The sequence below is a fragment of the Mixophyes fleayi genome, chromosome 4 (genome assembly GCF_038048845.1).
Source record: "Mixophyes fleayi isolate aMixFle1 chromosome 4, aMixFle1.hap1, whole genome shotgun sequence".
NCBI classification, from domain to species: Eukaryota; Metazoa; Chordata; class Amphibia; order Anura; family Limnodynastidae; genus Mixophyes; species Mixophyes fleayi.
The window spans coordinates 136208870-136280958 of NC_134405.1; the positions used below are offsets into that span (position 1 = coordinate 136208870).

The 72089-nt window shown below is 38.5% G+C and overlaps 2 protein-coding genes and 1 long non-coding RNA gene across 3 annotated transcripts; 2 read left to right on the plus strand and 1 right to left on the minus strand.

Moving 5' to 3' along the window:
• Nucleotides 1-1219: 1219 nt before the first annotated feature.
• On the plus strand, nt 1220-20044 carry ZNF592 (zinc finger protein 592). The gene is made up of 11 exons (XM_075208411.1): nt 1220-1403; nt 4328-4382; nt 4792-4842; nt 6853-9164; nt 9923-10101; nt 11585-11761; nt 12640-12799; nt 16854-17120; nt 17706-17815; nt 18834-18984; nt 19437-20044. The coding sequence occupies exons 4-11, from the start codon at nt 6873-6875 to the stop codon at nt 19896-19898; spliced, it is 3798 nt and encodes a 1265-aa protein (XP_075064512.1). The 5' UTR covers nt 1220-1403; nt 4328-4382; nt 4792-4842; nt 6853-6872; the 3' UTR covers nt 19899-20044.
• A 1453-nt stretch (nt 20045-21497) lies between these two features.
• On the minus strand, nt 21498-33982 carry LOC142152115 (uncharacterized). The gene is made up of 4 exons (XR_012691296.1): nt 33238-33982; nt 32570-32605; nt 25638-25732; nt 21498-23041 (listed from the first exon to the last, which is right to left on the minus strand). It is a non-coding gene; the product is annotated as an uncharacterized LOC142152115 (long non-coding RNA).
• A 2547-nt stretch (nt 33983-36529) lies between these two features.
• On the plus strand, nt 36530-62768 carry SEC11A (SEC11 homolog A, signal peptidase complex subunit). The gene is made up of 6 exons (XM_075208412.1): nt 36530-36685; nt 38510-38619; nt 45058-45207; nt 47864-47983; nt 51394-51451; nt 61832-62768. The coding sequence occupies exons 1-6, from the start codon at nt 36563-36565 to the stop codon at nt 61880-61882; spliced, it is 612 nt and encodes a 203-aa protein (XP_075064513.1). The 5' UTR covers nt 36530-36562; the 3' UTR covers nt 61883-62768.
• Nucleotides 62769-72089: the final 9321 nt, after the last annotated feature.

Consider the following 72089-nt stretch of genomic DNA (forward strand, 5'->3'; position numbering starts at 1 on the left):
AAAAATGCATTTAATTATGTCTATTTGTCCCACAGGCATTTGCATAGGTAGATGCTCATTTTCCACTTTACTTACTGCATTTTTTTTCCTTTAAAGTATTTCTAATAGCGTTCTCTGCCAAGTCTCACCCCCTGGGCTAAAATTTGCCAGCCAGCCCCTGGGAACTGTCCTGGTAAAATATGGCCAAGAACTATTCAAATCCACATGGAAATGCAGATGGCAAGGGTGAATAAATGGAACCACACTGGGTTATTAGGCCAATTGTTTGGATTTATCATGTAGAGCCCTATAAATATTTTCAATTGGTTCACACTGGTGAGTGAGGTGCCAAAGCCTATAGGGCACAGTCAGTGCCGTCGGATGATGACCACAAACATTGTAAGATAGTGGTCACTGCGCCCAGAGCCGTAACTTAGAATTCTAGCGCCTGGGGCGAGAAAGACAAATGCCGCCCCCCTAGCCCTCAATTTTAACCAAATGAACCTAAAATAATCCTAAATTGCGCCCCCCTTCAGTGTTGCGCCCTGGGCAGTCGCTCCCTGTCGCACAGCCCTAGTTACGGCCCTGATTTAGCCAGTTTGGGAATATGAATGAGGCAATTTTCACCCAATGTGATTCAACTCAACAGAATACAATGTACAACCCAATGTGATTCAACTCAACAGAATACAATGTACAAAATAATGTATATAGGGGCAGTTTTAACCTTCCGTTTCCAAAGCAGTCTATTTCCCTTCTTCTCTCAGGACTATTCTATTAAATATAAACATAGAATTTGATGTCATAAAATATTATACAGGTCCTTCCAGTCTATCCTTATATGTGCGTTGGTGTATCTAAGTCTCAGTAGTGACATTATGTTTATCCTATACATTCTTCAATTATTTTACTTTATATTTTAGTGTACCTCTAATTATATCTCCCTCTTTCCCCAAGACTCTCTATATCTCCCGTCAAGTTTGTTCTATGTCCCTGCCAGTGTGTTATATATATTATCTGGCCTAAGCTCAGCACTCTTGTATGTGTCTGGCTCCCATTCTTCCCCCCCATCTTCAGTGTGTGCCCCTTCCGATCCCCTGTGAGCGGAGCATGCGCAGTAGCTCCGGCTCTATCGTCTTGTCTGTGCCCCAGACCCCTCCTCTCTCAGGTCTCCCCTCTGTGGGTTAGACGCCTCCTCTACCAGGCCCCCCCCTCTGTGGGTTAGACCCATCCTCTACCAGGCCCCCCCCTCTGTGGGTTAGACGCCTCCTCCTCTTCCCCAGGCCCAGTCTCCCTCCGCCATGTTAGTTTCTCCCGGCCCCGGCCTACATATCAGGCCGATTCCTTTGGTTGTCGTTTGGTTTCCAGCTCAGTTACCTCCTCGGTGCCCGTACGTGTGACCGGCCGGCACGGTCCGGTGCGGGGTAAGTCTATAGAATCTGAGCACAGCACAATTAGTCAGGAACATGGTGATCTGCATAGGGGGGAGGTATGTAGTCACTTGTGTACAAATACACACACACGTATTGGTAGTTATTGTATATCATCTCAGGGAACTCTTGTCTGTAAGCATACCCGATACACAGGCAGCGAGCACTATGAGGCATATGGAGTTTGCTGCAGAATAGATTTGTGTTTATATTTCTTGTTTCTTTGCAAATCCAATGGCATTTTTTTTTGTTTAGACGCACTAGTATGTTAGTTGTATGTGGACAGAGCAATGAATGGTGTGCATGTAAATTTTGCTTTATCTGCATCTATGTTGCCATATGCATATTGCAATGTTTGTCTCTCAGTATAGCTGGTTAGGACACTGCCATTTCCAAGCACAGTCTGCATGTAAGTTACACACTGGTTGTGTTTATCAACATGATTGTGCTTGCAAAAGTTTTGAAACTGCTGCTGTCACTGAATGCTGTGGTGGTACACACTTTCACTTGTCATGCCATATACTCCTTTTTATTCTGACTGACCACCTGTCATACAATGACACACAAAGCTTTTTCTCTTGGATACTCCCTTTATTACTGTGGTACTCTATCCTCTTCTTGTGACCATCATGTCATAGTGGTATATGCACATCTGTTTCTTATGACACACATCTTTCAACAATACATGCACTGCTTTGTACACCCCCTATGCTAAACTGGTACATGGAACTCTGCTTTCTCATTCCACAAATGATACATACATTGCCTACTTTTGTGGAGATACAGTCCCATTGGTAGATGCATCTTTCTAGTATGAGCACATACACCTCTTTATTTTGTGGATCTTTTGTCACACCTAGGAACACACACCTCTTTACCCATTGGACATCTTGTCCTACATTGATATATGCATCTCATTCTCCTGTGCAACTGCATTATTCTCTGTGGCAAATCTGGTGTTACAATCTTCACGATGTGTAATGTTGTCACAGAACCACATTTCCATGTGGCCATTACTCCTGTAATATAGTGTTAAACACTTCACCGAGATCTATCGTGACACTGTAAAAATCTTGTTCTATGGTGCACTAGTCACTGTGGCATCCCTCCTGCTATACAGTGTTCAGCTTCTCTCTATGACTGACCGGTTACAATTTTAACATCTTGCTGTCATGCTGAATCTCTCTCATGACCATGGCAGGGCTATCGCACAGCATCCATATCTTCACTGTGGTAGGCCACCTGTCACACCTCTTTCTCTTCACACACTGGGGCACATTTATCAATGTTCAGCAAAAATGAAAAATAGCTATCAATCCTTATTGCATGGATAAGGATTGAACTAATTCTCAAATTTATGAAAAATGGATCACAGAAACAGCAGTTCCGATAAACTGCTGTTTCTGTGATAAAAATAATCACACTTACCCCCCTCTTCGGAATGCACTGTCTCCGGATCTCCTCCAGGTGTTTTTCGCTCCTTTTCATAGATCCGAACTGCACATGCGTGCAAACATCTTGCGCTCTCTCTGCAACTATAGTAGTAGAGACAGAGCGGTGAGTGAAAGGGAGGGATCATGTGATCCCTCCACACATGCGCTGTCCAGCGCTGCTCTTCGGAGCAGAGCTGACAGCACTGACATTTTTCATTTATGATAATACTGCCGTACATTATCATAACAAGTTCCGAAAAAAACTTTTTTTTAGAACTTGTTAGATTGCGGAAGGGAGCAGTCACCATACTGTAGAATGGTGTCTGCTCCCAAAAACGAAAAGATATCTGCTGCGATGCACCCTTCTTAAATATGCGGGGGACACAGAGGGACGTTTTTTTAATGATAAGTGCACGATAGTACACTATCATTATTTGTTAAATATGCCCCTAAAGAACTCCTGCCGTGCACTCTTCACTGTGATAGGTCTAATATGATAAAGAAGTAAACTCTTCAATGGCTCGCCTCTTGCTTCACAGCATTACACTCTTTACTGTTGCCTATCTCCAGTTATTCTTTACCATTACACACACCTGTTTCCTTTTCACTGTGGATGAAAAGATAACCAGTTGCATTTATTAGTGTAAAATACTGTAGTTAAAGCATGATTATTTTTTTATACCATTTTGTAATGGGCCTTGCACTCTTCACTGTGTCAGACGTCTTCTCAATTACTATTAAATTCCTTATTGTGTGTTACTTGTAGTTACACTATTTGATATAGCCTACCTTTAGCTGACATTCTGTGTTGTGGTGGTCCTCCTGTTAGTGTGTTACACTTTTCACAGTGCCTGGAATTCTTCTCACACACACTTGCCACCCGTATTAAAGACTCTGTCCATGTCCCCACACTCATAATTAGTCTACCTAATAGAATAGGCTATGTAAAGGGGTAGAAGGCTGAACTGTCATGTGAAGGCAACATTTTTTCCAGTGTGTCTCTAAAGATTTTGTGCCACTCCACACATTAAGGTACACTCTTTTTGGAGACATATTCGGGAATTGAGGCGTATGATGTACATGGACTATCAAGTGCAATGATAAAAATTGCAGATCCAGTGTTACTCTTTCCAATGAATCTCTTCCTGTTACTCTTTTTTTTTTTTTCTCTTTTTTTTTTTTCTAGCTCATGGTCAACTCTTTACTATGGTAGTCCTCTTATCATACAGTGTCACTGTTTCCAGTAATCCTCTTCCTGTCACACATGGTTACTCTGTTGTCTCTAGAGGACCTCTTGTCAGACAGCGTTACTCTGTTTTACTTTCTTTATTATGGTCTTCTTCTTTTTCACAATGTGATGCACTTCTCCCTCTGTCCCTCTCATCACACCATGAAAACTAAATGAACTAACATTTTATTTTTATGGAAATTATACTGTAAACTGTTTCAGTGCAACAAATTTAAACACATGCATCCTATATTTAGGACTCAAGGCTCCCAAGGTCTCTTCACTGTTCAACGGTTACTAGATTCTAGAAAGGTGGGTTAAAGTGTGTTTTTCTTTACTACAGTGCAATACACCTTGAACAATAATGATTTATAGATCTTTATTAAAAGATGAATGAACATCTCCTTGTTTGTGGTGGGAGGCGAGGAATAAGTCATAGATTGGTTGGAAGAGGGGATAAAATGATACTAGGATTTTCTTAGCGTCCTCCCATTATTTAGGCTGTGATGATAGATTTATCTAAGGTTCAGCTACATCTCTAGTGTATACTATTTTGTAGTCTATAACCTGTAACATACTTTATGTGAAAGTATTTTCTGTAGTCATTTTACTGAAGCCATCTGTCATTCTGTACTTTTTGCATTCTCACCTACCATGCAGTGCAAGATGGATTTCCCTTGTATGACTTCCACTGTTTATCATTTCCATATATCTTTTCCAGACTGTGTGTGCGGTATCTACTCTAATTGGAGCCATGCATTAGATCTAACAGGTTAGTTCCTTCTTTATTTATTTACTCTTATTTTTCTCACCTCCTTTCATCTAATCTACTGTGGAGATGCACATTTTCAGTCCTTAAGTTACTCAAGTATTTTATGCCCAATTAAATATGTGTTAGTCTCAGTGTTCTCCCCAGAAAATTTTGCCAGCCAGGTGGGGGCAGTTGTAATTCTTTGCAATAATATTGAAAAATGTTGGCGCTTATTGCCCACACCTGCCAGGTCTGGTCAGACTGGTGGTCAGTGGTTTATAACACACACTGCTGGCTGTAGTGCTCACATAGTGCCTGTTCTAATAGGAGAAACAATGGTTTATTCCATTATATTAGGACTCTGTTGGTCTCCAAGTGCCGGGTGGAGCACCTGGAAATAAATGCTGGGGAGAACACTGCAGTCGGATGCAGTAACTTAAATGGACACTAATATCCAATATCTTGTGTTACAGAAGTGTCAAGTTAATGCTTTCTTTTGTTGATTTGGAATTGAGGTCTGCAGGTTCTTTATGTTTCTGCAGCAAGTATGCCTAGTGCAATGTCTGATTTTATGCAAGTCACAAATGAGCATGAGGGCTCGTAATAATCACAACTAAATCACTCAAGTCATTATCTGACATAGAAGATATCAGCTCTGGTGACACCAGAAATGATCAAGTCACTCAAGGTGAACGGTTGGATCTCTGGCTGAGTTGAAATAACCTTCCCTCCTTTGGCTGCCTGTATGTTATCAGACTATATTTAAAAAAAAAAAATGTATTACATAAAGTTAGTGAACTCAAGTTTTATTCATTATACCATGTAAGCAGCAGTTACTGCAAGCACTTTCATTGTGCTAGAAAGATCAGTAAGACAGCTTATTTTATATCGTCCCATACAATATTTTATATTGTTAACAGCCCATCGGCATTTCTAGTGCACAAAGAGGGTTCCAGACAGCTGTACTTTCCTCAACCCCTGCCTATAGATTTAGCGTCTGGACAATGGAATCTAAATGATAGGAAGGCAGCGCTACTGCACAGCGTTGTTGACAAGAGGGACTTCAGCCTACAAAGCTCCCAGTCCTACACAGCTTGGGGCATGTCTACATGACGTCAGTGAAATGCTAAATGCGCTCAGCGGAATTCGAGGTTTGAAGAGTACTCCGGGTCGCAAATCCGAACCGGCCCGTCCAGTTAACGATTCGGATTTGCAGTACCACTGTATAAGAAGCATCCAGTTTTTAGACCCCAAATTTTTTTTAAAAATGTGCGTCTTATACATGGAGAAATATGGTAACTTCTAGTTCTCTAACTCTGTGTTGGTATACACAAAACTATAATGTACAAAATAAATAAAATCCCTACTTCATTGATGTTTTCTTGATACTAAATTGCCTTTACTACATAAAAAAAACAACCAAATCTAGTCTCCTAAAACATTAAGTATTATTTAGTTGGCTCAGTGTAGAGATGCATGTCAAATACATTTTTGCTAACAAGTTCAGATAAGTAGGGCTGCTCTAATCCCATGTATGTATGGCAACTAAAAAGTTTTTATAGTGCATAAAAGTTTGGATTGTTTTCTATAGCTCCTAATGGGTTCACCTTATCATAGCTCCTTAAAATATTAAACTGGTCATATGATTTATTAATATTAGCTTTTAAAACCTATATATTTTTATTTTTTTATATCATGAATATCTTGTTAACTGTCATGCTTTACAATGTCTGCAACAATCTGGTTATCTTTGTAATATTTTTTTGCTTACTGTATATTTAGTAAACTCTGGGTTTGATAAAGACGAGATGTTGCCTCGAACAACCAATCAGATTCTAGTTATTACATTTTGCAAAGCTAGAATCTGGTTGCTCTAGGCAACATCTCCACTTTTTTAAACTCGCAGTTTAGTAAATATGCCCCTTAGACTTCAAAGGAGCTTTATAGAGCCCTCCATATCTTGGAGCAAACTGTGCATATTGTCCTAATTTGAGAGATCTGTCATACAGACTTTCTTCTTTCCCATTTCAGATATTGTTACATTTATAGTCATGGGGGACATGAAGACTCCAGACTTTGACGATCTCCTTGCTGCTTTTGATATCCCTGATGCCACAAGCTTGGATCCCAAAGAAGCTATTCAGTCTACAAGTGATGAGCAAGAGAACCATCTAAAACCGTCAGGAATGTGTTTGGATGAGAATCTGTCCTTGGCTCAGTCGGTGCCTGCCTCTGATGTTCCAGCAGTTAGTGTGATTGTGAAAAACACTAGTCGACAGGAGTCCTTTGAGGCAGCTGAGAAAGAAGGAAATCACATGGGTCCAGCTCTTCTCCAGAATGGGTTTTGTGGCCCAGAAGTGGGTTCCGAACCCCATGCTGCGGGTCCAGCCTATGGAAAATTTGAGCCTGGTTTTATCAATGGGGACAGCTCAAGAAGTTACACAGACAAACTAGAGTCAATCAAGTCAGAACCATTGCCCACTTTTAGCCAGTTTAGCCCTATTTCTAGCCCTGAGCCAGAAGACTCATCAAAGGATAATGGAGTATTGAACAAACAGAAGGCAGCAGAGTCACCTTATTTTCCACAGCCTTCCATGTATATACCAGAAGAAGGCTGCATGGTGGATTCTCTGAGGAAGTCCACAGAGCCTGAGCTGAGTATGTTTGATGAATACTGCAAAAAGGAGCAGAAATCAGAATGCTTGGAAGCAGAGAAGGATAGGGCTTCTGAGCAAAGCAGAGATATTGATAAAGCCAGCTGTTTCCTTGGCTCATCATTGGCATTCAGAGAAGTTCAGGACAACAGCAGTCCTGAGGAGAAAGGGTTTTCAGGTGTAGGGGATGCGTATGGTAATGCGACTGGTTCCTCAGCTGTGCCACCCCGCCAGCGTATTAAACCAGCTCATTCTAAATTGTCTTCTTGTGTAGCTGCTTTGGTTGCACTTCAAGCCAAAAAAGTTGCAGTAGTCCCTAAGGAAGAATCTTTAAATCTCTCTAAAGAAGTAAATATACCATTGAAAGAAAGTATCAAAGGGAGTCCGAAGATGCCAAAGTCCCCTAAAAGCCCAAGAAGTCCACTGGAGGTGGTTAAGAAGATTATTAAAAACCCAGACAGCCCCATGAGTGTCTGCAGTGACACCAGTAGTAAAGACTCCCCATCTGTCTGTGCTGGTTCTCCTCCTGCAATTCCCAAAGTAAGGATAAAAACTATAAAAATGTCATCTGGTGAGATCAAAAGAACTGTAACTAGGATATTGCCAGTAGTTGAACCAGATGATCTGGTAAAATCTCCAGAGGACATACAAGGTGAAAACTCATCTGGGGAGGATATCAAATCGCTTGTACACCTGGAAGATGTGGCAGATTCAGAAAGGGAAAAAACGAGGAGTTCTGGAAGGGGTACAGCCACAACTAGCAGCCAAGGACAGAATGTTGCTGGTACTCAAGTAACAAACTCTAAAGGGGATAAAAAGAAAGGCGTGCAAGCTTCAAAACTTCAGAACCCTGGCAGTGGTTCAGCAAAGACCTCCAATCCATCGCAGAACAAGAAGCAGCCAGTGGCTCCCACAAAGGTCGCTTCTAATGCAACGACCCTACTTCCCAAGGCTGTTCACCTTGCCAACCTTAACTTGGTTCCAAATAGTGTCACTACCACCGTGGGCACAAAGGTTGCACCATTGAGGCAGGCACAGGGACAGGTTGCGCCTATGGCAGTACCACTGGTACACCAAGTTAAAATAGCCGCTCCTGTCATTGTGGATGCCTTTAATAAACTTCTGCACAGCGCCAATCCTGTCCCAACATATACCCCAAATTTGAACCCTCCTCCTGACTGCAATATTACACTGCCAGCCTCTGGTTATACTTGCCTGGAGTGTGGAGACTCCTTTGCCCTGGAAAAGAGCCTTGCACAGCACCACAGCAGGCGGAGTATCCATATTGAGGTGATGTGTACCCAGTGCTCTAAAACGGTCCAGTTCTACAACAAATGCAGTTTGCTAGGTCATGCCAGGGAACATAAGAGTAAAGGATTGATCATGCAGTGCTCCCAGCTCATGATGAAGCCCATATCAGCAGAACAGATGCTGGCCCCCCCACCTTTAATTGCCCCAGTGCTAACAACTCCACCTTCATCCACTACTCAACGAACAATAGCTCCAGCAACATCACTTGGAGTGTGGTCTGGGACTTCCTCCTATGCTCCACCAGCTATGCCACTATATGCTGACCCATATGGACTTATACGCCATGGGTTTAAGTGTTTGGAATGTGGCAAGCAGGTTGAGGACTACACCTGTCTGGCGGGACATTATCAGAGAGTGGCTGAGGAAAAAGATGGACTGGTGAGTGAGACCTTCACTCAGATTTATGAGCAGCTCTCCACTTATGGTTTCTCTTGTGTGTGGGTATATGTTTCTGTTAATCTTTTTATATTACATTTCTGAATGCGATGTTATGATTGTTGAAGAGCCTTTAATTGGTAACCACTTGGATAGTAACAATATTGTCAGTGTGATGTTTAGTCAAGAAAATCATTATTTATGATCTCTTCTTTGATAAATTCCCTTGTCCAGAGTGCTTACTTTAACTGAGAGAATTTTTTTTCTCTGTTATTATAATGATCACTTAAAAAGGAACATAACCCCCTCCAATAATCATTCTAGTAGGGAGTTTATATGGTTATGTTATTGTTCTAGCAGAACAGTGGAAGTCACAACCCTAGGATCCTTACCACTTCCAAAATTTTAATTATTCAACATTACAGGTTGAATCATTTGTTATTGGGCATTAGCTATTTAATTAGGTGTTTTGACTTGATATGGGTGCTGTAAGTGAAGGGTGACATCTTCAAATTGTTATAAAAATTTGTGGCTCTGCATTTAGGTGTTTCATGAGGGTTGTGGCTCCATTGTACTAAATCGAAAATAAAAATGGATGACGCTTCCTGTTTTGTCTATTGTTCCTTGTCTGAACCTATCCATCTACTCTGTAACGCTATTTGCTGCTCACTGATTTTATTATTATCTTTGTGATTCCCTATTCAGTTAGTCTACTGTCCTTTTATTATTTAAAAAAAACCTCTTTTTGTTTTCCTCTGTAGACATGCCAGGTGTGCCAGATGATGCTTCCTAATAAATGCAGTTACGGGGCTCATCAGCGCATTCACACACACAAGTCTCCTTACTGCTGCCCAGAATGTGGGGTCCTGTGTAGATCTGCTTATTTCCAGACACACGTTAAGGAGAACTGCCTGCACTATACTCGCAAAGTGGCATTCCGGTGAGTGTAATACTCCTGACCCTGGAGAAAGCAGTATGCACTGTGTATAGATACGTGCATATACATTGGATAAATTTGGCAATCACATACCAGTAATTGAAAAAATGTGTATTAACTTTTAGATTCATACAGGAACATTTCAGTTTAGCTTGTACTGTCTTCTGTTGAAGAGTAAGTTACTTACTCCTCCACCATTACCCCTAATTGTAAACAGCCATAGCAACCCTCAAGCTTTAACAATGTACACAGGGACGTGTACAAGGGCAGCGATGGGGGAAATTGCCAGTGGGGCTGTGCAATTTCTGCGCGAGAGAGTCCAGGGCCATGTGCAATCTGTGGGTCATACACTACTTGTCCTGCCGGGAGGTGGGTGGCATGGGAAATCTGCCTTGGCCATTTTGAGTTAGGCTGCGGGCTTGTAGGCTGCTCTGTCCGCAAAGCATACTTGTCCTCCTTCCCTGGTGATTTGGCTAAGCTCAGAGATGTGTATCCCTTGTATATGGACCCCAAGTGGTGTCCTAAAATCTGTTTTTTTGGTCCACCGATTATCAGATGTGCAATATATTGTGTTGGTAACCAACATCTTTTGGAGATTCAGAATAATGGCACACTGGCTCTTGGGGTTCCAGCTTAAAAAAAACAAAGAACAGGTGAACTCCACTTATATAAGGCAAAATGCTTGCAATGTATTCTTACTGTGACATCACTGGCCGTGCACCTCTGTGAACATGCAACAATCTACAGAGCATTTCCATACAGACTACAAACCTGCCTCACTTATTCAGGCTTATCTGCAGTTCCTAGGGTGATGCGGGATAGACGTTCCACCCTGCTAATAGATGTTTGTAAATATCTGTTTACAGCATGCTGGACATTTAACTAAGTGTAACCACACTTTGCAAACTGTATTAGAGTTTTACATAGATCATTCATTATAGTATGATTTAATTAAAAAATGCTACGTAATTTGAGTTTTTGATGTTAAAGCAGACAACCATTTTCTAACTTGCATTCTTTTATGCTACAATAATCATGTTGTTGCTTCCTGCTACAGTCTGTGCGTAACTGCAACAGCTGCCTGGCCCAGTCTATCTTCCTGGAGCACCAGTGTCCTACAACTGACTGTCCAAGCACCAGTGCTTGGATAGTCCGGTGTATGACACTGCTGTCGACTCATTGTTTCTTCTCAATTTAGAGTGTTTCCACTTTCTGTTAGGAGAAACAAATTAAATAAATTGGATTAAACAGCGCTGGTAGATAGGTATGTAGTAAACATACACTAGGCATCTGCTGTAGCATCCCATTTACACAAATATTAAACCACATTAGACTGTAATACTTTTATAAATAGAGGACACCGCCTCTAAGGATTTCTTTTGTTTGTCTTTTAAAGTATGCACCTCATAGTTTTATTGCAGCAGTTTATTGACATTACATCCCAGCTGAATTCTAACTTTCTGATCTTAACTTGGGTGTCCACCAGATGCATACACTGTGGGGTGGTGTTCATGTCTCTGGGGATGCTGAAGGTCCACATCCAGGACAAGCACTGCGAGGTTTTCCACAAGTGCTCCTTCTGCCCCATGGCCTTCAAGAGCACAGAAAGTACGGCTGCTCACATCACTGCTCAGCATCCCACCGCAGGGCACAAGAATGCACAGTAAGTGGCTCTCTTAGTCATTGTTATTCTATGAATAGGTTTTTAATGTAGGCAGTGTATTGTTACTTTTGTCTGTAGAAAATGCTGTGTATGCATATGTTCTCTAGTTCACTACGTGTGAATGTTGCAGTCTGGTTTTGAGGGGAAAATCTTGTAGTAGTGTGACCATTATAATTATGGTAACTAAGCAGTTACAGGAATGTATGATAGACCAGGACATTTTTTCTTAGGGAAAAATCAATTGGCCGCCAGGTAGCGTGATGCGTCTTCGGAACAGTCCACGGAGACACATTGCGTCAGATTTTGTTAAAAATTCTGCCCCGTTTCCCTTGCGTCGTAATAAGATGCAAGGGAAAATGAGGGGAGGTTCTGTACCACAGTGGCATAGTGGTTAGCACTTCTGCCTAACAGCACTGGGGTCATGAGTTCAATTCCCGACCATGGCCTTATCTGTGAAGAGTTTGTATGTTCTCCCCGTGTGTGCATGGGTTTCCTCCGGGTTTTCCGTTTTCCTCCCATACTCCAAAACATACGTGTGTGTGTGTGTGTGTGTGTGTGTGTGTGTGTGTGTGTGTGTGTGTGTATGTTACTGTAAGCTCCAATGTGGCAGGGACTGATGTGAGTGAGTTCTCTGTACAGCGCTGCTGAATTAGTGGCACTATAAAAATAAATGATGATGATGATATTAGCTGACAATGTACGCAGCCAAACATTGAGATGATATGTGGCGGTTAATTTAGTTTCCCCACTAGAAGCTTATGGGAGCATCAGTAAGTGAGTAATAAAAAATATCTATAATGTTGTTTGAATTCAGAACAGTAATTGTCTTTTCATTTTTATTTTTCATTCACTTTATTCCTGTAATTTATGTATTGCAGGATAATCTATAAGTGCTCGTGTGAGACTGTTTTCAATAAAAAGAGACTTTTGCACCAGCATTTCTACCAGAATACAAACACTCTACTAGTGAGCGTCTTCAAGTGTCCAGAATGTCAGCTGGCATACATGCAGAAACAGCTACTAGTGCAGCATCTTAAGGTGAGACATGGGAATTGGCACTTTATACTAATTGGCACATTAAAGGCCATAGTGTAAGAAAATGTATTTACTAAAGTGTGGCGTCCTATGTTGGTAAAACTCTCAGCTGGAAATAGACATCTTTTAAATATTAATGAATTATGTCACCAGTAACTTTCCTGTACCAATCCGTTGGCTGTTCCTGCTAACAATGATTTAGACCATTGGGTAACACTACTGGAAAATGCAGCTCTATGCAAGAAGTTGTTTTGACAATTACCCAGCACACATAATGCATTCACTGCTGTTAAGTAGCAATTCGCAGCTTTTTTTTTCTTTTGTGCATGTTTAAATATCAAAAACACCATAAAATGCTCAATATTTAGATATTAAAAAGAAAAAAAATGCTCATGAAATTAAAAAAACACATCTCAACAATTGTGTGTGACACTGCATTATACTGGACAATACACTTTTATTTTATTTAATGTTTTTGTTTCAAATGAACAAAACATAGCTTGCATGCTATAAACTTCCTCTCAAACCTAGACATTTTTATGGCATGGGGCAGGAGAAAATATAACCAAAAAAAGCTATTGGCCTCTTCGGGGTAATGTTAAATACTGAAAGGGTCAGCAGAAGTGCCTTGTGAATTTAGCTGTGGACTCCATACCTTATCGAATTTATCAGATCCACCCCTACTGTAGTATAATTACGTTTAGTGTGCAAACAGTGTTTAAATGTCTTCCGTTGAGCAGCTGTAGCTTGATCGGCATGATTTACACTTTAGAGTTTTAGCTCAAATGATATTGATGCCTAAGGAGCTATATATATTGCATAATTCTCATCTGACTTATAGTAGAAATTGAAACATTATTTTCAGTGGGGATAGGTGGAACTTCAAAAATGTGATATCGGGCAGGACTTTGATGATAGCTCCACTGTATATCTTTAGGCAGGTTATATTGACAAACCAGTTAGTGGCATATGCAGATGTGGGGGTGCTAGATCTTTCATTAGAGAAACTCCAACACTAAAGTTGATTTGCAAAATCTAGAAACTTGCTAGAGAGGTACAAACCATAACAAGTTTTAACTAGTTCACTCCTATATGATGTAACTGGAATGTTTAATTTACAAGTTTAAGATTGGAAAACTGTATCATTAAGGCTACAAAAGTACTGACATGGAGTATTAGATTTATATCAATCAGTATATCTGGTTGAGACCTTTAAATGGTTCTTGAAGCTGCTAGAAAAAGTTCATTTTACAAAAAAATGTATAATTCTTTCAGAAGACAAGACTGTTGACACTGGCCAGACATAAATTATTGGTGTGCTCCTCAAGAATGCACAGGATAGAAAGGGCCTCATGTCTAACAGTACACCTCACTACTAATGGATCAGATCCAGAAATGTGACTTGCCAGCTAGGACTAGTTTGGTGTTTTTCAGTACTGTAACGCCCCATTGCAGTCCTAAAAAGTGAAACCGAAAAGCCTTATTCGTCAAGATCTTAATCCTGATCTGGGGATCTTTCTAGGAGACTCCTGCTTGAAGGGTGCAGGACCATTTGGGACTTTTACATATGATGTAGAGTGGCCAATAGCAAGAACACTAGGGTAACATAGGTTATTGAGCAGACATTGTATCTCCAGTACTCAAGCATCTTGAAATTGTATATTCATTTTACCAGTGTGCTAAATTTTAAATGTTTTTATAGTAATTGCACTGCTACAAAAGTTTCTCCACCAATGGAATAGTTGAGAAATGCTAATCGCTTTTGATCTTGGAGATGTAATCCTAGATGGTGATTCTCTTTAGTGTTGTCTGGCGAGTGTTCTCGAAGAAGAGAGTTCCATGAAGACAACCACATATGTAAAAATAAAAAAAATGTGCTTGAGACTGAATTAGAACAGAAGTGATAACCTATCTGTTATTTTAGTTGCTAGTCTTTTTTCCCTTTTTTTTTTTTTCTTAAATATATCATCCTTCATCCCTTCCAAGGCTTGTGCCTGTGCTACTACCAGCCACCAGAGTCGCTCCAGTTTTTCCACAACCTCCAGACTGACTTCAGCATGTACAGTTACCTGTTTACAGCCTTCTCAGGGGACACTGTTATGCAGCTCATTAGGACTGCCTCTCACAGGATCTCCCTTATTTCGGGAAGAGGTTTTTGTTTTTGATTTGTTTTTTTTGTTTTCATTTCCTACTATTGCTCTTTGTAGCTATTTAGTGGGTGGCAAGTGGGGCTTCTCCAATTTTTGTAGCTTATACCCATTTAATTGTTGGTAAGGTGGTACAGATTCATCATTCGATGTGTGCAGGTATGTCCAATATGAGCTTTTTGGTCCAAAGTTATGGCTTCACCAAATGCCAGACTAAATTGCCTGTAGGACAATCAGGCCCCCTCTGGAATTACTGGCCCACAGACTCACACTTAACCCAGCAGCAGCTTGGGTGGCACAGGAGACCTTCACTTTGGCAGAACAAGTCTTGGGTTTAAATGTTGCTTGAGCTCGCCCTGGGTGGAGATGTTGCCTATAACAGCCATTCGGATTCTAGCTATCATTTTGTAGAATGTGCTAAATAAATAACTATAATTTGATTGGTTGCTATAGGCAACATCTCCACTTTTCACACCTGTTGGAAACTCACAGCTTGATACATATAGCCCCCTGGAAAGGTTGCAAAATGACAACCAGTGTGAGCTGAAGCAGGACAAATCCTGGTTGGTGGTCTCTGTTTACACTGCCTTCTGTAAAGATGATGGCAAAATTTCCTTCAGAATAAACCTCCAAGGGCTCCTCTAACTGGCATTAAACAATCATTGGATCATTCAAAGATGCCCTGATTACCTCCTTGAGGACACTGCAACCCAAAAAGTCCTTCTGGATTTCAAAAAAGGGCAGACACAGACCTTTCTTTCTATCAGCTCTTTTCTGGGGGTGTGGAGATAGTAGGAGCTCATCACTTCCTCTTCAGTGACTCCTGGTAACGCATCGTGTCCAACCCTATGGGTACTCATGTATAGCGGATTACTATATATACTTTTATGAGTTTCACTCAAACCATTTTTTCTTCACATGGGGTCCTAAAGACTCGGAGCACAGGAATACATTCTATTTGACCATTCTAAGGGGTTGCTTCCTTTGGGTACTCGGCCATCAATTGGGCCACTGGACACTACATTCCTATGCCCTTTCCTGAATCGCCAAAAAAGCCAGGTTTTTTTAGTTAAACTTTTTTCGATAGTGTTTCAAATATTTCTCCTTCCCCATAACAAAGTTCTCACTTCCCAACAGGTAATAGGTTTCTACTTCTGCCCAACCTATGCATTGTAATCTGTTACTGCAGGAGAGTGATGTGGACCATACGTGTAAATACACATGCCCTAATTCAAAATGCACTTCTGCATTTGTGGATCTTGGGAACCTTAATAGTTCCTTTAAAATATTTTGATTAAACCCATTATGTATATGGCATATCCATGATGATGGTCAGTGTAGCAGTTCTATAGGAATAAAACCTGCCTCAAAATAACTTTTTATGACCTCCAATTAATACAACAATAGACATTGCGCATTGTGTTTGTTTCTTTGACACTCTTATTTTAATGTAAAACACTACTACTTTACTAGTTCCACTGACCCGTAAACCAACATTGCTGTGTGACTGTAACGCAGAGCCCCACTAAACAGCTTTTCCTGTAGTGCTCACATAGTGCCTGTTCTAATAGGAGAAACAGCTGTTTATTCTATTTTAATAAGACTCTGTTGGGCTCCAAGAGCCAGGTGGCAAGTAAAAACAGCCGGGTGGAGCACCCAGGAGATAGGTGCTCGGGAGAACACTGTGAATTTAATTTGACTTACTTTGATTTTTATTTCAACTCTAACTTTAGCTTGTTTTAAATATGACACAAATGAGATGAAATACAAAGTACATTGGTAAAGATAACTGCTTATAATTTCCTAAAGTGTATGTATTAAAATGCTTGAGCAAGTTTACACTTGTTGACAGTGGACATGATTTTCAGTTCAGTATCAATTCCCTGTCATAGGACTTGTTTCTGTTGTAGAGTGTCCATGGCCTTCCTAAAGCCGCTGAAGATTCCTCAGGCTCTCAGAAAAAGCCAGAGACTGTTCTGGAGAAAAATGAAGACTCCCCTTCAGTGTCAAAACCCTCAGGTAGAACTGAGGGAACTTCCTCCTCCAGCAAGAAAGACAGCGAGTCTTCAGAGTCTCGGAATAAACAGAAGCTGGCTGGCTGGACTTGTGGAGAGTGCTCTGAATGGATTCTAGACAGAGAGACCTATGTCTTCCACATGAAGAAAAGTCATGGGAGGGTGAGTTTGATAGTCAATGTCCATCCATTAGGTGCCCACTTCTTCCGTTGCACATATGAATGATCATAATGCAGGTAAATATCTTAGTCTGTGCCTAAATCAAAGAACTTAGTTACCATAGTAAAGCATACACGATGGTGTCTAAAATGATACTCTAATTGTATTGACATTTGCTGAATTATTTTTGCTGGAGCATGCATGGCAGACTAGGAAACACGCGCACCCTACTGTAAACATATCTCCATTTAAGAATGCCTCTTAGTGTGATTTCTGCATTTTTGGTTATTCATGTTTTAAATATCACTCAGTGTTGTCAACACCCCTTTCTATAAAAGCTGTTTGATTTTACAAGTTGCTGACCCTGCCCTTGTTGTTTAGCCACACTGAATCTTATGGAAATGTTTATATGAAATGGTGGAAAAGTTTTGGGTAAATCGCTTGTGACACAGATGCATAGGTATTAAATATGCACTTCTATGTAAATGTCTCTTAAACATGTAATTGTCCAGTGCATGCCAATAAACACCTTTCTTCTTTGTTAACCTCAAGGAAGTTGGATTTCACAGAGTATTCTCTTTTCTGCAGAGTATGAAGAGGTATCCCTGCCGGCAATGTGAGCGCTCCTTCAACTGCACAGCCAGCTTACGACGACATGTTAGAAACAACCATGATACAAAAAAGGATTACACTTGCTGGTAAGAGTCCAGTAACAACTACTACAATGATTGCGGAGTGTCTTTTAAACACAGAGGTTTTTATTACATTACAATGACTTCACACCCTATCAGTTACTCCAAAGTGGCGTTGTCCTTAAAAGTAAGCAGAGCAATGAATAATGAACGTCCTAAAAGAAAACACCCCACTGTATTAATCTAAAAACAAATAAATAAACAGCACAATATTATGAGATTAAAACTTAATTTCCAGCTGAAATGTAAATCAACTCAGGTGTAGGATGTTTATCACTGGCAAAGGTAACGAAGCATTTTAGTCCTTACCTTTGTTGCTTCAAATTTTCTTACCATTTTAAGCACGTTCAAGTTCAGCCCTGAGCAACAGATTTTATTTTTCCAACATTTTATTGAAAGCAGATTTTATTTTTCCAACATTTTATTGAAAGCATCTGAAATACTAAGATTATCAAGTGAAATACGACGGATAACATGTTTTAAAATATAATGGCATGTTTTAAATATATATATATATATATATATATATATATATATATATATATATATATATATATATATATATATATATATATATATATATGGGTTAAAGAAAGGTGTAACCTGAACTATAAAGTTTATTTGTTTTACATTTTACTTTATAAACTGGTGACAAGCAAAAATCAATATACCATCAAATACACTTCTTTAAGGATACATTCATATCGCCCTTTTGTGAAAAGACTGAACGTTGTACTTATTTTTTCCCTTCAATCTTAAAAATATTGATCCATGTCCTGTTCTAAAAAAATAAAATCAAAGTTTTGGTAACTTGGGAATGTTAGTAGTTTGTTTATCTAGAGTACATGCACAAGTTGCTGATGACTTCTGTGACCTCCAGAAAGACATTTTATTTAAAGCATTTTGATCATATATTTATTTTTCATTTACAAAGTTAAAAAACAATCTTTATTTAAATGAAAAATGGTCTAAAGCACTTTACTTAGGAGTACGTTACCTATACTATATCCTCCTGTGCTTTCAGCTACTGCACCGAGAAGCCTACTTTTGCCAAGCCGTCCATGCTGGCCAATCATATCATTTTAATGCATGGCATTAAAAACCCTGAACTTCCTCAGGTGTCGTCTCCTATGTTGACATCGGACTCGCCTAAGGGGAGTGGAGATCAAGATCAGGTACAAGTTTCTTACCTTTTGTATGTCTGCGTGTTGTATAATGTCCGAAGCAATTGTCATTTCGAAAGTATTCAGTCTACCTTTAATAAACAACTGCAATTAAAAATGGGAGTGTTATTTTTAAATTGTTTTTATGGTACATGAAACTTTTCATATTTGTTAGAGTTCTTGACTGAATGTGTTGTATTTTAGCTCCATTCTTGCTTTGTTTCCGTAAGACCACAAAAGCAATTTATAAACATTATAATGTTAAAGGTTATAATATTGCTACATTGCTGATCTAGACCCAACTACCAGAGGTCATCTCCGTTGTAAATCTCAGGGTAAATTTATATATTATCCAAATGTTTTGTTAATTTAAATGTAGATCATGTTGACATTATCCAGTACAATACTGGCATTGTCTATGGCATCTATATTGTTTGTCTCAAGCTTTTTTCTGTACTCATTAGACCACCGGTCTGAAGAAAGCTGTTAAGAAGGAACTTGAGGAGTCGGAAGCAAAGGATTGCCCTGATGCTAAGAAACTGAAATCCGTGTACAAGTGTGCAAAGTGTGGCTTCACTGCAGACAGCAGCACAGAATTTCTAGAGCACATACCTCAGCACAAGAATGATAACTCATCGTGCCAGTGTGTGCACTGTGGGTTGTGTTACACCTCCCAAATATCACTCAACAGACACCTCTTCATTGTGCACAAGGTGAAGGAGGAAGAGGAAGATGAGAGACAAGCAAATTCTAAACCCAGAGCTTCAAAGAAGCAGGTTCAAAGTTCAAAGTCGGAGCAGGGAGGATCATGGGAGTGTGCCCAATGTGATTTAACCTTTGATCTTGAGAGTGCGCATGCTACTCACATACGGACTCACAAAGAGAGCTCTCATAGCAGACAGAAAACGGGATCTGCTGTAGCTTAATAAATATTGGACTTCAACAACAAAATCATGTGTTTTGAAGCAAAACAGATGTTAATGACTAAAAGAGAGTTTTAAAACAAACTATTTTTACTGAGAAACTGAGAGGGTAAATTTGATTTAAATTAAAAAGAGAAAATGAGGTTTAAGGTACTGTGTTTGAACGTTTACTGGTCCACACAAACATTTAGGACGCATTTGTCCTTTTACACGGAAGGACAAGGCTCAGCAATATGAGGGTGACAGCAGAAAGACAAAAGGGAAAGTGAGAAATGTAAGTTGCTTTTTATCCATTTCTTTAATAACAGAGCTTTTACTTTTTGGTATCCCTATACCAAAGTATTCAACACCATTAAGAATGAGTCTCTTTTCGGGGGCGCTATAAATTGTGGGAATGAAAGAGGAAAAAAAACAGGTGTTTTCAAATACTTTATTTTCATTTTGGACAGATTTTTCCACATAAATGATGCAGTGTATTTGTACATGGTTCTGTACATTTCAGAAAAGTGTTTAATTATAGTCATCCATAGAGTACAGTAGTGATCTTGTGAGCATGGAAGGTAACAGACAACAAAGGATTGACTACTTCAGGTCATTAAGAGAATGTTAGATGGCACTACCCAAAGCACTTGTATGTATACAACAGCTCTTCTTACACGTAGGAGCATGTTCCAAATAATTGTTAAGGAGCCAACTATAACTAAAATCACCAGTATGTATGCCAAGAGCATTTACACACACATTCATTTATGACTAAATATGAGGCTCTCTATTGATAGTGTATTATCATGGGACCCATGTTTTATTAGGAAATCCTACAATGTATGTTGGGGATGTTGAGGTAACTGATAATGGGATTCCAGTCGCAGAGTAATTGGCTACTTAAAGGGGTTATCCACTTTTGGAAACACTCTTCTGACCCGCCCACCACCATCCCCCAAAATAGGAGGCAAGGGATTTCCCTCCCAGGGCTATTCACAAACAGATTTTCCAAAAGTGGACTACCCCTTTAAGGCCTTTCTCTGAAAAGTTGACCTTGCTTGAATGACAGTAGTGCTAAATATCCAGGTTTGTCCAGCAGATACTTGCTGACATTGTTTACTGCCAATTGTTTTTTTTGTTTTTTTTTAATCTAGCCATGGCATACACCATTTTTCTTGCCTTGGTGAATAATGCACCATATGTATATTTGCCTATGAGGAGGTTTGTTTTTTTTTTTGTTTGTTTTTTTAATTATCAAATGATGCCTTACCCGAGCAATTGCTCTGGTTTTAGTTGTCACTTATTTTTGTCATTTTGCCTTGTTTGTCCTGTTACTTTAATTATTGAATGCACTTCTCACCCTATATGAGTTTATCTAAGGGAATCAAATGGCAATCCCTCACCTCCAAATATTTCTTCAGTTTATGCTAGTGGGTATAAATATTGTTAACCAAGATAATCAGTGCCCAGTAGATCTGCAGCTCTCAAAATAGCAGGCACTGTCCCTTCTGCAAAAAAATAAACAACAAAAGAGAAGAAAATCATGAGAGCCCTGATCTTCTTGTAGGAAGATAAATTATTAATAATAAAACAATAAAATTACTAATTCAAACTGCTCAGCATATTTAATTTAATCATCAACTGCCCAATATGGTGTAAATAAGCAACTTATGTAGCAGACAGCAATAACTTGAACTTCCATAAACAGGCCTATTATCTGCAGATGTTCCTAATCCTGGAATGGTCCCTCCTATATGTCTTTTAGTCCTGGAATAATTGTGTGTGTAATAAAAAAAAAATATATATATATATATTTTATCCATCCATCCGTAGACTGAGTTTTGGAATTTAAAAAGAACAAAAAAAATCTGGGTCAAATGGCAGTGTAAGGTGAATGCTACATCTTTTCATCCATTCAGGTGCATTTAACATTCATTTGACTGGAGTCCAAATTACCATATTAAAATTTAATTTAAAACGCGTTTGCGCCAGAAAGCAAAGCTATGAATGTCTTTTATTTAGAAAACAATCCCTAAATATTTATCATATTCAGGTTAATAAGCAGGTAACATGTCTTAGCTATGCAATCATATTAAGAGTAGATTTACGTTATAGAAGGTTCTTCTACAGAAGACGTTGTTTACAGATACTGAAAGAACATAGGAAATTTAAATGGATTGGAACCATTCCTTTTCCTTTTTTTTTCTTTTTTTCCTTTCTTTTTGGCAGGTTGTTTTATATTTATTTATTGCAAGATTTTACCATAGTTATAGCTATGGTTTATTTTTCTATTTTTTCTACTTCTCATCAGTAAAGCATGTGAGCCTAAATTGTTCAGAGAACATTATTGCTTATATATTGATGTATGTTTGGGGAGCAATCATGATTTTATTAGCCATAGCCTCTAATGGAACCCTAACCTAGAGGATATTCTCATTCAAAAATATTTGAACATTTACTTTAAATGGCCATGCAATAATATTTAAATTGAGCATTTTTTTAAATTGAAATGGTCTTGTTTGACCCAGCAAGAACAGTCAAACCTTTTTTATGTTAATTTTACAGATACATGTATAGTAAAAGGTGGTCTCTGGAAGCAGTGTTTTTTAATCCCTGCATTGTAGGGAGAAAATAACTTTCAGCAGCTTCTTAATTTTTCACTTTAAAAAGCAGTTCATGTTTGGGCTACTCCTGATTTCTTTGGAAATGTAGAGCTTGCGCAACATATACCACGGACAGCGGGGGGAAAAGTGACAGTAATATGTTAAGTGTTCTTGGCAGCATGCCAAGGCCCTCTACTTGGAAAAAAATGGTTGTAGGCTGAAAGGTTTTTGTTATAGTACATGAGAAACAATAGATGTCAGCATAACCCTGCTTTAAATCATGAACCACATGTTTCTTTGTCAATGCAGCCAATTATTAAATAGCCCACAAACTGCAGTCTCTCTTTAAAGGATAAAGACATCTAAAAGAAAATTCAGTAAAATAAGCAAAAACACAGACCCACAAGATTATGTACATGCTGTCTAGTGTTTAGGCTGTTGGGTCCCTTGTCTTACTGATGGTGAGCTTGCTTATGTAGGATCTCGCTGGCAGTGTCAGTGGACAGCGCTCTGTCTGCTTGAAAAGAGATGGGGTCTGCTAAAGCGAGACATTGCAGGGCACTGAAAGCAGAGAAAGTTGTACTAAAATGTTGTTTTGAAGCTTCGGTTAGCCTTGCAATACCTGGCCGTAGGTAAATAATTATGGGAAATGGGTTCTACTTTGGAAATTCCATCCAAAGCTGAATTTTTAGTTATGGGTGGAATTATCCTTTAATAGATTGTAATCAGTGGCGGGCCGCAGCTGATAACCAGAAAACATGCCCTATTATGCAGTAAATGAAGGGTCTTTATTACATTAAACACCTAGGCAACATCTCATCACCAGAACAATTGAGTCCCATACATACACAGTCCTGTACCAACTTAATACTTGTCTGAAATGTCATGGATACTGCTGCCTCTGTATATGCATATTCAGGTCATAGCCAATCCTAACTGCAGCAGACATCCTTTCTCTGGGTAGTGTATGTGGTATTTCAGTGCTTCTAGGTTTTTCATGTGTGCAAGAAGAGTATTATGTAGATACCAAATGTAAATGGGACCAACATGTTGTTTTTTTGTTTTTTTTTCATTCCAAATGAACCACTTCTCTATTTAAAGGAAATCCTAATTCATTGACTTTCAGTCCAATGAAAGGGACATTTTAAGCAAAGTATGTGGTCTGTCAAGAAAGAAAAGCATTGATGTGTTGTGTTGTATGCAAACAGTTAAGTTCCTCAGATGTGTAAAATTTACATCAGCAGTGTTGATAGCTGTATTCCTGGGTTCTTGCACATCTGTCCTATGTGAATACTTATATTTTGCATCCCTTTCTCATAAGACAGTGTGCTAATATAGTAAAAAGTCCCTCCCGATTGTTATCTGCAGAAAGCTTGCAGGCCACCTGGAAATGGGCGACAGGCGTAGAGCTCTGGAAATTTCGCCAGTGTAAAACATTTCCAGATTGAATCAGGGATTGACATCAAAGTATTTAACAGCACTCTGTGTGAGAATGTGTCTTATGAATTATTTACTGTTACCAGTCTCCATTAAGCAAGTATAATTGCTTGCCAGGCACAAGTTCCCACCTAAGATGACAATGTACTTATCCTGTGAACGGCTGTGTAGAACAACTTACACAATCACACATGTGAGGATTGGAATACAGATATATTTAAATAAATCATTGCCACCTAAAGTAGCTACATTTCTGTTTACTTTAAACCTTTTATCTGCACTACATTTTTTAGAGAGTCTGAAGACACTTTCGTTTACGAAAATTTAAATCTATATAATTCATGGGCACAGAAAGGGAGGCTAATTTTTTTTATTTATTCTAGGTGGACATATTCCAATATTTTATTCTGGTGATATTTTATTTGCTGTAATTTAATTCATATCTAAACAACTCTTTTCAAAACATGTTGGTGACTTGTTACTTTGAGCCAGTGCTGACAACCACTAATTTTATCTATTCTATGTATAGATCTGCCTTAGGGCAAGATCTTGTCCACTATAGTAGCTGTTTTTATGGAATGGGACCCATATATATGTTAGACATGTTTGTGGACTGGATTCAATTAAAAAAAAAGTCTTACAAGAAAATTGTCCAAGAAGATGAAAGCCACAAAGTCTGATTTGGCTACTTGCTGCTAATTATTCATCTCTGCTGTAATCTCAAACTATTTTATCAGAATTGTGTTTCATTGTATTGTTTTCAGCTTTTAATACCCATTTATATCATATTTACATATTGTACTACCTTTGGTACTGTACAGTTTTACATTGGGTAAACATTAGGATATTTTCTAGTTAATAATGCATAAATCTTTTCAGTGAACAACCCCATACCATTCTACCGTCTCTATCTGTTCTCTAGTAAAGTTTTGAAGCCTTTTCTTCCAAGTATCGCTGACTTAAATGAAAGCTATCATAAAAGCACTTATATAGCGCAAGCCTTTGGCTGTGTATTTGAGTTGATAGTTGTGGCTTGTTTCTAGACTAGGGTTGTGATCTAAAAATATTTTTCTGAATCTCAATATTTTTTCTGCTAATCACATGACAGATGCAGCCATACCCCTGCAGACTTACATAAGATTTGTGATGGCAAAAGGCCAATTTCATCTGCAGGTCACCAAAGTACAAATGCAGTTGTTCTAGACCAAGTGCCAAATTACCTGATTTGTAATTCGTTTATATATTCGGATTAATGGCAATATACCTGTGCAAATGATTTTGCAAACATACATTCACCACTTCTGGCCTATCTAAAAAAAAAAAAGTTCCATAGACTTTTATATGAGGTAATTGGTTAACCTAGTTTTCTGTTCTACCAAATTCATTCCGAATTAATCATCTTGATTGTGGATAACAATTTTTTGTGCTATAGCACATAGAAAATGACAAAATCCAGTGGGTACATGGCCAGCATTAGGCTATGTACCCACTGATGTTTAGAATTCTACATATGTAGTGAGTTCACTTATAACACATTTAAATGAATGTACATGGAGGTGAAATTAAAAATCATTGTACCAAGTGAGACTATACATATTTTATTTTTTTACATATGTTTAACTGCATCCAATATACAATTTTTACTTGCATTTTAACATGTTTTTTTTTAAAAACCACAGCTCAAACGTCAGCCTTGACTTTCAAAATGAGGACAAATTACCTTCATCATCCAGACCCAAGGCTATTCACTTAATATCTTTTCAGTCTGCATTATCGGCTTTTACTAGTACTGCCAGTGATCTGTCTTTGTTTAATCTGTAAAACAGTTTAATTATATTCATGCATTTAATATACCACTTGTGAATAGAACAGTGGCTCTCGGTGGTGCCTGCATACAAGCCAAATGGTAATTCTCTGTACTTCAGCACAGCTGGCTTAGTCATGCTTAAGTAGGAGCATTCTAAAAACCTGGTTTATGTCCGGCACTGTAGAGAGAACTTGAGTACCTTTGCAATAGAAGACATGCAGGTTGTGAGTGACATTTGACAACCTGAGTCTGCTGTTAATAAGATCTGTATTTTCTATTCTTCCTGCATCATTTAAATGTTAAAATCTGAAACCAGGTGATGTTTTAGTCCTCCTGTGTTTCCTCTACCCAAATATACAACGTTTTGCTTACCATTTTATTTGTTTGCAATGTTTCGCTGCTGACTCCATCTTGTCTGCTTTATGCAGCTTTCACTAACACAGTATTCTGCCCACATTCTAGACTAAACTATGCTCTCCCAGTTTTCAATGTTATGACTTATTGAAGATTGTTTTTATTGTATTTAAATGTAGTCATATTGACTATGTATACATATATAAATAAATCTATATACTTTCACAACATGGTTTTTTTAAAGGTGCTGTCCCACTTGCCATATATAAATTTCTGTATATGTCTCATCTGTACATATGTGCATGATTCTATGTACAATGTTTGTGTGTGTGTGTATGTGTGTATATATAATATATCTTGTCTCTCCATAAACTACCTTTCATTTTTCCATCTCACATGTTCCTGAAAATCTGACATTTACACCATGATTTTATGTAACTTTCCACAAACGTACAACAAGCTCTGCACTTGTGATAGTTTTAGGATCTTGTCGGATGTGGCTGTTTTTTTGTGTTGTTTTTAAACCGTTAAAATGAAAATTGGTCAAATATATTTAAATGTTTTGCCCTCTTAGCCAGTGTATATGATCTTGCCATAAATTCATGTGAAGAAAAGCTCTGTAATATAAAACCACAAAACATATATTTTGGCACACTACATGGCCAAATGTATGTGGACACTCCTTGCAATTATTGTGTTTGGCCATGTCTGCCACACCCATTGCTAACTGGTACATAAAATCAAACATGCAGCCATGCAATGGCCATAGCCAAACATTATAGCAGTAGAATGGGTCATATGGAAGAGTGCATTGACCTTCAACATGGCACCGTCATTGGATGCCACCTTTCCAACAAGTTATTTCAGCGACTGTGTGCCCTGGTCAACTGTAAATGCTGTTATTGTGATGTGGAAATTTTTAGAACCTACAACTGTTAAGCCATGAAGAACGTAATGCATAAAAATTGTCTGTACTTGGTTGCACCACTTACTACCGTTCTAAACAGCCTCTGGAAGCAACGTCCGCACAAGAACTGTTTGTCGGGCGCGTCATGGATTGGGTTTCCATGATCGAAAAGCCGCAGAATCACCATGTGCAATGTCAAACATTGGCTGGAGTGGTGTAAAGCACACTTTAACACGCTGGCGCACAAGTTTTTAAATAATGCGTCATCATCTGGCAGTCTGATGGAAAAAATCTGGGTTGGGCAGATGCCAGGAGATCGCTTCCTATATAAATGTTTATTACCAACTGTGATGTGTTGTGGAGGAATAATGGTCTGGGGATATTTTTCATGGTTTGGTCTGGGCCCCTTCCTCCCACCGAATGGAAATTTTAACGCTACAGCAGAATTGTATGCTTCCACCTTTGTGCAAAGAGTTTGGGGAATGTCCTTTCTTGATTCAGTATGATAATGCCCCTGTGTACAAAGCAAGGTCAATCCAAAATGATTTCTCAAGTTTGGTTTGGAAGAATTTGCCTGGTCAGCACAGAGCCAGGTCTTATCGCCCAACATCAGTACACAACCATATTCTAAAATCTAGTGGAAAGCGTTCCTGCAAGAGTGAAGGCTGTTACAGCTGCAAAGGGGGTGGACCAACTTCATATTAATGCCCATGGGTTTGGAATGAGATTTTTAACAAGCACACATGGATGTCAACACAATTTTGGCCAAGTAGTGTGTGTATGTATAAAATATATAAAAACTTTAAACATGGCTCAGTGCACATACAGCTTATACCAGGTTACCTGTGTACATTTAAATGTAATTGATCATTTTTGATTCATAATAGATACTATTCTGGCTTTTATGGCAGTGCAAGACAAATTGGCTGACTCCATCGTGCGTAAGTAATAACTATGCCTTAACAGCCTCCTAAAACAAAGATACAAACTGTTTTATATGATACAGCATTAAAAAGATACATGTTTTTATATGTGTAAATGTTTCAGAAACATGTTAAAACTACATTTTATTGATATAAAGCTGTTAATCACTATAGTAACCTATAGTGTGGCCACTTGACCCAGGGACCATGGCACTTCCCGTTTTCCTTAGGCGCTCTATTAATATGGTTGTATGATGTTCTCACAGGCTGATGACCGTCACCTACCGGCCTTACTTTCAAACAATCCCCATGGTAATGCAATTGGTTTAGATGGGATTATTGATCAGACTAATTCATGCTGCAATATCTGCCCAATTGTTTTATATATCTGCTTCCGTGGCCAGCTTAATGCTACTGAAAGACACTGCAGGGAATAGAATGGAAACAGAGAAAATAATCGCTTGCACTCAATTACATTTACAATGTAAAATATATATCCTCCGTTATGGCTCTGTAAAATATATTCAACACATAATTTGTGACCGTTTTCAAACTAGATCTGGCTTTCTATCATGAAGACATAAGCTGCTAAGTGGCACTGCACCTTTTCACATAACATTAGAACATTTATAACTTGCAATATGATCCAATTTGTATGCTGGGCCAAGTTTTCCTGTATTGTTTTCTTAATTAAATTATATGACCATTATTTAGAGCAAGTAAAGAGAAATAACTGCAATTTATCATGTCTCCTTTTAAAGAAAAGGAAATTTACACTTGTGTTCCTGTGTTTTGATCCAGACAGATCTGAATATTTCTACCCTTTTTTAGAACAATGCAGATTATAGTAATGTACAGCGTAGACTGTCCTCATGGATTTTCTGTTAAGAGAATATCCTCTCCAATTTGTTTAATACTCTGAGGATTGTATGTATATTTGCTTCAGAATATTTCAAATAAAAAGTTTCAAACAGGAGGCCTGAGTGGCAGTCTATGTGTGGATGTGTTTGTATCCAGGTAATACACAGGTTTCTTGAGCATACTAACAATAAAGTAATTCCAAACTGTCTGTATAGCACTCCTATTTACTAGCATAACAAAATAATCAGATGTCCTCTGACCGAGCAAGCGAAAGAAGTAGATTGAACTTTTGTTACATAATGATATGCTTGTCACACCACAATCTCACTTCAGTTTCACAGGACAAAAGGTGACCGTACCGTCCTGTGGAAACCAGTGCAAATAGGAAACCAATGGGTACTAAAACTTACTCTAAGAACTCCTGGGGGGTAAATGTATGAAGCTCCGATTTCTGCAAGTCGCCGGAAATCGGCGACTTTTCAGGGGAAATTTAAAGCGGCAATGGCTTGTAAAGGCTAACTTGCCTTGTAATCGGTACAGTAAAGTCTTGCCTTATATATGTATGTATATAAAAATAAATGATTATTCCTTTGGATATTGTGAATCATAAAACACCTCTATCACAACATGTAAATGTATTAAAAGGGTTGTACACCTTTACACAAATCATGGTTTTAATGCGCGTCATTTCTGGAACAGATTGACTCCTGCCACACCCACGGACGGGCAAATATGGAGGAAAGCGTAGAAGTGCACTGCCCCTTAATCAATATTTGCTTTTATGAATAGACCTCTGTTAGTTAGGCACATATCTCTATTTGTTTTTTTGGTGGCATGATTTATTGATTAAAAAGTTGCGTTTAATAGGGATTTAAAATCCCTATCAAACGCAACTTTTTAAAGTTTATCAGATAAAATATACACCGATCAGCCACAACATTAAAACACTGATAAGTGAACAACATTGATTATCTCGTTACAATGGCATCTGTCGAGGTGTTATATAAGGAATCATGTGAACAGTCAGTTCTTGAAGTTGATGTGTTGGAAGCAGCGAAAAATGGGCAAACATAAGGATCTGAGTGACTTTGACAAGGGCCACATTATGATGGCTAGACAACTGGATCAGAGCATCTTCAAAAAGGCAGGTCTTGTTGGGTGTTCCCAGTATGCAGTGGTTAGTACCTACCAAAAGTGGTCAAGGGACGGACAACTGGTGAAGTAGCATCAGGGTCATAGGCACCCAAGGTTCATTGATGCGCGTGGAGAGCGCAGGATATCCCAGCTGGTCCAATCCCATAGAAGAGCTACTGTAGCACAATTGATAACCATTATAGAAAGGTGTTGTCAGGCGCCTTTCTTCTCTTTGGAACGTCTGCCTATTTCCTGTATGGGCCCAAACACACTGCTTCCAGCCAGGCCGCCTGCTCCAATGCGCAAGCGCCGGTTACTGCCTCTATTAATTAACCCCCCTTATACCAAGTTCATGGCAATGGTATTCCCTGATGGCAGTGACCTCTTTCAGCTGAATTGGTCTCCAAAATCCCCAGATCCCAAGCCGATTGAGCATCTGTGGGATGTGCTGGAAAAACAAGTCCGAGACACAGACGCCCAACCTCACAGAACTTTAAGGATCTGCTGTTAACGTCTTGTGGAGTACATGCTCGACGGGTCAGAGCTGTTTTGGCAGCACGAGGGAGGCTTACACAATATTAGGCAGGTGGTTTTAATGTTGTGGCTGATTTGTGTGTGTGTATGTATAATGTATAATATATATATATATATTACACATAGACACACACTCACACACACAATCTATGAACAAAAGTAATTGGACGCTTGGCCATTACACCAACAGGGACTGTAATGACATTGTATTCAAATACATATACGTTAATATGGATTTGGTCCCCCTTTTGCAGCGATAACAGCTTCCACTCCTCTTGGAAAGCTTTCCACAAGATGTTGGTGTGTTTCTGTGAGAATTTGTGCACATTCATTCTGAAGAGTTTTTATGAGTTCACTGATGCTGGACGAGAAGGCCTGACTCGCAATATCCTTTCTAGTTCATCCCAAAGGTGTTCGATGGGGTTGAGGTCAGGGCTCTGTGCGGGCCAGTCAAGTTCTTCCACACTGAACTCATCAAACCATGTCTTTGTAGTCCTTGCTTTGTGCACTGGGGCACAGTCATGTTGGCATAGAAAAGGACCTTCACCAAACTGTTGCCGCAAAGTTGGAATCATAGCATTGTTCAAAATGGCTTGTATGCTAAAGTATTAAGATTGCCCTTCACTGGAGATAAGGAGCTTAGTCCAATCCCTGAAAAACAGCCCCATACCATTATCCCTCCTCCATCAAACTTCACAGTTGGCATAATGCAGTCGTGCAGGTAACGTTCTCCCATCATCCACTAAACCCAGACTCGCCCATCTGAGTGCCAAACAGAGAAGCGTGATTCGTTACTCCACAGAAAACGTTTCCTCTGCTCCACAGTCCAGTGTCGGTGTGCTTTACACCACTCCTTCCGATACTTGGCGTTGATCTTGGTAAACTGAGGCTTGCATGCAGCTACTCGGCCATGGAAACCCATTCCAATAAACTCCCACCGCACAGTTTTTGTGCTTACATTAATGCCAGTGGAAGTTTGGAACTCTTCAGCTATTATTATTATTATTATTAATATTTATTTATAAGGCATCCGCAGCGCCGTACAGAGACAAATAAAATTACAATACAATGGGAGACAGCACAGTACAGTAAACACAGCAACTCAGTAAGCTCAATGCACAGCTAGAGAGGGCGGGGAAGGGGGAGGGAGGATCCGCAAACGACGGGGCCCAAGAAGGAGGGCGCGGAAGACAGGGAGACCCCCAGGGGGGAGGAGGGAGCGAGAGTGGACGTGGGGTAGAGGACCCTCGAGGAGGAGGGCTAAGTAGCTGGAGAGCAGAGTTAGAAGTGGTGGAAACAGGAGGAGAGATGGCCCTGCTCAGAGGAGCGTACAATCTAAGGGAATCAGAATCAGGCTATGGAATCAGCAGAGCGTTGGTGACTTTTACGCACCATGCGCCTTAGCAGTCATTGGCCACACTCTGTGATTTTACATGGTCTTCCGATTCGTGGCTGAGTTGCTGTTGTTCCTAAATGCTTCCACTTTCTAGTAATGTCAATTACTGTTGACTGTGGTCTTATTGAGACACCTCAATTCAATAATTAACAGGTGTGGCCAAATACTTTTATCCATATAGTGTGTGTGTGTGTGTGTATATATATATATATATATATATATATATATATATATATATATATATATAATATGTATGTGTGTGTAACACACACATAATATATCTTGTTTTCATTGATGTGTTAATACCAGATGCTAAGTCAGGCAAGGAACAATACATTGGAGCACACAGATAAGCTTTGCTAACATTAAATACAAAAAACTGAATATCTGGAACTGTCCTAGCTAACTTGGAGTGATGTATAAACTGCTGTAAAGAATAGTAAAAGGAAATAGTTCCCATTACTCAAAATGAAAGTTACTCTTTAAAAGGGATTTTCCACCTTCAGATGAACTTTATGTATTAGCTTGTATGAATCCTCCTTCAACTGCTACTAATGGCATTGCTTATCATTCTAGCTATCTTCTTCTATTTTTTGTATATTTCCCTATATGAACAGACAGAATTGTTTATTTATATTGTTTGTCATGTTTCAGACAGAAGCAGTTTGGTTAAGCAAGCCAAATAAGCATCACATGACTGCCACCTGTCCCATGAGATGCACTCTGCTCCACCTACCTTTCAGTCTGTTGGTTGTGTGGAGTCCATATAGGGCTGCAAATAATGTGAAAGTCAAGGAAATTGTATTTATTTAACACTGTAAATAACTTTTATTTTCTTTTGGGTTTTTTTCTTTTACTTTGGTCTGTTAGCTCATCAGGATTATGCTAGTCCTTTTGTGGACTTTACTTTGGCCCATATTTTCATACAGCAGACACTTTAAAACAAAGTCCTTTAAGTGATAGATGATAATCAACCAGGACACAACATTAAGAAACACATTCTCTCTGGTAAGAGATTATTAGTGAGTCTAGACATTTTTATATTTAACTCTGTTATGTGCAGTGACATATATAATTCTTGAGATTCAAGGATGAATGAATGAATCCAGATATTGGAAAATATACCAATCAATTGACAAATAGTAACTCACTTCATGGGCTATAGTTCAATTCATTTTTAATATCACTATTTACATGAATATATTCACCTTTTTTCACAACATCACTTAGGCCAATATATATATATTTTTTTAAAATAAAAATAGAGGGATCTGTTAGAAAGAAATCAATCATTATTCATAAACTTTTTTAGTGATTTAATACAGAATTTGATTAGGAGTGCCTGTTTTGTGCAACATTCTGGTCTTTGATTATTAGCACTAAAAGATAACCAAGATGCCTCACCTGGCTTGCTGGGTAAATTTTGGAAGGTCACTGATGACTCTGCAGTGAATCAGCTGTCCGTAACCACTGTCCTGAGCACTGAATGGCTGGATCCTGTCCATTCTGGACAATCATGTGTGAGGTATAATGAAGAAGCTAGAGATACTAATAGGGATTAATCTGTTAGTTGAACAAGCCTCGACGAAAGTAAATAAAAAATGTATTTTCAACTGTCGGAGTGTGGCCATATCATTCAGCATATTTGCTTTTATAAAGACTTCAGATGATTAAATAGCATGTTTTGTTTTCAATGCCAAGGGTCAGTTAGTTAATTGAGAGTTTTGCCACTGCCACCATAGACTACAGGTAGATTTCTGTATTCCTTTCACCGAAGGCAAAAACAGCATTTGCCAATCCCTTTTTGCTGTTTGAATATAATGTTTCTCCCTTTGGTTTACATTGAGCACTGCCACATTCCAATGCTTCATGAATTGAATTCTGAAGCCCAATGCTCATTATGCAGTTGTCTATCTTAATGATGTGTTAATGTATTCCTAAGATTGGGAACTACCCGAAGTAGAGGCCATCTTAGACTCCTTAATAACCGCTGGGCTCACTGCAAAATGATGCAATGACAGAGTCCAAATGTATGGGGCAGCACGGTGGCTTAGTGGTTAGCACTTCTGCCTCACATCACTGGGGTCATGAGTCCGATTCCCGACTATGGCCTTATATATGTGGAGTTTGTATGTTGTCCCCGTGTTAGCGTGGGTTTCCACCGGGTGCTCCGGTTTTCTCCCACACTCCAAAAACATACTTGTAGGTTAATTGGCTACCACAATTAGACTAAGTGTAGGCTACAAAGCAATAGCCCAGGCCATAAAACCCATCTCCACAATTTCTTGGACTAGTTGCTTATTACCAATGATTTATTTTTCCACTAAAGCTGCACCCATAACTGAGCTTCTGAGAAAGAATACTCTGAACCACCTGGTTTTAACCTGAGTTGACAAATTGTACTTTCACGGACCTTCTAGTTACTATAGCAGACAGACAGCAAATCCAGTTGCTGTTAGCTGTCAGTGCAGCCAAAGTTCTTAGTCTGATCTCACAAGATAAACATTATCTCACGAGAATGGACTAAGAACCATCAGCACCCAGACTGACAGGCAGCTAATAGCGATTGGATTTACTGCCAGGCTGCTTGTCCCAAAAGAAGATTTCTGCAGTGCTGCAATCTGGAGTCGAAGTGAGAGGAACAGGATATGAACATTGCTGGTGCAGCGGAAGGTAAGTGACATGTGCTGGTGAAATGTTAGAGGGTTTCGGGTTTGGATGGAGGTGGTAAAATGGCTTGAGAGGTGATGGCTTGGGGGGTGATAAAATGGATAAAGGGTGGTGATGTATTGGCCGCTGCGGGATGATGAAATGGCTGAAGGGGTGGGTGATGATATGACAGGTTGGGTGGACGATGACATGGCTGGGGGGGATCTTAAATTGGACACTGGGGGTTGATTAAATGCTTGAGGGGGTGGGAGATGACTATCGTGTGGCGTTCACGAGGATGTTCTCTGTATTGTGTAGTAGTCATAAGAATACTCTGTGGTCTCAGCGATCACTAGAATGCTAAACAGTAGTCAGACGGGGCTGTTAGTATTTGAATATAACTCTTCGACTTTAAATTTTCATATAGTTCATTGTATATATAGTCTGTGCTAGGGGATAATTTTATTTGGCCATATTGGAGTGCTATGTGTTGAACTAAAGAGGCTAATAATTCAGGTTTTGTTATTATTATTGTATCATAATACAATTTCTGCTTATTTTCAAAACGGGGCCCCAACTGTCCAGAAGCCAGCTAGAAGACAACAAAGCTGTAAGAACAAGCAAGAGAGAACATCAGGTAATCAAAGCTGAAGAATGGGTAAACAGGACAATCTGCATATTTGCCTACATTTGAGATCTCCCCTTGGGGAGGGGAGCTCTAGCTGCTGTGTACTGGGTGGGTGACCACGGGAACCGCGTCATTAGGTTGCGATCCCTCTGCCAAAGGACTCAATTTTAAATCTTTTACAGCAGGGGAGCAGGAGCAGGATGACATGATTCCACTAAGGGAGGTTGCCCTGCTCTCCCACGAGTACTCCCATAAATTCGGGAGTCTCCTGGACATTCTGGGAGCGTAGGTACAGTGACAGAACTACTGGCAGTACGGCCGGTGCAAGGCACCAGGGCCCATGGAGATAAGAGGGTCCTCCACCGCTGGCCGTACCGCCAGCTTTGGACTGGACCACTGTGCTGCAGATCCAGATCGCTAAACCCACCCCCCTTGCTGGTCCGATCACTTGTTACTTGAGCAGGTGATCCGACCAGAGCCATTCCCAGGACCGTGCTTTCAGATTATAGATATGGAGCTGCTGCACATGCGCAGGTACAGCAGCTCATCCCATGGGCCATTGTGGATATCAAGATCAGACTCAGCGTGCAGACTACAGAGCTGAGTTGCAAGCTAGTTTGCTTTTATAAAGTTTATATATATATATATATATATATATATATATATATATAATTTATTTATATAGTGCCAACATATTCCGTAGCGCTTTACAATTGGGGACAACCATAGTAAACCAATAAACAAACTGGGTAAAACAGACAAAGGGGTGAGAAGGCATATTGCATACTGATTCACTAACAACCAAATTGTTGTCATATCCAGGGAGAGGGAGAGAATGTATGTTCTCCCCGTGTTTGCGTGGGTTTCTTCTGGGTGCTACGCATTCCGCCCACACTTCAAAAACATACTAGTGAGTTCTCTGTGCAGTGCTGTAGAATTAGTGGTCCTATGTAAATAGCTGATGATGATGAGTCGTGTGTGTCTATGTATATTATATATACACACACATATATATATATATATATATATATATATATATATATATATATATATATAATTTGTGTTTGTGTGTGTAATATATACGTCCAGCCATCATACCTTTGCGGATCTGAGGACTCGGTATTAATATTCAGTTGTATTGCTCAATGCATATACATTGTACTAGATACATGCCAAAACACTGCAGATGCAGGTGTGAGGCAGAGAAAGAGCAGACTTGGGATCACATAAATAAACTTGCTATAAGTTACAAGAGGGACAATATGCAGCACACGCTCGCTCGCGCACGCACATACCAGAAGCGCTTTATCTCCTCGTGTCCGCGCACGTCGGCATGTCGTGGCCGTGGACGGTGTGTTCAGGTAACGCTGACAGATTACAGTGCAGTAAGCGAGTTGCCCTTACTTAAAATGGTCGCTGATGTCCTCTGCTGTGTAGCGGAAGTAGTGCGTCATGACGCGGCCCGGTAGAGTTTCCGGAGCCGCGGTGTCTCCGTTTGGCGCCGGTCAATCGAAGGCGTGTAAAATGTTGTCCATGGATTTCCTTGACGATGTGCGGAGGATGAACAAGAGACAGGTGAGTTATGTGTCCCAGGCCGGCGGCGTGACATGATGGAAGCAGAGAGGGTGGTTGTGGAGCGGTGTCCTGACACATAGACAGGGGAGAGGAGAGCTGGAGGGGGGCGACCATCAGAGCTGAGAGACCATCAGAGCTGAGACCACTTGTAGGAAGAGTTGTGCCGAACACTGGCATGAAACTAAATAATGCCCATCTAACCTCATAGATCACCAGCCCTTACATTCTATGGAAACTTAATCACACTTTCTGTAATTTACACTTTTATGTAATGTGTTGTAAATGAATGTGTGACCTATCTAATGCAAAACAAGTCTCCGAAATTGTAATTAAAGGTTTCCCACCCAAATACACTCAGGCCGAAGCTGTGATGTAATGTGCAATGTTGGTGATTTTTTTTCTCTAATCTAATAGACAAATAGACTGCCTTATGTCGGTCTTTAACTCTACCGATGATTGACAGTTCTGTCCCTATCATTTTTTTTTTTTTTTTTTAAATATAGGGCTGAAAGAATATTATCTACTCATTTTTTAAAGTGCTCTGATATATATATATATATATATATATATATATATATATATATATATATATTTACACACGTACGTATGCAAGATATTTTTTACAGCAAGTACCCCACTGGTTCAGTGGTTTTGTGTTCAACACATATTTGACACATTAATGTCAATGGAGTGTCCTCTGCTCATTCTGAAAGTGGAAGTGCTAATTAAACTTCAGATGCTCAATTGCAATTGGGTATCCAACCTTAGTTTGGACAAATTAAGCTGCACATTTGAGAAAATTTTGAATGAACACTGCATTATGGCAAAAATGATACACCTAGTCCACCATGGTATGTGGGGGTTATACATGATGTGCATGATTTTCCAAAGAAATAAATCCATTTTGCGATATAAAAGTTTTTAAAATTTTGCAGTGAAAGTGCAAAACTTGAACAGGCATATAAAGGCAAAAATGTAAGCAATATATATATATATATATATATATATATATATCGGACAGACTGGTCACCTCAAATTCTCTAAACTGTATATCCAGGTCCTCATAAATCACATGGAGCTGATTCTACAGAAACTGGCAGTGCACTATAAGGAAGTCCAGCTAAATTTGCATTATAAAGCTGGGTATACACTAATGCAATTACCGTGCCGATCACACGATAAATTATTGTATGATCAGATATTGCAAGAACGTGCATGCTCCCATGGTCATGTTTATGGTACCATAGCACATTGTTCTGTTTGATTTGGTTTTCTAAACTTCCTAAATACCACAGTGAACAATGTCAGGCAAATGTGGAAGTGTATACGGACTCGCGACCTGCAGCGTAGGCAGATATCTGTAGAGTGTACAGAGCCACAGTATTTTCAGCAAATGGTTATAAGAGTTGCAGATCTCAAATCTGACGGTAAATTGTGTAGGTGTGTATACTTGAATCTGCATGATCATCAGATCTTTCAATCGTTGGTAAAATTGTTACAGAAATCGCATCTGAAGTAAGATTGCATTACTATGTACCCACTTTAACTTGGATTGCTGAAATTCAGTAAATTGTACAACTCTGGCATTGTGAAAGCTATTACAGTGCTAAATGTTAGCTTAATGACACTGGCACTTATTATTTTAAGCAAATAACTGGACTACTCCATGTCACATAGTCTACTAAAACAGTGTGCATTGTGACTTGGTCTCCTTCCACTTACCTTCTCACATTTGAACGTATTACCTGTATGTGTTTCCACTGTATGTTGTATAGTAGTTAGCAAGGTCATTTGGAAATAAAAGAATTTTGTTGTATTTTACAGCTGTACTACCAAGTATTAAATTTTGGTATGATCGTATCCTCTGCGCTGATGATATGGAAAGGTCTAATGGTGATCACTGGCAGCGAGAGTCCAATAGTTGTTGTCTTGAGGTATGTAAATTACTATTTATTTATTTTTTTCTTTTGTTTCCTTAAGTCTCTCCACATCGTAACTTCTATTATCCATTTTACTATAACACTATTTCTGCAGCTGACACCCCAATGACCATGTCTAACGATCTTAAATTGTAGGGAAATAAAGACAAAAAAATTGACGGATTGTAATTTGTACCAGTTTCATTTAGCTTTATGCTGCTGTTGTATGTAGTAAAAGAATAAAAGTCGAGCATTTTGAATTTGATATGTACTGTACTTTTTACAGCTCCATGCTGTTAGAACAGTTTAATTTACTCGGAAATAATTTATTAGTTTACCATTGCTGTTCCATACCAGCTGTTGGATCTTGGAGGAAGTTTCCCCCCATTAGGAGCACTCTTCATAAACTTTCCAATTGCACACCAACCATCCCGATAGACTTTAAACTGGCTTCACACCTGATAATTCCGATGCCTGATTTAGCAGACATTGGCTTGACATTGCCAAGCATGCAAATTTTCACTGATCATCAAAAATGTCAAAACAATTTCAATCTCTCTGGGTTTTAATAATTCATGATGAAAATGCCTTTGGCTGATTGTTTCATTTGTTACATGTGTATTGTTGTTGCCCATCTGTACTTGCATAGCCTCTTGGGATCTGACTATTAGTTGTGATAACAGAGCAAACTGATCTGTCCATTTTTGCCACACAAGTTAATACCCAGAAAATCAGCATGTTTGCTGAACATCCAGATCTATAGACATATACAGAACACAATGATGCATAACACATTACATGATGCATAAAAAACTAAATACAAATACCAGACATACGGAATAAACAAATATACAGATAATGTGGTAATGATCAAATTATTTATGAGAGAGTGAGTGAGCGTTATGGTAATGACCAGTGTGAATTATGCTTGAGCTTAAGATCTGTCTGTCAGATATCTGTTGACTATGGCTTGTCTGATCAGATGAGACCCAAGTCAGTCAGTGCACATGCTGCATTTATCCTGAACTACAATTAGTGGTTGCTAATGGCTTAAGTTGCTGCTAAGTTATCTAGTTCAGTGATGGGCAACTTGATAATACTTCAAAGGTCGCATGTGAAGCCCTCCAAATGTCAAAAGGGCCACACAATTACCATTCATTCAAGAGCAGTGTTGTCGTTTAGAGAATGACACCACGATATTCATTACTGTCACAAAATAAATTTTGACTTTTCCAGAATATCATTATAAAATTTGTTCGGTTCTGTGACTCGGAAACTAAATATTCAGTCTTGGAATGAGCAGACAAATTATTCTACCTACAGTAACGTCTGTCGTTCAACTATACACACACTAATGTAATATTCGCCCGAATGGTCATTTATCGCTAGATTAACCCAGAAGTCGACTGAAAAAACTGTATTGTGTACCCAATCGATTTTACCAACGACTGAAGAAAAATAAGAAAGTCCAGATCAGCATGCCGATGCATGTATACACACTAAACACGTTTTACAAGATTTACCTTCAGATCTGTGCTCTTCATCTGTCATTGTCAGTTCATTAGTTTAACAGCAATATTCACTTCTCTGTTGGTTTTTGAACCTGTATTGAGTAAAATAGTAGTAGCAGTGGTTGTATAATATATATATATATATTTTTTAAGAAGTATTCCTTTCCAAAGGAGATCACATATCATTGTCCCATTAAAACACTCTTTAAATGCCTAAGTAACACCCACCCCTTTCATTGATTAACACCAATAAATAATTACCAGGTTCCAAATCTTAATCACACGGAGAATAACAACATAAGGAAAGACCAAACTGACTGGATATAATGAAGCATGCGTGCTGCATAAAATATTTCGTAGCTTACTAATATGCTGGTAGACATGTCTACGACCATGCAGACATGGTCAAAAGGTTCAGTTGTTGTTCAGATCAAACCTCAGAATGGGAAAGAAATGTGATCTAAGTGACTTTGACCATGGAATGATTTTTGCTGCTAGACGGGGTGATCTGCAGATCTTGGGACCTTCACACACAACAGTCTCTTTACAGAGAATGGTGTGCAAATCAAAAAACATTCTGTGAGCAGCAGTTCTGCTGACGGATGATGTCAAATGGGAATGGTTCAAACTGACAGGAAGGTGACAGTAACTCAAATAGCCATCAGTTACAATAATGATATGCAGCAGGGATCTCTAAATGCATAGTACGTCAAACCTTGATGTGGAAGGACTACAGCTGGAGATTACCACATCGGGTTCCACTCCTGTCAGCGAAGAACAGGAAACAGATTACAGTGGGCACATGCTCCCCACAACTTGTCAGTTGAAGAATAGAAAAACATTTCCTGGTCTGACATCGTTGCTGACCATGTGCATCCCTTTATTCATTGTCCAAGAGTATTGTCTGTTCACTGGCCAAGCATATTGGCTCTATAAATGGGTCAGGTGGACAGGAGCATGGTGTTACAACTCCATTTGTTCTATAAAATGCTGATTTAAATATGCAGGTTTCAGGGGAGCTGGTTGTAGGAATGATCAGTAATGCTTGTATACATGATTTCATTCAATTTCATCTGCACTGCAGAAGACTGGAAATCCCTGAAGCTAGGAGCTCCTGTCTTGGGTGATACATCACAGGAGTGTGTTTTGGGACTTCTTTCCTGTTTGTTTGCTATCAGATTTAAAAGGGTGTGTGTTTTGGGTTTTTTTTATTTAAATTTGTTCATGTCATTAAGATTTGGTACTTTCATACTACTTTTGGTCTTTACTATAGAAATGTTTTTTTTTTAAAAGATTATGCAATCTTTTTGTGTTGTAGAGAATGCACCAGGCATTAATTGGTTGTGTGCATAACATACATTTACCCCATAAGCCGGTTGCGCAGGTTAATGTTGATTTATCTGTTATTTCTAGTAGGTTCAAGTAACAGCCCCCTTTTGACCACAAGCATTTCCTCCTGGAAATCATAAAGTTGTGGATGGGAATAACAGTCCTTGATCTGGTCCTGATTGGGCAGTATAGGTTCGCATCAGGTACTAGAAAGGGGTTATCTTGGTGGATTTCAATGTGCTCGGGGTATCTTTCAGTATATGATTCCTTTCTGTATAACCCCTCCCCTTTCAGTACCTGCTATGAACCTTTAAATCGCGCAACTTCCATTTCTGTATTGTCTGAGGCATGTATGGGATTTTGGATGATTCCTGGGGTATCTCTTGGTAAGTTAGCTCTCAATTTAAAAATACATGAATATATGACCAGTTATAGGGACTGTCATTGTTTATTGTTGGCTTTAATGTACATATAGAATACGCGTTCTTTCTGGGTCAGTGTCTAGCCAGGAAGGGAGCAGATTACTGCCAGGTGCGGGCATGTGCAGGGTGGCTCTTTGGGAGAGGTTTCCTTGTCAGCTGTTGCAATTGCCATTAACGTCCAGTTATAGCAGATTTTTTTGCTTAATAGATATGTCCAGTTTCTCAAAGCAGGATGGTGTCTTCAAGAAACTCCTGCCATCTCTGAAAACAAACTTTTTTTTGTTTATTCATTCAAGGGAAAATCTTGTAGGCAACATACACCTCTGTGGATCTGCATGGTCTCAAGACACTGTCACTGGGGGAGTCTTCAAGCCAACCCAGAAAGTTAAAGCTCCTATTCGGGGCCTGTTTGAGTGCGTTTGTTTCTATTGATCCAGGGATGCCCCTTGAGTTTAATGTTTGGATTTCTCACCATGTTTTCTAGATCCTTTAACTGTTTGTCCATTAAATATGTTTAACTTTAAATTTTAAAATACTTGTGCGCTTGGTTGTTAGTGCCTTACAGTGTGCACCCTGGTTCTTACTGCAGCCACATCTCTGCAGGTGGTTGTTGTTTCTGCAATATCCAACGTGATCTTTTTAAATACAACCTCAAGATAATCTTTTGTCTGGATTTTGAGGTAGGAACTTACTGACCTTGCGTCCATCTCATCTTTGCATGTGTTCATTTGTCCTCTTCCCCTGGATCTGGTGCCTCTGCACCATGCGGGCGGTACAGTCATGATAGGCTCAGCCTATGTTTAAGGCTCATGGATCCACCTTGATGAGTAGTGAGGGACCAGTGTTCTATAAAGTGTTTATGCCCCTTTTTTTCTGCCACTTGGAGTCTTTAGCCATAGTTTTTAGGGCTGTTTGGCAGGTTTTCGAATATAAACCTTGTTTGACAAACTGCTTTACTGCACAAGCCATCCCGCCTTATTTGTTTATAATATTAAATGTGTTATAAAATGAACAAATGGTAAATAAACAAAAGGTAGTTGCAAATACAATGAAACAAAAATAAGGCTTGAACCCAAGTGACAGGCTTTAAAATGTTACTTATAAGAGCTTCAAGCCTTGTGTCTAAATTTTCAACCCTGTAGATGTTAACCCTGGGAAATATTTAGAGTAAAAGTGCTAAGGAATTATCTCTCTGCTTTTCAGGTTAATAACCCGGCTTTATTGATATGGGAATCTTTCCCTCATCAACTGGCAGCTAATCGGAATTATGCTAATTTTACTGATAACCATTTTTTATGCTGAAAGATCATCCAGCCCTGTCCTCAAGGTTTCATTACTAATTGCCTTACCCTTTCCCTTATCACAATTGCCCATTTATTTAGTTCTATTTCCTCAGTCTGGTGCTTGGATATATTTATTTTGATTGATAGCTTAATAAAGCAAATACTTGCTGAACCTGACATCTCTTCTCAAATTAGTGGAGATTACCTTTAAAGGTCACTCAGATGTGTTGTCTTGGTCTTAATACGATGTCCTCTTCTGTTTGTGTAAATATCAAGAAGTGTATTTGTGAGATGGCAGCATGTTCGATCTTAAAGAGCAATCGGGGAAGGTGATTGTAAAAGGCTAACAAAAGGTTTTATGTATTTTTCCTTAAGCACAGGTTGGAAAAGTAAATAGGACATAACTTTAAGATGAGAAACTAACCAACCTTATAATCTTAATATAATAAGCGGAACTGCTGGTACTAAATGTTTTGTGTGTATATAGATCTACAAATGAATTAACAGTTGTAAACTTATAAGAAAAATATGTACAAAAATATCCAACCAAGTTATTTTCTTTATATTGTGTAAGGATCAAAATGATCGTTAGATACGTTAGATTTTTTTTTTACTAAAAACAATGATTTATGTTCATCTCTAATCTCATGGTCTGTTTATTTTGGTGTAGGTAATATCATACACATGGCTAATTTTGGTAGAATCCAAGTGAAATACCGTTCCAACACTTTAATGCCTATTCTGGCAATGTTTCTAAGGTGAAGATGACAGGGCTGTGGGCGGACTAGATATGAGGAATAAAGCAGAGGGTGGACTCAAGTGTGACACTAAGGCAGCAGGCTTGGGAGTCTGAAAAATTTTTGGTGTTGACAGTAGGAGAGGTTTGAGGGGAGGTAGTGACTAGGAAAAGGAAAGATTATTTCTGTTTTGGACACATTGAGCTTTAGGTAGTGTTGGGACATCTATGTGAAGATGGCAGAGAGACGATTGGTTACAGAAGGGGACAGGTCAGGCGAGGAAAAGTAGATTTGGGTGTCCTCAGGGTTGAGGTAATGCTGGAGTATGAATGAGCAAATTAGTTTCCCGAAAGAAGAGGTGTACAGTGATAAAAGCAGGGGGCTGAGAACAGCCTTGTGGAACCCCAACAAATAGTGAAGTGAGGTAGGTACACTAAAGGAGCAATTCGATAGGTAGGAAGTGAACCAGGAAAGAACCGTCACAAAGGCTAATAGAGTAAAGAGTGTGTAGGAGAAGAGGGTGACCAGCAGTGTCAAAAGCAGCATTGAGATCCAGGAGGATGAGTATGGAGAAATGACCCTTAGACTTTGCAATTAAGTAGAGCATTGATCACTTTTGTGATGCAGTCTCAGTGGAATGTTTTGGATCGGAAGCCTGATTGCAAAGAATCGAGAATTTAGTGGGAGGAGTTAAAGTGAAAGAGGCAGCTGTTCACAAGTTGCTCAAGAAGTTTGTAGAAAAGGGGTAGGAGAGAAACAGATACTAAAATTCACTTGGTTAACTTCTATTTTCTAAAAAAGGACTAATGCCTGAAATCGCTTGTTGTAATCTCAGAAACACTATTGCTCTCCTTTGGCCTATTTCACATGCTTTACAGCACACTACCCGTACAATAGATTGTGTTTGTAAAAGCACAATCCATGAAAGTCATTGCAAAAATGCAAATTAGTTTTCATGGGCTTTACGCACTTTACCAGTGCATATGTGAATGAGCCCTTTAAAGGACTATGTGGTTTTAGTCAATATTCTATGTGGGCAGGGGTTATATGGGAGGGTGCATCTTACCCACCCTTAAAACACAATATACACCATGACCTATTCAATTCCATCTTTACTACAGTGCCTTAAGTAAGAGTACTGAGCTATCGCTGTTCTTCCTTATCACCACAGTGGCAGCATGGAGCCAGCATTTCATCGTGGAGACCTGCTTTTCTTGACCAACCGTGTACATGATCCTATCAGAGTGGGTGAAATTGTGGTCTTCAGAATAGAAGGGAGAGAGATACCCATTGTGCATCGTGTTCTGAAAATTCATGAAAGGTAAGTGACCATATCAGTTAATAAAGTCCATGACAGGTCCTCATGTTAACCTCTTTGTGGTATGACACTTAGAAGCGTTATAGACAAAACACAGAAACAAGCTAGCTGCGCACAACAGAAAATCAGCCCTTGTTAATACCTATAAGGAATCCACCAAATAATCCTCTTAATAAGACACACAAATAACCAAAGGTATTGCAAATGGCGCTAATCTGTACTCATGAAGATAAACGGAATAAAGATTGAGTCCAAGCGAGAATTAATCCTCATAAATGTGTATTCAATTTTGTGCATTGTATCATTTTGAGACATTATTAATCATTCTATTCACCCTGAGGTCGCTTTTGGAATCGCTTCTTATAAGGTCGAATGTATTTTATGTGCATTTTGGAATTGCTCGGTACCAGTACTCTGTCCAGTTGGGATGTTATGAGCATCGCTGCAAAGTATAGTACAATGTTACAGCGGAGCTTTTTGTGAAAATGTGTTCTGTATAAAGTTTTATTGTTGATATTTGTATTTCAAGCCTCGTTTTAAAACGAGAGTTCGGAATGGATCACTCAATATGACACTGGGAAGTGTACATGATAATTTAATATGATTAGTATAAAAAAGGGGAACTTTGTAAAGCGTATAACATTAGCCTTGACAAAAACCTGAGGTGTACAAGGTCGAAACACGTTGGCGCTCAGACGGGACGGTACCTACGGAGTCGCTAATAGTTGAATATCTACACGGGAGGAGACAGCTATTTCTGGCATGCTACACGCTGATTAACTCCTTGACTCTGGTAGGCGGCCCTGCCTCTAGTTTATACGCTGCATTTGTGTATGTAATGTGTTTTTATGCTCGTTTTTATGATTTCATATCCTCTTGGGGTATAAGATAAAAGTTTTTGTACATTAAAGATAATGTACTATTACCCTATTCTTGTTCTCTATAATCTTTCCCCATTGGAGCGATATTCGGGCATTTACACAGACTGGAGATTGCACTTGTGATACGTTGATGCTATTCAGATAAAGAAATAGCGGAAGTGTGGAGTGCTTAATGAGTTCCTCATTCTCTGTAAGTGCTTCTATAAGATCTTGTGGGTTATTAGTGTGAATTTTTTTTTACCATCCTATTTATTCTCTGATTACACTTCTGTGGGCTTTAAGGTTTTTTTTGTGCCATCACTGCTTTTTCCATACTTTGTATGTGGTAATGGTATCGCCACAAGGTGTACCTATTTGAACAGAACATATTTCATTCTTTATTGTTTCTCTTTATCTGAGGATATACGTGATCATTCGGGACTTCCATCTGCAAAAACAATATAAACTGTTTCTGACACTTTGAGAAAACGGATGTCACAGTTCCAAAAAAAACCAAAAAACTTTATTAAAGAACTTTACGATACACATCATTAATGAGGATTAATTCTCGCTTGGACTCAAAATCTTTACTCCGTTTATCTTCATGAGTACAGATTAAGCGCCATTTGCAATACCTTTGGTTACCTTTGGGCAGCACAGTGGCCTAGTGGTTAGCACTTCTGCCTCACAGCAATGGGGTCACGAGTTCAATTCCCGACCATGGCCTTATCTGTGTGGAGTTTGTATGTTCTCCCTGTGTTTGCGTGGGTTTCCTCCCGGTGCTCTGGTTTCCTCCCACACACCAAAAACATACTGGTAGGTTAATTGGCTGCTATCAAAATAAAATTGACCCTAATCTCTCCCTCTCTGTCTGTGAGTATGTGTGTATATTAGGAAATTTAGACTGTAAGCTGCAATGGGGCAGGGACTGATGTGAATGACTTCTCTGTACAGCGCTGCAGAATTAGTGGCGCTATATAAATGATGATGATTTGTGTAACTTAGAAATGTTATGTTTGCAGGACAACATTGCAATTTTTTTTTTCTTTTTTTTTTTAAACTATCACTTTGTAAGATTTTCTACCTAAATATGAAAGGCGTGTAATTTATGCATTGAATGTCATGCTGACAATGGTTTTTATGTTGCGTTTTACGGGATGATTGCTTGGGTGACACACCCAGTCACAGGATCATGGCTAAAATAATAATCTTGATTAGACTGTATCCCAAAAATTCTCTTCCTACTTTACTGTGTCATGAAATATATACTGTACAATATCAGTATGCCGTCTTTATGAATACAATGATAGTCCTACATTGAAATCGTAATTATGTGGGTAAAAAAGATTAATATTTGACAGATTCAAATGGTACTTCAATCTATTGAATTAATCACAAAATAAGTGTAATGTATTGCAATTATATTGAAAGCAAAGACATACATTGTTGCTTAGTAGACATTTATGCACCTTAAATGACACTTGGAATAAATGTACACACTTTAGGGGATTAATTTGTGAAACTGTTACATCGTAGATGGTACTTGGAAAATATTTACAGTCATATGTTGCAATGTTTTGCAAAAAAATTGAGAAACTACTACAGGTATGCAATGTTTTATCCATCCAGCTAAGAAAACTTAGAAAACATAAGCTGATATTCTGTGATAATGTCTGTGTACGAAATTATCGCCAAGCACCACCTCAGAAGATGAGTGCAGTTTGTACATGTAAAGCCCAGCTATTGCAATGCTAGAGTACCACATAAATGTTACTGGTTTTGTCATCTTTTTGCTTAAGGGAAAATGGAGACATCAAGTTTTTAACAAAGGGAGACAACAATGCCGTGGATGATCGAGGGCTTTACAAGCAGGGCCAGAACTGGCTGGAAAAGAAAGACGTTGTAGGAAGGGCAAGAGGGTAAGTCTCTAAATTGTCAATTCGTTGATGACATGCTTGTAAGCCACTGCTGGGATTTTCCACTGTAACCAAATAATGAAGTGATGAGTCTGATATGCACAGTGAAGGTACATTTTAAATCTAGTTGGCAGAAGGTTATTGGAAACCTGGACTGTCAAAACACTGTCAATGCTGTAAGTCAGCTGTAGTCTGTTCTGTGGTTGTAAGGTAGTATGACTACTGTTTTAGGAGTAGGATGATATAATCTTTAAAGCTGAATTACTCTGTCACCTTGGCTTTCTGTAAGAAGTAGTTACTTTAAATTTATATCATTATGGGTTTGATGAAAATTCTGCTTGGCCATAGGTCTGTCTTGGGGAATTAAGTGTATTGGACACCTTAAGTTGTCAAGAATATACAAGACATTACTCACTTTCATATGATATATCTGGGCTTTCTATTCTAAAATTACAATTTACACTTTTTGAATCGCACTTTGATGTGATATGTTTTTCTTCTGGATGTCTGATAACTCCAGGTCATGTGACTAATGTCCTATTTGTTTTTTCTTATGCTAATCAAGGTGCTGAGAATGTTGGGAAACTGAATTTGTTAAAAATATATTTTTCCTTATGTAGGGAAAAAGGGAATGTCATAATTTTAGTTTACATTATATAGTAGCCTAAAATCATTTTAAAAGATTTATTTTTTTAATTTCTTGAAATTCCCTTAGCCTCTTGAGCTATCACATAAGCACTATGTTGACATATCTGACTTTGCATGAGTCATTTTGAGCCATATTGCTTATGATTTTAATGCACTAGGCTGTGTGTGGACCAAGTGGAGAAATCTGAATATGTTTTTAAAAATGTCTAATGGACCAACTATTTATGATTTTACAGCATATTCAATTAAAATACTTTAATTAGAGATACATTTTTGTGCAATTTTGGTTAAAGTATTTTCTTGCCATGCTTTCTAAAGAAACAGGTGTTTTTATAGTCTTCTCCTCGGACAGGACACTTCCCTACGCTTTTTAAACGTGGAATACTAAATATAACTTGGAATATTTACTTAAAATATGACTACATACATGTATTCTATAAAAGTCACATTTTATGGATCTAACAAAACCAAAACGCACACTTATTTACTTATTGGCACGAGGAGGAAGTGGCTGAATAAGTGTTGATATAGCATAGAATTTGGAGTACAAAGGACAATCCTAAAAGGCGCGTTAAAGCAACATCCCCATTTCTCCCCTTTCCTGGAACATACCCCATAGAAATCTAGAATATTGGTAAAGACTTGTGTTAGACTGGTTCTACAATTTTAGTTTAAAGTGTATTTCAGTTGATAGTGAAGTATGCGATAAGACAAGGAGTACTGTAGTTTTTGTTGCATTTACTTGGAAACTACCAACATCATTCACAAATTTATTTAAAATATCCCATAGATTGTAAGTTTGCGAGCAGGGCCCTCTTACCTCTGTCTGTATGTATTACCTAGTATTGTTTTATTAAGGTTTATTCCCAATTGTAAAGCGCTATGGAATTTTCTGACGGTATATAAATAAATGTTGAAAGTACTTTTTTTTTTTTTTGGAAGTACAATTTTCGGTATACTGGGTGCTGTGTACAACCACTCCACTAGCTACCTATGTAGGTAGATCTAGCTGTGTTGGATCCAGTATACAGTTCTGCATTGCTGTAGTTTTTTCTTGTGTACTTTCAAATTTCTGCCTGCAGGTCACCCAGTTGTTTCTCATTGATCTGCTCTATTAATAATCCTTATTTAACCGTTTGCCAATAACCACCTTACTTGTCAGTTTGTGCTAAAGCTAATTGTACTCCTTGACACTGACCAGTTAATAATCAGCAAGGTGACAGTGGAGGGTGTCTGCTACCCAATTACAGCAAGTCTTCAAACCACTACAAAGTAAATACTAACTGGGAGGGCACTTAATGATACAGTCAAGTCCATATATATTGGTCCCTTAAAAAGTGGGGGGCACATATAGAAACCGTTGTAATTCCTACACTGTTCGCCTGATTTGGATGTAAATTCCCTCAAAGCTGAAAGTCTGCAGTTAAAGCACATCTTGTTAGTTTAATTTCAAATCCATTGTGGTGGTGTATAGAGCCCAAAATATGAGAATTGTGTCGATGTCCCAATATTTATGGACTTGACTGTATGTCGACACCAAGTTGTTTCTCTTCATGTGCACATGTACTACAATATTGGGAGGATTGCCAGTATTGTGTGGCTGGCATCTATGCTGGTAAATCTAACCTTTTCTGTATATCGAGCATGAACGACTTCTACAATACATTCCCTGGCTAGTTGTTATCCGTAGTGGCGTGTCGCTGCCTGCTGCAGCACACATATTTGGATGCTCTGCAAGGACCCCCATTGTGTCTTTTAGAGACCAATCAGTGTGTGTCAGTACAGCCCTTTGTATATTGTCTCCCTCACTTAACCCCCTAATGTTACCCACTAAACCGTTACGTGGAATACAGTCAGTATGCCTGTGATATATACTATCTATATTGGGATTTATTAGCAGTTCTACACTGAGACATCCGTAGGTCACTGTCAGTGACTCGCATCATTAACACACCATGAATAATTCTCACATAAATACAAGAACATTTTTTACTTGCATCATCTGCTGAGGCACACACATGAATACAAAGCACACACTGATCCCCAGAGTCCTGCAGGCAGATCAGGATGTATTGTTGATATTCAGTATTCCTCTCTAAGCCTCGTTTGGCCTTGCTACTTATTCTTCAGCACCTACTTTTTTTTTTTTTTTTTTTTCTTCAAGAAACCTGTAATGCAAAATTTGTTGCCTGGTGTGGGATTAACACTTACTCTTCCTGTGAAAATGCCTCAATCGCACCGCAAGATCTAATACGTAAATTACTTTTATATCAAATGGTACTGTTGTTAACTTCCCCACAATGCCACTCACAACTAAATTGTTCTGCATTATTATTTATGCTCATTTATTTTGTTTCTCTTGTGTAAATCATTTATTCAATGATGCCTGATTTATATTACTGGTTTGGAGCATGAGCCAAGACAGGAACATATATGCAAAACCATTTCTTAATATAAACCCCAGAAATGGAAGAACTACACTCCAACTCTGGCGCCTGGGGAAGGCTAGAAGGTTTGCACAATTTCTCAGCAGACCCAATTATCAAAAATTGGTTATTTGGAAAATCTTTTCACTACTTCTTAACCTCATCCCGCACCCACAAAATCCCCACGCAACTTTCATAAACTCTATAAAGTCGTACAAAAAATGTTGTCCAAAGTGCCTATATGACCATTAGAAGTGCACCTGCAAGAGTTCAGGTGGTATGTGCTGTTGTGGACACACAATTCAGTCTGATTTTTATCTCTAATTGTTTACATTTCAGGTTTGTGCCCTACATCGGAATTGTCACAATCCTCATGAACGACTATCCCAAATTTAAGGTGAGCATGTTACGCTTAAAATAAATCTAAAGTTTAGCTTGGTATAGTAACAGGCCTGTAGCATCATAGACTGTGCATCATAAATCTTTGCTGAAAGTTATTTCTTTTGGGAGAACTTAGAGTCCAGGAGATAATTATAAATATATATTTGGCACAATGTAATTATGGTTTTATTCATTTTTCATGATCTTGTTTTCTGCTTGTTCTGTGTATTGTAAAAGTAGAATTTAATTTCTGTTCTAGATAGGGCAGAACACTGTTGCATTAAAATTGTTGAGAAATAAAATTGTATTTTACAGCTATAATATTGAATGGGGCAATGGGAAGGTTGAGGGCCACATTAAATAAGCTACTAGTTGATAAAAATAATGCGAAGGCTAATTAAAAGGTTCACAAATGTATATCTGAATCTGTTCAGTATTTGTATGCGTATGTTGCTTGCTCCCATAATCCAAAAATGGACCCTAGAGCAGTGGATCACAAACTTTCTCCGTTCGAGGAACTCTTTGGCGGGATTTTAATTGATTGCATTACTGTAAAAGGTAACGCGGCACAAGATGGGCCTGACTTTGGTGCCTGGGTAGCCTTGTTTAATGTAGCAGTAGGATATAAACGTCTTAACAGTCCCGGAACACAATGCAAAATACTTCAAAATATGGTTGAGATGGGCAAAGTCGTGATATGCGGTGCAGTCCCTGGCTGAGGATTTTCATCACATTTACCTCCATTTGTTAGAACCTGAGATTGCTTCTCCCCCACCCCCATATGTATTTCCAACATCACGGGTTGACCGCAAACTCGCCTATCTTATTGTTTTTACCAGGTCTTAATATTCAGTACCTACACTGGAGAGGTTTTATGAGTTGAACAAAATATTATACTTGTTACGCTGTATTGCCATATGGATACCATGTTTGTTTTTTTTGTTTTTTGTGTCTTTATGATGTGCAATGCGATATCTGAATTGTTATTATGCAACTGCTAAATACTGTGGAATGCAATATGTATTGGAACTATGTCATTTTTTTTTCTTTTTATTTTCTTGTACTGTTTAAAAAATCTTAATAAAAATATTTGCTTTAAAAAAAATAAAAAGCGCCGCCTGCGTACTATTACAGGTATTACGGTAATAGTGCACATAATTGCCATTAATACGGTCATTTCAACACCGGCAGGGAGCCGCGAGCAGCAATCGGTTTAAATTATGGATAATACACTAAGCGCAGCGCTATTCTGGGGGAATTAAATTCCCCCCATAGGGTCTCCATCATTTTTTCAGTGTGCTGTATTATTGTTGCGCTATATAAATAAACAGTGCTAAATCTAAATGTAATATAAAATTACCAAAATTCAGCACTCAAAGGAGTGCAGCTAAAGTGATCTAAATGTGTCACTGCACATTAAATATTGCAAAAATGAAGAACACTCACTATACAGCACTGTATAGTGTTTTTCGTTTTTGCAATATTTGGTGATGAATCTAAAGTTGGTCACACAGAGGATCATTATTGGGGATTGTGGTTGTTTTCAGCCCACACAAACTACAAAAAAAAAGCAATCTCTTATTTGGTCACCATAGATGATATTTCTCTGCTAGACCTCCTTGCTTAGGATGAAACTTACAATCTATTGATGGATTTATTTTTACAAATGCTGACATGATTGCATAGAATTTAAAAAAAATATTTACATGGGTGACGGCGAGTTTGTTTTTAGATAGGTAAGCAATTTTTGGTTAAAACCTCTTGATCGATGCAATGGGGCATGACACTTCATAATTAAACCATGCTTCGGTTAGAGGTAAACAAAACTGAGCAGGGGCATGTAGTTACAGTAAACTCATCTCCAGATGTTTGCACATCGCTAAGCATTTCAGTGTTTTAATTTGATATGCGGATTTGACTATTGACTACGTATTTTTCTTATTGTTAATATTGATCGAAAAGGCTTTTGTTTTATTTGCAGTAAGTTTATAAAGAGAGGCCTTTCCATAGGCATCTAAAATGGAGTGGGCAGTGAGGTTTCATGGTTACTTAAAAATATCAATACACCTGCACACAGACATAGTCCCATTTTTAAAATACCAATACCATTTTTAAAATGGGATTTATGCCAGAATATCAGACACAACTTAGTCATTCTATGGTTACAGATGTTGCTAAAGTCAGTTAACCACAACATGGCTACCAAGTGAGAGCAAAAGCCATGTCTGAATCTACAAACTTCTGCTTTCAGGTATAAATCTTATTGAAGCATTTAGAGGTATTCCAGTAAGTTGTGGCCCCCAGCATGATTACTTTATTTCAGCAATGATTTTTGTTGAGAATTTTAATTAAGGGTACAGAAAGTAAAAAGAAAATGAAAGGTGGGGGGGGTTGTTAGCAGCATAAAGATATTAATGAGGCACCATCCTTTTGTTTTTGTTAAATGCTCCCTGAAAGGTAAAAGTAAAACCTCTTGTGAAAGGTCCTTCGCTTTTGTGCAAAGTGGGGATAAGTAACAGGTATCAGTAGAGCTACGCACTTTGTGATCAAAGCACAAATGAAGAGGTGTAAAGAGTATCAATGCTTTTTATTTCAAGTAGGGATGGATCTGATATAGTGTTTCATCCAGAGAAAACTGTTTTATATTGCATTACTGGAAGCCTGGTCCATAACAAAGATACACAGGACAGCACAAAAGTAGACCAAAGCTTTTCAAGTGCCTAGTGCCAACAAACATCTGTAACTGGAGTCTGTATGCATAAGACTATATCTTAAACACATCTTTCTTTTAAAGAACTTAGGTTCACAATCTGACTTCTGTTTTTAGATGTATATTCAGGAATTTTGCAATGATTTTGTCAGCTCAAATATTAGAACACTTGCAGCCTTGATGTGGAAAATGAGCAAACCGATATGTACAGTCATGGCCAAAACTTTTGAGAATGACACAAATATTGGTTTTCACAAAGTTTGCTGCTTCGGTGTTTTTAGACCTTTTTGTCAGATGTTGCTATGGTATACTGAAGTAAAATTACAAGCATTTCATAAGTGTCAAAGGCTTTTATTAACAATTACATTAAGTTTATGCAAAGAGTCAATATTTACAGTGTTGACCCTTCTTTTTGAAGACCTCTGCAATTCGCCCTGGCATGCTGTCAATCAACTTCTGGGCCACATACTGACTGATGGCCGCCAATTCTTGCCTAATCAATGCTGGGAGTTTGTCAGAATTTGTGGGTTTTGTTTGTCCACCCGCCTCTTGAGGATTGACCAAAAGTTCTCAATGGGATTAAGGTGGGGGGAGTTTCCTGGCCATGGACCCAAAATTTTGATGTTGTGATCCCAGAGCCACTTAGTTATCACTTTTGCCTTATGGCAAGGTACTCCATCATGCTGGAAAAGGCATTGTTCATCACCAAACTGTTCTTGGATGGTTGGGAGAAGTTGTTCTTGGAGGATGTTTCTGTACCATTCTTTATACATGGCTGTGGTCTTAGGCAAAATTGTGAGTGAGCCACTCCCTTGGCTGAGAAGAAACCCCACACATGAATGGCCTCGGGATGCTTTACTGTTGGCATGACACAGGACTGATGAGAGAGCTCACCTTTCCTTCTCAAGACAAGCGTTTTTCCAGATGCCCCAAATAATCTGAAAGGGGATTCATTAGAGAAAATGACTTTACCCCACTCCTCATCAGTCCAATCCCTGTACTTTTTGCAGAATATTAGTCTGTCCCTGATGTTTTTCCTGCAGAGAAGTGACTTCTTCACTTTACTGTGCGTGCAGATGCACTCACACCTGCCGGCTGCCATTCCTGAGCAAGCTCTGCACTGGTGGTGCCCCAATCCCACAGCTGAATCAACTTTAGGAGACTGTCCTGGCGCTTTCTATATGTTCTTGGGCACCCGTTTGCCACCTTCACAACTATTGAATCTCCTTGAAGTTCTTGATGTTACAATAAATGGATGATTTATGTGCAATCTTACTAGCAGCAATATCCTGCCTGTAAAGCCCTTTTTGTTGTAAAGCAAGGATGGCTGCATGTGTTTCCTTGCAGATAACCATGGTTAACAGAGGAAGAGCAATGATTTCAAGTACCACCCTCCTTTTAAAGCTTTCAGTCTGTTGTTCTAACTCAATCAGCATGACTGAGTGATCTCCAGTCTTGTCCTCATCAACACACTCACCTGTGTTAATGAGAGAATCACTGACCTGATGTCAGCTGGCCCTTTTTTGGCAGGGCTGAAATGCAGTGGAAATGTTGTTTTTGGGATAAAGTTCATTGTCATGGCAAAGAGGGTCTTTGAAATTAATTACAGTTCACCTGATCACTCTTCATAACATTCTGGAGTATATGCAAATTTCCATCATAAAAACTGAGGCAGCAGACTTTGAAAAATAATTTGTGTCATTCTCAAAACTTTTGGCCATGACTATCCGAAGACTATAACATTATTTTCACTGCTTTTTTAAGGGGTTTTCCCCGCACTTTATATTTGGTAACGTAAATATTATCTAAAAATGTCAAAAAAACAAGCTAAATCTTTTTTTTTTAAAAATAAAACCTTTATTGATTGCATAATTATTCGCTCTTCTGTTAAAATACATCTTAATAAGCCATGGAACAATCAATGATCAAATAGCTAATTGGAGTTCATCTGTGTACAATTTAAAACGTTTCAATATATTTCAAAATTAATTCACTGGTTTGTCCAAAGATTCAAAGCAAATCTGAGAAAAGGTTGTTGAAAAGCACCAGCCAGAGGAAGGATATAATACTTTTTTCCATTAATAGGTATTTGATTTCAAGGGAAGGGATACATAAGAAAAGGGGTGTATATCTTTATATTGGGTAATGGATAAATAGATTTAGATGATTAGCTGCACAAATGTACAGATAGGATGTTTCCAATCCATAATGGACCTCGCTGAATTTAATCACAATAGAGAGCATGTGTAATTGGGAGTATTTGGATGAATGTATAGTGCAGTGTTTCTCAAACCCAGTCCTCAGGGACCCCTAACAGTGCAAGTTTTCCGTATCTCTCTGCTGGAGCACAGGTGTAGTCATTACAGACAGGCACATTGCAACCGATCCACAGGTGGTATAATTATGTCATTTGTCACCTGGAAAACTGCACTTTAAGGGGTACTGAGGACTGGGTTTGGGAAACACTGCTATAGGAGGAATAAAGTAATAATTCGCCCAAGCATTCTACCAGCTAGGAAACGTCAGGGTCCAGGGGAATTGACCTGTAATAGAGGGTTTTCATTTAATTGCAAAAGTTTGTCTTCTCATGATTTTCACCAGGGCTGGAATAGTAGAGCCAACATGGACATCAGGATATGACCTACAGTATATTGCAAGCCTTTGGACTATTGTAAGGGAAAATTTTGAGAGGCAAAGTGCCGTCTGCTGTTGTAAGGTACCCTGTATATACACAGCACTCCATAAAGGTTACACTTTTGGATATAGGATATAACCAGAACACATGGAGAAAGTGGTCTCTCGCGCAAAACAATTTTCAATAGAGAGGACCCTGAAAACATCTTGCATGGTTGGTTTAAGGGTCTAAGTAAAAAGTAACTTTGAGTCCTTCAATATGGTTGGTTCAATGACAAACCCAACATGTGTTGGAAAAAATATTAGATGAAATTTCATAAATGATTCCCAAACTATCAACGATCAGGAAAAAACTTATACAGATGGAAATTTTTAAACTAGATTCTGCTGTATGGGGGACTGCAGTACTCCGATGTGGGTTGATATGGTGTCAAACTAGCAAATATTTTTAAAAAATATCGTCTGGGGAGGTGGAATGAAGTGCATTGTTCTGCATTTAAGTATATAGTGGTGATATCAAAGATGTCTGTGAAATGCTAGTGGAAACCAAGCATCTCAATTGGTAAGGAGGTTGATTGATAAGGTTATTCGTGGTGAAACGAAGTGCAACTGTCCTACACTTTGATGGCTTTTTGAGCACTTGGATGAAGTTTAGATTTTCTTGAACATTAGCCTTTAGGAGATGAGTACAACTGCTTCCATTTGTCCCAATGTTCTATCAGCTTCAGGGAGGAGACAGTGACTGGGGAAATGTTGAAGAGGAGAACTTCAGTCCTAGATTATGTTTTGGTTTTATATCCATTAAATGTGTGATGGGTAGCTAGGGGGAGGATGAGGGGTTAGTTATTGCAGTGAAGATGCCTTTGGTAAACAGTCACGTTTTGTTGGAAATTATATGTAATGGTGATCTCATGGCATCTGCCAGTTGCTCAATAGCTAGGACAACGACTAAGGGTGACTTGGAGCATTCCTGTTTTGTGCCAATCAATATTTGTAAGATTTTCTAGGTAAACTCCACACTGAAAATGCTGGCAGATAATTAGGTGTAGAATACTAAAATACAGTATAAAATATGTCCCTGAAGACCGAATGTAATAAGTGTGTCTGATATACTCCCACTGTAGACTGTCAAATGTAATCTCCATATCCAGTAAGAACAAGAGAAAGGCATTATATGCTAGGTGTGAAGTGGAGATGAATTTGAGGATCTGTGTAATGTCAGCAGTTTATATGTGAGCAACAAATCCCACTTGATCAATATTGTCTAGAGAAGATAGGATGCGATAAGGCGATTTGATAAAAAAAAATAGCATGCATTTATTAATCTGTTTAATACAGGGGATATGTGTCTATAAATTTGGTATAATAGACTTTTCTGGGTTGGGGATTGTCACTGTTAACTGTAACATTGCAGGTGAGTTAAAAAAGGGTGAGGGTTTTTAAAATGTGTTCATTAACCCATTCGGTTCACTAGATCTCTAAGGTTTGTGGTAGGGAGTTTAAGATGCCAGTATTGGGTGGAGAGAAGCTTAATTGAATTTAGAAAATTGTGTGTGTACTCCATTTTTGGTCAGGCAGGTTGGATGGAGTGTGGTCAGGCACCATCTGAGGACTGCATTCTTTTGAGCCATTGAGGGAGTGCATGGCATGTATTTGATACTTGACGTGGAGTTTTTCTGATTTTAGTGCTTTCGGTTTAGTTCAGTTTTGAGGATCACATGATCTGGTTGTCAGGTAAATAGCAGTTCCTCTAGTCACTGCTTTAAAGACCTTATAATGGGGCAAGGAAATATGGAGTATTCTCTTCTGGGAGCTTTGTGTATTGAGAGGGCTTTGTGGGGTTAGTTAAGAGGTAATCCTTAAGTCTCCATTGGTAGATGCCTTGGAGTGTACAGTGGGAGCGCTAAGTAGTATTGGTAGGAGCATGATGTGGGCTCTTATTGGCCATGTTAGGTGAATATCTGCATTTATTAATACCATGTAAATTTCACTGGTCAACTAGAGGTCCTAGTGAACAGACCATGGACAGGAGTGAAAAAGGTCAGCTGACTGAAGACTCTTTAATCCTTTAAATAAACCAAAACTGACAGAGAAACAGTCCTCACTTATTCTTTAGCATTAAGGATGCAGAACCTGTCTAAAACAATATAGAGGGAGGACCTTATTTGAGATCTAATCATGCTATGGAGATTGTTCTCTGCTTCCTGGACTGGAAAACATGGCAAAATGGACGAAACAAGATCTAGAGAGATCTTGGATGAAAACTTGCTGCAGGGGCATATCCAATTAAGATTCGCGGCCGCAATTACGCACGGGTCCCTGTACCGCAACATCGTGGATTTCTGTGTGCACCCCATAGGCATAATGATGCTTTATATACGCAGTTGTGAATTGTAATTGAATACTCCTCCTAGAGTTTGGGAGAAAATTTATAATCTGGTATACCAATGGCCCATAGCAACATGCACATGAAAAAACAACAGTAGAAAGCTAATGTCAGGGCGTGATCCAGTCAAAAGACAGACACTAAACCCATCAAGGATCTGCTGAATGATATGAAAATGTATCACAAACAGTCCGCATCCAGCCTGATGAAGCTTGAGCCATGTTGAACAAAAAGATAGGCAAAAATTGCAGTGTCTAAATTTAAAAGCTACTGGAGACTTGCCGAAGTAAACGCACTAATGTAAAGTTGCTTCTACCAAGTATTAAAACAAGAGGGTGAATACTTACATAGCCAATTAGTTATTATCTGTTTGTAATTAAGCTAAAAAGCTTTAAAGTTGTTTTTGTTTCTTATTTTGTTGATCATTGGCAAGGATTCCTGAAGAAATCTATTCTAATTCTGTAATTTTAAGAATAAAAATATTTGAAAGGCCAAATGGGTTGAGGCTCTATAGCCACTGATTGTCATCTAAGCAGTTTGTTTAGCAGTCTGGGAGGGAAAACTGTGTAATTAATAAAAGTAGATCAATAGTATCATTGTAAAAGTCCTTGGAAACTTAATTTCCTGACCTCCACTTCAGCCTAAGAACAGAAGATTACCAGTTGTTGGAGAGTGACCTTTTTTTAAAAATAAATAAATCATTACTCATCCATTGAAGATCTGTTCTATAACACGTGTTCCTCTGCTGGGTGACTTTATTATTAATTATTATCTGTGCAATAATACAATTGGCTTGGCTGGCAGTTATTAATATTGCAGGTTGGATGCATACATTACATCCACATGCCATACCTTCTGTGTTTAGGTTAGGGGAACGTAAAGTGTTGCCTCCAATCAGATTAATCTGAAACTCTGAGAATAATTGACCTTCTGTATTAGGTTTACTACACTTTGTAATTTGAAGATACCCACAACTGCTCAGAGACCTGTTGAGTTCAAAAGGGCTGTTGGTTCATCGTGAGAGCCTTCTTACTGTAGGCTGGATAGCAGAAGAGAGTTCAGGAATTGGGGACAGAATTTTGTTTATGCAAAAGAATAAATCCCTTGGTTTCTCACAGGATTCTCACATCAGTTGGTTGAGAGAGAACCTTATCCTAATGCGGGATCTTGGTAGGACCCATCCATCAGTAATAGCCTATGGTGAAGTCTTAATAATCTGTTTAATTCTTTGTTTAAAGACCATATATAAACATGGACAAGTAAAATATACAGAAGAACATATTGTCCTGAGTTTTGCTAATTTGTTTTTACCAGGTCCGACGGATAGTCAGGTACTTTACAGTTTCTGGCAACAAAGTATTTTACTGCAGCCAGGACGCGCAATATTAGTTTGGTTGTTTTTTTTTAGAATTATTACTTGGGTCTAGCAATGGATAAGGGGAAGAAGATGATCCAAGGATATTTAGGGACTAGTGTCCTAAGCCTGCAGGATCAGCCATACCATATATCCTGGATAGTTTGTCTGGGGGAAAGTAACATTGTTTATGGTAGATGTCCTTGACCCTCTGAATATTGTGAAACACTGAAAGGTGGACTCTAAACAGGTAAGGTCTGAAACAAATGGTGAAACTTTGTAATTCTATTAATTTTTTTTCCAGTGATTCTGTCCAGCCACTAAATAGGGGTTTCAAGGCTATAATATCCTTTTTAAGTTTTGAACATAAAGGAGGAATTTCTCTTGATATAAGTATTTGTATGATGAAGTAATATGGACTCCTAAATATTTGATGATCTGAGTTTGCAATTTAAATGTAGTTCTAAAACTGTCCTTAACTCTGAGGGAGGTGTGAAAGCGTAGCCTCAGATTTCCTCAAATTAGTCTTACAGCCGCAGATCCCATTCCTAATCTCTAAAAGATCATTGCTGAATATGGTGAGATCTGTGGTTGTGTTGGGGAAAGATGAATGTTATAATCAAATTATATTTTACAGGCTACATTGCCTGCCTGCACTCCATGTATGTCTTTAGCGGCTCTAGCGAAGGCCACTAAGAGTTAAATAACTAAGGGAATATGAACTTCCTTGTCTGGTTCCATTTAGAATTTTACCCATTTTTGATGGTATATCATTAACCACTCTCGCAGTGAGACTTGAATATAAAGCTTGTATAACCTTTAGGAAATACCCTACCACTCTGAAGGCCTTCATCGATGGTTCTGTTCATGAAATCCTATCAAATGCTTTTTCTGCAGCTAGAGAATTCTCTTTATATTTAGGGGTGTATTTACTAAACTGCGGGTTTGGAAAAGTGTAGATGTTGCCTATAGCAACCTATCAGATTCTAGCTTTCATTTATTTAGTGCATTCTACAAAATGACAGCTATAATCTGATTGGTTGCTATGGGCAACATCTCCACTTTTCCAAACCCGCGGTTTAGTAAATCTAACCCTTACATCTCACTACACTTTCAAACCAAAAAGACAAATGTACATTAACAATAAGAAATCATTTGCAGGTTTACCTCCAATATCTGTATTTCTTATAATTGAGATGTTGGTGGTTTTTATTTAAAGCATCTTTCCTTTTTGAGTATTAATGTTCATTTAATCATTAGAGTTTGTTAAAAACAAATTAACCATTTTCAATTAATGTTTGTCTCTTTTCAGTATGCTGTTTTGTTCCTGCTCGGGCTGTTTGTCCTTCTTCATAGAGAATAACAAACTGACAATTCGGAATAATCTTATGAACACAGATTTCGTCTGTGTTTAAACATCTGTAATTTGCCAGAGCGAGAATTACAAAAAGACAGACGACCTCTCGCAGTGTAAAGTTTTACATTTGAAACCAGTGTTTCTTTTTCTACATGCGTGCACATGATCACTCCTAGTTAAGGCGGGATAAAATGGAGTATTTGAATATGGGCCCAATTTCCCACGGCTTCTCTACCTCCGTGGCCTCAAGCCGGTCAATAGTGAATATCTGCTGCACTGTTTAGTTGTTTGGTTTTTTTTTTTTGTACTTGGGTGTTTTTTTGTTTTTTTTTATATATCTGTATATTTCAATTTGAAACCAAAGTTCGTTTATTGTTTAAATTATGAAACCTCTCAACAATTTATTCAGAAGTGCCTAAGAAATGGTGTATGTGCAGTAATCCTAGCATTGGCATTAGGCTAATTCTGGAGTTTGGTTAAAAAGAATTGTGATGAATATATCATGAAAGTATAGAGCTAAATTAACCTTTTTTTTTTTTTTTTTTTTTTTCTGACAGAGGTTCCACTTTTCTTTAAAACAAATATTCTGGTCTATCTTGTCCGTTGGTACTCGCTGCTGTCCTCTTCCTTTATTCAAGCATATCATGTAAAGCTCCTGTTTGTAAAATTGAACAATATCTGGAATATAATTGGCTTGTAATATGTCTTTTTCTGCTGCTTAGACATTTTTAATACAGTGGAGAATATACATTTAAAAACAATTTTAATATCATGCCTCTTATTTGTTGTAAGAGGGAGATATACCTATTAGACATATTTTTCCACAAGCGGGACCAAGCAAAATGCAATGTGAAAATATTTCCTCATTGAAGTAAACAGTACATTTTATTAATCTGACTGGTTTTTGGCATGATTGTTAACATTTCCTCTCCTAAAATTATCCTTGTTTTATTATCTCTTTCATCCTCCATTGTTGATCGGTTTTTATATAAGATTTGTGGCGTTGCCATTTATGATTACCATATGGTGTTTGGGTTAAAAGAGACATTACCTTTTTAATCAGTCAGTAATACACCTAGGGCTTGTCATCCTGTCATCTTCTTAAACATCCTACAACCCTGCTTATATATGTATGAATATTTGGTTTATACACTCAGTGGCCACTTTATTAGGTACACCTTTCTAGTACTGGGTGGTATTTCCCTGTGTCCTCCAGAATTCTTTGTGGCACTGATTTAAACGAGGTGCTCAAAACATTCCATAGAGATTCTGGTCAACTGCACATTCATGCTGGGAATCTCCTGTTCCACCACATCCCAGAGATCTGTTGGATTGAGATCTGTAGCCCATTGGAGTACACTGAACTCATTGTCACGTTCATGGAAGCAGTCTGACAGGACCTGTGCTTTGTAACCTAATGTGTAGCAGCTGGAAGTAGCCATTAGAAGATGGGTAGACTGTGGCCATAAAAGGGATGCACATGGTCCCCAACAGTACTCCGGTAGGCTCTGGCATTTTAAGTGGCCTCAATTGATATTAAGGGGCCAAGTGTGTGCCATTAAAACATCCCCTTATAACACTACCAGCCTGCTCGGTTGACACATGTGTCACAGCACAAGTCGAGATCAGACCAGGTGAAGTTTTTTTCCAGTCTTCAGCTGTCCAGGTTTGGTGAGCCTGTGCCCACTGTAGCCTCAGATTTCTGTTCTTAGCTGACAGGAGGGGAACCCACCCGGTGTGCTCTACTGCTGCTGTAGCCCATCCACTTCAAGGTTCAACATGCTCATCTGAATACTACTGTTGTGACATGTAGTTATTTGAGTTACTGATGGCTTCTTGTCAGCTTGAACCAGCATGGCTGTTCTCTTCTGACTGCTCTTGTAATAAGGTATTTTGCTTAAAGAACTGCTGCTCACTGGATGGATTTTGTTTTGCACACCATTCTCTGTAAACTCTATGGGGCAGATTCAATTAGCTGCGATGTTCCTCACAAACTTTTTGTGATACTACGGCAGAAATCTCCACCACTAAGTGTCTCCGGAATGTCTGCCAGACACGTTGCGGCTAATTGAATTCCCCCCCTTCTCCCTCATGTGTGAAAATTGCAAAAGATCAGCAGTTTCTGAGATACTCATACTACTCCGTCAGACCATGGAATGATTGTTGCTACCATAGTCACATATAACAGGTAACATGAAGGCTTAACCTCCATGATCTTACATTTGTATTAAGTGTCTATTAAAATCCCATTCTGGCTGGTGTTCTTGTTTCAGACTAACCAAATAATATTGTCAGATTAATGGGAAATATTTATGAATTCTCATAACTGAATAGATATTCCAGTTCTGTAGCAAAACCATAAAAAAGTTGAACGTGAACCACCTTTAATACAACATCTGTTACCAATTACCTTTTGTGCAAATTGTTGAGGACCAAAATAATATTTACAAGTGTGTTTCAATGCGAAAAATGCAATGGTTTGTTAGTAAAAGCATCATTAATATATTGAGATATGTGACATTCCTGGCACGCTGTTCTAGTGGAAGGTGGACAATAGCCCACAAAGTAGAAAGAGTGCACATGTATTCAACATATCACATCTATGCAGTATTTGTACAAAAAAGGCAGCAACTGTATACTCTGTGTGATGTGTATATATAATATAAAACCTACACATTACTTAACAAGGGAGTATATATGTAAATATTCTGCTGTCCAAACCTGACAAGTACAGTCCATTGTTTTCATTATGTTCTACAGCTATGAAACAACTGAACTGTATCTTTAATAATTCTCTCTTCTCTCTATTTAGTTTCTTCGGTTTGACTGCAGCTTTCCAACAGACATACATACATACATACATACATACATACATACATACGGAATGTAATTCATTATATCTGTATGACTTTATTACAGTGCCATCCTTTGTGATCGGAGAATATTGTTTATTATGACCTATTTTATATGTTCCTGAACAAGGCAGGTCATTCAGCTTAGTAGTGCTTGTAAACCAGTAGTGCAGCTTTGGTAAAGAAAACTGAGCCCAAGGTGATTTTGATCTGTTGTATACTAGACCTGCTTTGCAGATGCATTTTGAATCTTATACTTAAAGATTAAAAAAAAATCTGATTATTTCCTATAATAGTTATTTATTTGGATTTCACATCTAGGTTAGCCCCCTTGTTCTAAAAGACTGAAAATGACTTCCACTTGCCCAGATGGCAACTTGAGCTATAAAATGATGCAGCCTTTATTCCAGATTGTGTGTTGTGTTCATATTTAAACTTTTTATTTATCTGGGGCAAATAAAGTATTTATTCATGTTTTTTTTTTATCTTTTTTTTTTTTTTTATCCTCTCCAAACATCTTTTTGGCTTTTTTAAAAGTTCATCACTGCTCTTCAAAGCAGGAAAGCATCTTTAAATGTAATAAATTATGCATGTTAATTATGCATCAAAATTATAAGCAAACCCTTTAGGAAAAGCACATCTTAATGTCAGACACATCAGCAGCTTTATTTTCTTACACATTCCTATATATATATTTAAAAAAAAGTAATGTGCATTTTCGTGATTGCGTAAGTAGACTATCACTAGGTTTCTGCATTTACTTTACATATGTGTTACTGGTTTTCTGTTGAATTTGCAATTCATTGAGACATCTGTTAGGAGAAGGAGGTGCTCTTCTCAGCGATGGATTTTGGTAAAAAGTAGGTAAATTCTCAATTTTTGACAATGCATTAAAAGCTGTGTTAGCTGCATAATATACATGAAGTAACTGTGTTTATACATAACTGAATGTGTCCATCATTCTCTTTCACTACTTTGTTTCAGGATGCCATGTTAGGAGAGTGGTCCGTCTACATAAACATGATTGCAGTGCATCTGAGCATTAGTGCACTGCACTATAGGAGTAGGAATGTATAACACTACCAAACTAGTCAAATTCTGTTGAAAGCTGCTGTTCTGCTATGTCAACCTTAACTTCAAGGTTCAGGCATCTCCATGGTTGGTTTCCTAGAGGGAAGAGAGCCATTACAGTGGCAAGTTTAAAAAGTACCCCTGCCTTCCACATGTAATGGACTATGAAATGATGGCGCACATCATAGGTACACACAGTGCTATTTAAAGCAGGTGGGCAAGAGCCACGGGTGAATGGGCAAGAAAAAAAATGACACTAATTTTAAGGTGCCATCGGCACCAGATTCCACTCATGACTGTGTCCCATGTAGATCAATAACTGGCCACTCTCTTAACACTGTCAAGATAATGGCAGTCTTGCAGTGGAAATCGGACCGTTAATGAAATAGGCCGATAGAATTTAACAATTTGTGAAAAGTAAAAGGCTGCATTTGGTTAACTAACAGTAGAATGTCCAACTAATTCTAGAGTGGATGGGATGTAGCCAATGACCTAACCAAAGGCTCTATTGTACTGACAGTATAGAACACATTTAAATGACTTGGTCTGATGAAGCCTAGTTCCTGCTTTTCATACTTGGATGAACACGGGATAAGTGTATGGATTAGTTCTGTTTGATGGTATTGCAGGCAGGTGATGGGGTGTCCTTTTTATGGCACAATTAGATATTAAGAAAGAAAATAAAGCAAGGTTAGGATGTTGTAGGGTAGCTGAATATTGTTACCAATCATTGCAGCAGTGTACTTACCAGCGAGTGTGCTTTTTCTACAGTACTGTATGCCACAACGGTAGGAAGAGATCACCCAACAGCTAATTTGCTTGTGTTGAAAAAATATTTTGTGCTCAAGGAGGGTAAACTGTTTTCTTACCTTTCTATGAAATCCAGAACAGCTCTGATTTTTCAGAAAATGAAAGGACCTACCAGCAGCTTGTTAGATGACCTTACTAAAATAAGATAAAGGCATGGAGAAGCAGGTCCTTGGAGTTGGAAGAGAGGGCCTCATGTTTTATACTTTTAATGGGAAACATGTTGCACCTTCCAGTTTCACTTTTATGGGAAAAGAGCCTTTCTAAGCACACTTAGACTAATATACAAGTTACGTAATAAATTCCTGATATACCCCCACACTCGTGATATGTAAAATGTATTTAATGGGTTTTTTAAATTATTATCATTATCATTTATTTGTTGGGCGCCACAAGGTTTCCGCATTTAATGGAATGTATTTACCAAATTTTAAGTAAAACAATCTATACTATTTTTCAGGGCATTACCAAACATTACAGCTACACAAAGGTCTGAGAAGTGCTATATAAAAATGTAAGCAAAAAGATCTAAAAAATAAATTTTTATTAAAATGTATAACTTTTTATACGCATGGTTTTACTACTAGAGAATTCTTTCTCAAATGTGTCTTGTGCAGGTTTAAAGAATGTATCAAATAGATAAACCCCATTTTGGGATTGAATAAATGGAGCCGCTGTACAGATAGGCTGTGAATTGGTTTCTTTTCATGGTGCTCACTATAGACAAAGAACGTCTCCCCAAAGAGGATGTGTGTATCAATAAAGCTTTCATCTTGATCTTTCTTTCAGCTCAGGGAATGTAGAGTGGTTAAAACTATTGCAGAGACAAGCATGGGAACACTTTGAAAATGAAAGGCTTTCCATGTCATCTGGTACATATGCTCCCAGTGACCAATGATGAGTAGAAGATTTATGTCGCTAACGCAGGAGGTTAATGTCAAAACCACAGATTGTACATTTTGTCTTTTTTACAAGTTTGTTACATTTGATACTGAAATGTATCCCCTTTTTGGATTTTTTTTTTTTCTGCTGCCATATGAAATAAGTCTTTTTCTGTAGTTTTATGCTATTGCAAACCAGTTTCCTTACATGAGTGTCAGTAGGAAAATGCATTCCTGTTGTGTTTTAGGAATGGTCTCCAAAGCATAGGAATTTACATATAACGAACTGTTAAAACCTTAAAACTTACTGTTTATAGACAGTGATTTATAACTGCTTTGAGTTGAAATATGTATTTTCTGTGCCTTCCTTTGGGGCTAAGATACACTTGCTTTGCAAAGGCATCTCTTTTGTGTTTAAGAATTATGTAAAATGTTGTGTAGTTTGCAACACTGCATTTTTCTCACTATGTATTTTTTGTCCCAGCAGTCCTTGCCTGCTAAATTGTACCTAATATTAGAGATCTATTATTTGAGGATTAACACCATGACCGTTTTGTCTCTTAAAAGGCCATTAAAACATAAACACAAATTTATCCAATATGAAAGGATATATTTATCGTGTCAGGTGGTGCTGTGAAACTACACAGGTCCTAATGTAATGACCTCATGTCAATACCATGTACAACGCTGAAGATGTCGCTAACCATAATTAGGTCAAAGATTGGCTAAATTAGGCTAGGTACACACTGAAGAATTATCTCAAACAATTGTACCTTCGACTGGAGATTCATGCATACACACTAACACGATTTACCTTCAGGTCTGTGTTCTACATCGGGTCCTTCAGTCTTTAGAGAATGACAGCACAATATTCATTTATTCTCGTCACACTGATTAAAACTGCCATGTTATAGCTATCCACATGTCCTAACGAACGTCTGTGACTCTGAAATGAATCATTCTGTCTAAGGACAAACAAATGAATTATTCCTTCTATAGCACTCTTTACATTTATTCACCCGGACATTCATTGCTAGCACCGGCTGAAAAGAGCACAACTCTGTAAACTCTATGGAGCTCGTCAGCATGAGTGCATACACACTACATGATCGGTTGGAAAATATTAAACAGTACGACCAACCAAATGAGCAGACAATCGACACTTTGGAATAACTTTCGACCATCATGTCACTATACACTCTAACCTGATATCCAACCAAACAGTCGTATATCTGCTGATTTGGCCGATTATTGGACGAAAACGCTCCAGTGTGTAGCTAGCAATAGCCGTGAGACCCCCCAACTCAAGGTTCATGATACCTGCACTCACAGTTCAGTTGTCATGTTATCATCCGCTTCAGACTGAGTAATCTGACTGCTGTACAGTAGACTGGCCGTGAGTCTGCTATGCATAGGAAATCAGTCTTCTCAGATGACAAATTAGTATAAAATATCTTCAGTTGTGATGAGGGCAAAAAACGCATAGTCACATGGTTGCCTTAAATAATTTGGCCATTAACTTGTGTTGTATTTTTATAGGCTGGTGTCTAGACCTGTAACTTCTGAACATGGCGCTAGTTTTCTTAACACATTATAAAATGTGAGCTCCACAAACCCACCCAACTGTAGGTGGCTTCTCAGCTTGTCAACATTTCCATCTGTTTTGAGCCCTCAAATATGCTAAGTCTTCAAGATCACACATCTTTAATTAAAGCTTATGTGCTGATGGCTGATATTCAATGATAATATTCCAGGCCCTCCAAATTGTTGTGTGGTACCTGGTGGGAAGACAGAGGGTACATTTATAGTTTGCACTTTTGCATGCTGACAATTTCTCATCTGAATGCATATTAGTTTTTTTTATTACTAACCATGTCAGGAAAATAATGCTGTGTAGAGAGACCTCCCAGGGCAATGGGATACTTGTGAAAGACCTCTTACATAGAAGATCCAATACCCTGATGTGTGTCTGTCAAAAACTCTTCTCTAAGGTACTGTTCAATTTTCATCATTTAATTATTATTCTTCCTCATGGTGCTCAGTGAGAGAATATATTATGTTTATATCTAATAATAATGGCAACAAACTTAGAAACTGAAGAGTGGCTAAAAAAAAAAAGTATAAAATAAAAATTTTAGAATAAAGAGTTAAATTTCCTATCGCCTCGATGTCCGATTTGTCTCCTTTCCGGGCAGTATGGTAATAAAGCATGGATTTTCCTGCACACCTCTACCTCCGTTATGTTACATCGCCTTGGACTGCATTTTGGAGGTATTCTGGTGCACACCGCAGGTAATTCCCCTCTAAAGACCTCATTCTCTAAAGGATAAATGAAATGAAATTGTACATTATTGGGTAACTGGTCACCACCACCACCACCATTTATTTATATAGCGCCACTATTTCCGCAGCGCTGTACAGAGAACTCGCATCAGTCCCTGCCCCATTGGAGCTTACAGTCTAAATTCCTTAATACACACACATGAACAGACAGACAGAGACGGACAGACTAGGGTCAATGTGTTAGCAGCCAATTAACCTACTAGTATGTTTTTGGAGTGTGGGAGGAAACCGGAGCACCCGGAGGAAACCCACGCAAACACGTGGTTTTATTTGACAAGACCTCATTTGAAGTAGCTAGCAAGATGTCATGTTTTCTATCACTAGGGAGAGAGTGCAAGTCTGATCATATTGCTGTGATTCCAATTTCAGTTCTTAAATTTGCAGTGTCTGGTCCGTTAGTTAAACAACTGGAATACTTCCTGGGGATGTCCACTATTGAACATACCACCCACCATCGTCGGTGGTTTTCATATCCCTCAAAAATAGTTGCAATAACTTTTTGTTTGGTGTTCTCTACCAACATCAGCATCTTTCAGAACCCCACAGTCTACACTTATGCCAACTGATCTTTAAACAATACCTCTCCCTAGATGTATCAATAGTAACTCTTCTGCTATCCCTTTGTCCTTTTCTGTGCTTACCTTTTCACATTTAAACATGCAGACAATCCAGCAGGTCCTGGAACTCCACAGGTTGCCATTTCTGAATTTTAAAGGACAGCTTTCAGAGTAGCAAGGTGGCATTTCTACTAAGTTATAGCTAAAGTCAGACTGGCATTGAGATTACGCTCTCTGCCATCTTGGGATAACCTGTCCTGGAGATACTGTCTTCATCCTGAGCTCTCTTCAGGCTGTGTCGACTAAAAATGGAGTGACGGTGACCCAGGACCGCTGTCTTGTAGCCTCAAAGAAGATAGAGCGTCTGTATCCAAGGGGCAGCCAGGATGGACAGCCCCTCTGAGAGTGGCTAGAGGTGACTTCATTGTACCCTGTATGTTGACTGTGCCAGACTAGTGTGCTTTGTTTCGGTTTATTAAATGTTGCTGTGTGGTGCTACCTATATTTCTGATATTTGTCAAGGCTATTCGGAGCCTTGGATGGGTACCGGGTATGGCAGCTGTGTGGCACAGAGCTGTACACTAAGTTGGTTATTTGGTCCACCCCTTTGCTCATATGAACAAAAGGGTGCAACTAGGATCCCACTTAATTCTAGAGGAGGGGAGTGTAAAGAGACCATAAAATCAAGTTCTCCCCGTTAGGGTCCTTTCTGCCTTCCATCTCTTGACTTTGTCATCCATCTACCTTGTATGTCCCTTGTCGTCATGTCTAATTTTTAAAAAAAAAATTATTTTTTTTGGGGAAGCCCATAATCTGTTCTCCTAATTGTGGCCATTCATTTCTTATTCTGCTCAATTGTACCCATGTCTGATGTTGAATTTCTCTGTATGCTTGCAATTCATTCTGTTAATTGCATCTATGCATTTTTATACTGCTCATTTTGTACCCTTTGTACTTAGTATGCTTACTGTTTTATGTATATATTCGTGTATGTCAATTATATCAGGCACTATGAAGTCTGTGGAGCCATACAATAAACCATGATATTTTCAAAATTGACCATCCTTGCCCAGGGATTAGTATACAAGAGATTAAGCCATTTAATTAAAATGGCTTATACCATTACACTTAAGGACATCTCAGAGATAAATCCATTCAATGGAATCAAATAGTAACAGGCACAGTATGCTGAAAATCTTGGGAGGCAGCACATACATTATGAAATATAAATGTTACCCCCATGCAGTGCACATTTGTTTCATTGGCCCGTACATATTTTCTTAATATTTGGATACATATACTTGAATATTTACGAATGCCCTGCAATTTACCTACACATTTGAAAGAAAGTGTGCTTTAATGTTAAACATACATAAACAGCACAATGTTTGTATATAAAAAATGACATTTCAAAGTTGCCTCTCACTGATAAATAAAATAAATACTAAACTGTTCAAATTGTAGCTTAAAAAAAATTGATCCATACTTTGCATTATTCATTTAACACAGCGTCCTTGTTAATTTTGTTTCTTGCATTTACATCAAGTAAAAGCGGCTATATAAATATAAGGATTAAGTTATGTGCATTTCAGAGTTTCGGATCCAATTAGTGCATCGATCTGTCACTTTGAGTAAAGCGTGGGTTTATCATAAACTCAAAGTAGCTTCATTCGCAAATCATAAATATAAACCATCCATTATC

Bases quoted from the DNA above. Each gene is read 5' to 3' on its own strand.
- ZNF592 (XM_075208411.1), top strand. From the start codon at position 6,873: ATGGGGGACATGAAGACTCCAGACTTTGACGATCTCCTTGCTGCTTTT. The intron at 9,165-9,922 runs GTGAGTGAGACC...TTTCCTCTGTAG, and splicing joins CTGAGGAAAAAGATGGACTG to ACATGCCAGGTGTGCCAGAT. The intron at 18,985-19,436 runs GTACAAGTTTCT...TGTACTCATTAG, and splicing joins GGAGTGGAGATCAAGATCAG to ACCACCGGTCTGAAGAAAGC.
- SEC11A (XM_075208412.1), top strand. From the start codon at position 36,563: ATGACGCGGCCCGGTAGAGTTTCCGGAGCCGCGGTGTCTCCGTTTGGC. The intron at 36,686-38,509 runs GTGAGTTATGTG...TGTATTTTACAG, and splicing joins GGAGGATGAACAAGAGACAG to CTGTACTACCAAGTATTAAA. The intron at 45,208-47,863 runs GTAAGTGACCAT...TTTTTGCTTAAG, and splicing joins GTTCTGAAAATTCATGAAAG to GGAAAATGGAGACATCAAGT.